Source organism: Scyliorhinus canicula, chromosome 22 (genome assembly GCF_902713615.1).
Source record: "Scyliorhinus canicula chromosome 22, sScyCan1.1, whole genome shotgun sequence".
NCBI lineage: Eukaryota > Metazoa > Chordata > Chondrichthyes > Carcharhiniformes > Scyliorhinidae > Scyliorhinus > Scyliorhinus canicula.
The window spans coordinates 7,083,735-7,155,823 of record NC_052167.1 but is presented as its reverse complement, the minus strand read 5'-3'; positions in this window follow the sequence as shown (position 1 = coordinate 7,155,823).

Genomic DNA, 72,089 nt, shown 5'->3' with positions numbered 1-72,089 from the left:
CGAATTACGTACCTGTACGGTCTACTGGGAAGCTGGCTGTCTCCTCGGCTCGTAAGCTAATAGCTGGCTGGCCTTCTCCCCGCAATCATAAAACATCCCCCCGAGCGTCGCTGCTGGCTCACCGCTCTGTCCAGTGACAATCACTCTAATTGTGTCTGCAGCTGTTTCCTACATGCCAACAACTCCGGGGTAGGGGATGTGAGTCCACCTGAAGAATGGAGCCCACCAGCCTCTGCTGCTCCGCCCTGGCTGTCTTCACCATGTGCACTTTGTAGGAGATAATCTCCCCCGTGAGGATCACCTTAAGGGCTTCCCACAATGTAGAATGTCAGATTGACTATTACATTTTATATATTATCCAGTGGCAGTAGACATGTGTTCATTTTTCTTGTCCACTAATAATGTTGTGTCCAACCTCCATGTTGGATGCTGGGAGGGACCTGACTCTGGAGCCAAATCAACAAAGTGCGGAGCATAGTCCGAAATCACACTCGCTGAGTAACCAGCCACCGCCACGGAAGAGAGGACAGATCTATCCACCACAAAAACACCGATCCACGAGTATACCTGAAGCATATGTGAAAAAAATGAAAAACCTTTAACACCTGGGTGCAAAATGTGCCACGGATCCCCCCAATCTGTTAATATTGCCACATCCCTGATCCATCGAAGCCCAAATGAAAGACTTGCCCCACCCACCCCTTCCACAGCTTTGACAAAGAATCATCTGCACTCGAAACGTTGGCTCTTTTCCCTCCCTACAGATGCTGCCAGACCTGTTGCGATTTTCCAGCATTTTCTCTTTTGTTTCAACCTCCTGACTATCCAGGTGACCAAACAAATTGAAGGGGGTCTCTCACCCTGGACCAGCCATTTCCACCAAGAGAGTTCACCCAACAGATACATAAAAGGTTCAGCAAAGAGACCCACCCAAGGTGGCCACCAATCCAAAACATAAAACTAAAAAAAAAATCTGTAGGCACCTTAAACAAACTACCCCCTCTCTTTATCGTTGCCCTTGCATACCTCCACACCCAAATACACATATAAATAGAAACAAGGCGATCGCAAACATCTAGAATCTACTTCTAATAAACATAAACAACACGAAAACTCTAAGCTGATGATCTAAAAAACTGCTATAATGAGCTGAGGTGAACCCTTCAACCCAGCTCCCATTGGCTAACTCTTAGGTCAGCAGGGAGACTCCCAACTAGAGTGAAGAAAATGGTTACAAACAACAAAATACTAAAACTCCATTATGCATTGCACTCCAATCAGAACAGAACCCCAGATAAATTTAAACCCCCAAGCCTAAAACCCAAACTGTCAAGATTCAATCCCAGCAAGAACAGGAAAATGCAAAAATAAACATGCAACCCCAACATCACGGAGCCACTCTTAACGTCATTGGGTACACCACCACCGAATCGCACTCCACTTTTGTACAGGGCGGTCTTGGCTTTGTTGATCGCCGCCCTCTTCACCAGCTCTGCTCCCACGTCTTGGTAAAACCTGATGGCGTGACCTTCCATTTTGAAGTCACCCTTCTCAGCTCTTCCTCTTTGAAGCTATTACCACACGCGGCGGATCCTCAGGATGAGGCCTCTGCCGGAGTGTACGGTGGGCTCGGTCCAACTCGGGAGGGGACGTGAATCCACCTCCCCCCACCATCTTCCCAAATGTCTCTGTAAAGTTCACCACGGGCGTTGGGCCTTTCATCCTCTCTGGCCCCACAATTCAAATACTTTGCTGCCTGCTGGACCAATTCTCGAAATCATTCACCTTGGCCTTCAGCGATTTATTTGTTTTGGCCAGCAGAGACATCCCCGCTAGCGATCTGATCACTGTGTCTCGAATGGGCCACTTCCTTGTCTTTTATCCAGGCTCCATGGACTTTCACAGTTTCATTGATCTTCTCCAGAGCCACTCGATGGGGGCCAAGACCACCTCCATCAATTTCTGGAGGTCCTCTGACATAACCCGCCAGTGTTTATCAAATAATTTTGCCCAGTTACTTCAAAGCACCTTGGCTGTTAGTGGAGTGGCTGGAGCCCCACAGGCTGATTTTCCTGCTCAATGGCCTCCATCTGCACTGTAGAGATTCTATGACCACCACCTCAAATACACAACCCGGACATGTGCTGGTGTCCCACCTACAACCACATATTGAGTTGAAATAATGTGAGGCTTTAATCCACTGACTTGTCTCTTGAAAAGGTTGCTGCAGCCCTTTAAAATCAGCAGCAATATTTTAAATGCCTTTTAAAAAAATATTATTCCTTTCTCAGTTATAAAGCCAATATGCAGAGTGGACATGGATAGGCCCTAATCCATCTCCTTGCCTGTTGCAAAAACCAATTCAAATTCACATTGAACCCAATGCATGGTCCCCCAAAAAAGATAAACTAGATCCAAGGTGACAAGAACAGGTATTGCAACTGATCTCACGCTTGAGCCAACACTTGATCTTAACCAAAAGGCCAAGCTGTTTTTTTTTACAAAAATATACCTTATTCGGAAAATATCTGAGCGGACTTTACAAACATTTCAAAATGTGCACCACACAAAGTTTAGGTTGATTGACCATAATACAATTATTCAGGTTCTCTACATACATCATGTTGCACTTTGAGGTGCTTCAAAACAGTGAAAAAAACATTACAGACATTTCAAAATGGGCATCACGAAGGGTGTAAAGGGATTTAAGTTTTCTACATAAATCAAGTTTCAAACTTAGGTGCTTCAATACAATTGTGCTCCCTGTAACACTCACTGTTTACATTCACTGTGAGTAATACAGCGCTAAGCGTTCTATACAATTCCCCTCCCGTCGGTGCACTGTGGCCGATAGGTCTTAGACAGCGACCCCCTCCCATTCTGCCTCTGTGGCGGTTGCCCCAAGAGTTAGTGCGTCTCTCAGCATGTGGTCCTGGACTTTGTAATGTGACAGTCTGCAACATTTGATCAGGGACAACTCTTTGCGCTCGAAGACCAACAAAGTCCAGGCAGACCAAAGAGCATCTTCACTGAATTGATGATCCTCAGGCAACAATGTTGGTCTTGGTGTGCGTCCTCGGGAACAGCCCGTAGAGCGCAGAGTCCTGCGTCATGGAGCTGCTCAGGATGAACCTTGACAAAAACCACCTCATCTCTCTCCAGACCTTCTTTGCAAAGGCACATTCCACTAGGAGGCGAGCGGCCATCTCATCTCCCCAACACAGTCACCTCGAGGCAACGTGCAGATTGTGCGAGACTCCAGGCGTGCAGGAAGGATCTGACAGGGGACGGCCTTTCTCACCACCAGCCAAGCTAGGTTTTGGTGCTTCATTGAATGGCTGAGATGCCCTATCTCGAGAACCTATCATTAACACGTAAAGTAATTTCAAGTCCCCAAAACAAGGAGGTGCTATAATATTTCATTGAGATGAAAGCAGCAGTGAAAGCATTAGTGGAGTTAAAATGGTGAACTATATTGAAAAGATTGGTGTTCTGTGTAAATCGTCTGCTGGATAAACACAACAGTTCCCAGCTGAATAAGTGTCTCAGTGATCAATATTTAAATTAAGAAATGAAATGAAATGAAAATCGCTTATTGTCACGAGTAGGCTTCAATGAAGTTACTGTGAAAAGCCCCTCGTCGCCACATTCTGTGCGCCTGTCCGGGGAAGCAGTAATACAACTGAACTCAATGGGGATTAGGGAAGGAAGGGATAATCTCCACGCTTGGAGTGATACTTTGCACAAAGGAAGATGATTGTGGTTTCTGGAGGCCAATCATTGCTGTAGGAATTGCTTAGGGCAGTGTTCCTTAACATCTTCAACTGCTTCATCAATCACTTTCTCTTCATCAAGTGATCAGAAGTGGGGATTTTTGCTGATGATCCCACAGGATGGCATAGATGGTCTAGTCAGATAGAATTTAACCCTGAAAAGTGTGGGGTGATGCATACTGGGAAGACTAGGAAAAAAAAGGAATATACAGTGAATGGTGGGACGCTAAGTACAGAGGACCAGAGGAATCTTGGTGAGCATGTCCACAGATCCCTAAAGGCAGCAGGACAGGTAGATAAGGTGGTTAAGAAGGCCTATGGGAAACTTGCCTTTATTATTTATTTATTTTTTATTTGTCCAATTAAGGGTCAATGTAGCGTGGCCAATCCACCTACCCTGCACCTCTTTGGGTTGTCGGGGTGAGACCCACACAGACACGGGGAGAATGTGCAAACTCCACATGGACAGTAACCCGGGGCTGGGATCGAACCTGGGACCTCGGCGCCCTGAGCCAGCACTGTGCCTTCATGCCACCCACCTTTATTAGCAGAGGCATAGAATATAAAAGCAGGGAGGTGTAATAATAAAAATAATAATCTTTACTAGTGTCAAAAGTAGGCTTACATTAACACTGCAATGAAGTTACTGTGAAAAGCCCCTAGTCGCCACACTCCGGCACCTCTTCGGGTATACAGAGGGAGAATTCAGAATGCCCAATTCACCTAACAGCACGTCTTTCAGGACTTGTGGGAGGAAACGTTGGTGAGGCCACAGCTGGAGTACTGGGTGCAATTCCGGTCGCCACACTATAGGAAGGATGTGATTACAGTGGAGAGGGTGCAGAGGAGATTCACCAGGATGTTGCCTGGGCTGGAACACTTTAGCTAATAGCTTTCCAACTCTCAAGTTAACTATTTTCGGTCAGAAGAATAAAGGTCACTGGCGGGATTCTCTGTTGACGCCGGGACAGGATTCGTGGATTTCCACGACAGCAAAACTGGCGTCGCACCTGAACCGATTCAGCTACTGTTAAGGGGCTGGCATCGGTGCCACGCAGAAGACAATTGATTCCAATGAGAATTGGTGCGGGATTCGCTGGGTCCGTGATTGACACTGGGGAGGCTGACAAGCTGCAGCCGCATATACACATTACACTCCCCACACACACTCATCCCAGCCAACAAGGTGACACTGGTTGTGCTGGAGTGCGCCCATACAGCTGACGAGTCAGCTAGGACCAATGGGCACCGAGGCGGGTGCCCCGGGGGAACACCCATCCGACCCATGGCCCTCAGTTCACAGTGGGCAGTCGGTGACGTGCGCATGGCTGACGTGCAGGCTGTGGCAAAGGTGTTCTGTGCCTGTCCACTCTGACCCCACAGCCCACCTCCTGGCCACCCCTCGCTACTCCCCCGACCCTGGCAGAAGCCCCCCAGCCAGCGGCACAACTGTCAGCAAACTATGGCGATGTTGGACACTTTCCGAACGCCCTCCCTCAGCAGCCAACATGCCGAATTTCACGATTTTTAAAAGCACAAGTGAAACTCGCCATCGGGAACTCGGCCCATCGGAGCCGGAGAATCGCAGAGGATCCGGAGAATACCGGGTCGGCCCACTAACGATACGCCAGCTGTTTTGTACGTGCGTTCCAGAACACATTGACGCTGCTGTAGAGGCGATGGAGAAAAGCAATTTGGCGTCAAGTCGGCACTTGCCACGTTCAGCGTCAGAACCATTTCTCCGCCCAATCGCATTTCCCGATTCTGGCATTGGCCGACGGAGAATCCCACCCCACATGTCCCATGTAAAGTAATGGGACATAATGCAGAAATTATGTAGTCATGTGGAGGTAATGAGCCGGTAAGGAAAACACTTGGATTTATTTTGAGAGGAATAAAATTGAAAAGCAAGAAAAAAAACCTGATCCTGGTCTGTGGTGGGACCACATTTGGGAGAATCGAAACACTGCAAGTCTCCCGGTGACAAAAGGCCAAGATGATATGGAAACACAAGTCAGAGCTGAGACCTGTCAGGAAAGATTGAAAAGTCTGGTGCTCTTCTCTCTGGGTAGAGGGCTGGTTGATTATGGAGCGATGTGATAGGTCAGGTCAGAGAGAGATTCCCACTTGCGGGCAAGAACCAAAATAGAGAAAAACAGGAGGTGGTAATAAATCCAACTGGGATTCTGGAGAAGTGTCTCTATCCAAAGAGTGGCGAGGACTTGTACTCGCCAACACATAGAGGGGTGGGGGCAAATATCCCAGTGAAGCGGAGAAAGGGGTAGGAGAAAATGTTGATGGGCAAGGTGAGGAAAAGTGGGAGGAGGAACAGCACAGGCCTGTGCGGCCGAATGGCCAGTTTCTGTACTGTAAAATTCTGTGTTGTCGACAACGTGTTGCAGTTTGTCATTTTCTCCCCAGCAGAGTGTGTGGCAGTGAGCGTACATTAGACAGGCTCTCTTCAAGCTGTAACTCTTGTGTTGTCCCATCAGAAGATGTGTGGGATGCTGAACAGCAATGGGATTTATGAAAAAAAAAATGAAAATCGCTTATTGTCACGAGTAGGCTTCAATGAAGTTACTGTGAAAAGCCCCTAGTTGCCACATTACGGCGCCTGTTCGGGGAGGCTGTTACGGATTTATGACACTGTGTGTACACTTCCTGCTGCAGGTAGTCTTCAATGTGAGGAAGTTTATTGTACACCTGTCCAGCAGTAACTAGGGTCCCCCCAACTGACCCACCAGCTGTAACACAGCCCAACGGAAACACTCTGCAAATAGGATACCAGCTTGGAGAAAACTCCGAGATTAATCATTTATGACCCATTTGGCTCCTTCAATCGCAGAACTCTACAGCACAAAAGGGACCGTTTGGCCGGTCATAATAATGCTGGCCCTTTGCGAGAGTGATCCAATCAGGTTCACCCCCCGCCCTCAAGTTCACGTCAAATTACCTTTTAAACATTTCAATGAGATCTAACTGCCCCGCCCTTTCAAATAGAATGTCCCAGAACTTTAACAACTCACTTGTGTGCAGAATTGTCTCATTTTTTTTTAGTTTGGCAATTATTTTAAACCTCTTCCATTTACCCACAGCAAAAAAATCATCTCCGTCAGAGTAGTGAGGATCCCATGTTGCAAAACATTCCAGAATCTGGGATCTTTGGGAACTATAACTTGTTCCCAGCAGATGGAGTGACAGTTTAATGGCTGGAAATCACTTTGCAACATTTGAAGGTACAGAGAGAGATTTCACCAATCACTCAGCTGTAAAAGCACCCACACACCGCTGTGTGAGAACGTCGCCTCAGAATTAGAATTTCAAACCTTAACCTGACAATCAGTTACTGCCGGGAAAAGGAGATCCATGAATCCGGGCATAATCACATCATTAGGACATCAGTAGCTGAATATTCCTTCTGATGGGTTCATGCAAACTAGAGGATGATTAAAAGTTCTGGGATTGCCCTGAATGTGGGGCATTTACCCAACAGTGTGCAATCTGAATCTCAATGGACAGTAGTTGCCAATTTATTGTAGTCTCAGTCCAGGGGGTATTTGCTCTCTCCCCCGGACAGTGTGGGTCTGCAGGGTGGCCAGAGAGGTGCACCCACAGGGAGCAGAACATAGAACATAGAACATACAGTGCAGAAGGAGGCCATTCAGTCCATCGAGTCTGCACTGCCCCACTTAAGCCCATAACCTAATAACCCTTCCTAACCTTTTTGGACAGTAAGAAGTCTTACAACTCCAGGTTAAAGTCCAACAGATTTGTTTCAAACACGAGCTTTCGGAACTTTCAGGTGAACCGGAGGAAGGAGCAGTGCTCCGAAAACTAGTTATTTGAAACAAACCTGTTGGACTTTAACCTGGTGTTGTAAGACTTCTTACTGTGCTCACCCCAGTCCAACGCTGGCATCTCCACATCATGGCTTTTTTGGACACTAAGGGCAATTTAGCATGGCCAATCCACCTAACCGGCACGTCTTTGGACTGTGGGAGGAAACCGGAGCTCCCGGAGGAAACCCACGCAGACACGGGGAGAACGTGCAGACTCCGCACAGACAGTGACCCAGCGGGGAATCGAACCTGGGACCCTGGAGCTGTGAAGCCACAGTGCTATCCACGTGTGCTACCGTGCTGCCCAAATGGAAGCTTTTTGAAGGAAGTGTTTTCCGCATTGAGAACAGAAAGGGATCTGAATCCATTGAGCAATTCCAGGTTTGGGGAATGAGTTTGTGGGTCTTTGCACTTCCTGCACCTAAGCGGGATTCCCATTCCCGGTTACTGGGAAAGAAGTTCACATCCCGGCCAGGCGCTTATAACTACAGAATTCGTGTTTGAAGAGAGAAGGACAGAGAGACTTTCCCGTCTGGTGCAGTCCAGCGTCCAGTTAAAACACAGAGAGTGCTTTTAAACATGTTGCTGCCTGTGAGCACCAGGTTCTGCACCCCCACCCCCACCCACCCCGCCACACACACACACACACACACACACACAGCTGACCCGCCCAAGCCCCCTTTCCAAAACACTGGGTGAATTTTGAAGATACCATCCAAAGCACAGGACACATTCCCCAGTGTCTTGTCACGTTTCACTCCTGTGGGAGCCGGGAGATTTCTGCCCATTTGCCCACAACACTCACTGGGCTTAAACCCCCCTTCAAAGTTGCATTTCCAATAGCAAACCGGCGCAATGAACACGGCGCGTAAAGCTTCCCAAAATAAGGAAGATTCTGAAAAGCAATTCCACCAATTGTCGATTTCCTTTTGGACAGTAAGTTTAAAAGAGTTATTGACAAACCCATTGACCCGCAGGATGAGAATACATGTGGGTTTGGGGGGGGGGGGGGGTCAGTTTACATATTAAAACTATTCCAATATATTGTTAACGTTGGTTAATACTCGGGATGGGGAAATTCACTTCCCAGGGACAGAGGGGGAGAGATTCTTCCTGAACATAGAGAAAGTTCAGCTGAATCGGCTCCTGACTGTGGAGACCAACAAATGCAACACGACAATCTGGGGAAGATATATCGACGGAACATTGTCCCAATTGCCCAATTCACACGTTTCATTCAGAAATGTTTGTTTGCTTTGGCTGCCAGTCTCCCGTTGCTTCTGTTTCGGAGACAAAAACCCCAGAGAAAGGCGCATATGCGGATCTTGTGCCGGCATATGGGGCCCATTTGTACCTGAAGAGTAATATTTCTGTGTAATTGTGTGTGTGTGTTTTGCAACGATCTGCATCTGCTTTAAGGCGACAATAAACGCATGAAATACAGCCGTGCCTGTGGATAATGGCGAGCCGGCAAGGTCTATAGGCGAGATTCCACACTCAGGTATTATATTGTCAGGAAGTAAGAGAGGACAGCTGCTCCATCTGAAGAGTATTCACATATTCGCGAAACATATGTCGCTACAAATAACTGCATCTTCCTGAAAGTGTCCACATTTTCTGGGAGCGAGCAGCGCGCCGGAGACTGGAACGCGTAATCTGCCCTGTTTCCATCATTCAGCCTCCTCAAACCTGCGCATTTCCTTACAAAGAGAGGATGGGATGGGGGGGGGGGGGGGGGGGGGTTGGTTGAAGAGGTGGCAAGTGACCTCTTTCCCACGTTGAACAAAAACATGTCTTTTAGTTTCCCGTTCTCTTCTCCAACATAGGGGGGGGGGGGGGGGGGAACAGCTGTCAATCGCTCATCCTAGCCCAAAGTCTAGAATAACGCGCCCAATATTCACCCTCCCCCCCCCACACATTGACACACCACACTTAGCTGTTTCATTGGCAAATGGAGATTGTTAGCGAAGGGGTGGGGGGTTAGTGTTATCTAAAATTATCCGAACTGCACACACTACAAGATCCTTTGTGCCTTTTTCACCTGGTTTTATTGCAAAATGCTTTCCATTGCAAAGTGGCCGAGGCAGCAAACGATTATCTGCAGGCCATATGTTTTCAATTAGGAAGACAAATAGGGCCAGGGAGATAGGAATTGGAGTTTACCTGTTATAAAAAACATTTGAATAATCCAATGTAAACTAAATATTGCAGGCTTTGAAAGGCTATTAAATATCGAATCTCTCTCTATATGAGCTCTCCAAGCAGGTGTAAGTCTAAACCCATTCCTTTCCCCTTGTTTTTATCAGGTTTGTGTGCAATATTGTACTTGTTCTGCTAAGTGAGAGTAAACAGAAGGGAGCAGTTGCTGATGGTATGGTGGAGTTATCAGAAAGTATTAGTCTGAAGGTGATTTAACAATAAAGCGGCCTGTGGCACAGCAGGTGATACCTGCTCTCGGCTATGTGATTAATGCCTCCCCAAAGCCTCACTTTACAAGGTCTTGTAATTATTTATTAAAGGAAATCTATTTATTATTATTTTAGCAAACAGTGGTACCAGGTGGGGCTTTATTTTCGTCTTTAGCTTTTGTTTGAAGGGCGATTGAAGAGGCCAATCTCAGCTGTGGAAAACTCGCTTACCAGATTTTCCTTCGGCAGTGCATCCGCCCAGTTAAATGGTGCCAGACACCGCTTCAGTAAATAATGTAGGAGTGGGGGATTCACATTTAGGTGAACAATTAAAAAAAAACCTTAGCTTGAGAAAAATGGCGAGGGATTGGCTAATAATTGTTAACCCAGAAGAAAGCTTCAGGTTCCTTTCTTCAAGTCCATGTTGCACATTTGAATCATGCGCCTTTGGTGACGCATTGCGCTCCTGGCCTGTCCAGAGTGAGTGGGGATAGATCCAGGTCCAGTCTTACCTCCTGCCAATTCTTCATTGGGGGCTTTTTAAAGACAGCTCCCGCACTATGTGTTTCTGGTCACCCCGGGAGACCCAGGTTTGAAATGCTTTTTCACGATTCGCACACTCTCCAGTTCAACCTATGCAAACATAATCACTGGGACCACGCTTTCCTTCTTTGGGGCGTTGCGCACCTGATTCTCCCCCCTATCCCGCACCCGCACCCCCTCCACCCCGCTGTTCAGCCCTTGCCAAAGAATCAAGGAGTATTTAAAATCCCGGATTCCTCACTTTTAAAAAGAAAAATCCCTTGTGTCAAGAGCAACATTCCCGGTTGGGAAGATCTCGGTTGGACGCGGAGGCAGCCCCGCGCCCCGGGGACCCTGCAGACCCACAATCTAATTCTCTGCATTCTGTGCCAAACAAAGCCAGAGAGAAAAACCCCAACATCATTTCCATTTCAATCGGATTCAGGAAACCAAATTTGCCTCCAGCAGGGAACTATTCTGCAGTTTGATGAAACCATTGTTGAAATCTTGGCACTGGGCTTACTGCTGGAATTCACAATTTAAAGAGGATTTGGAAACAAGTTCACTTGTTGTATTTTACTGACATCAGTTAAAGAAAGATATAGAATGGTGGGGGTGTCGAGGTTTAAAAGCTGCAGTGTAACCCCTGCCTGTGTGTGTGTTTGTGTGTCTGTGTTTGTGTGTGTCTGTCTCTGTGTGTGGGTGCCCGTATCTGTGTCTCTGTGTGTTTGTGTGTGTGTGTCGGTGTATGTCTGTGTGTGTCTGTGTGTGTGTCCTTCTCTGTGTGTGTGTCTTTCTCTGTGTGTGTGTGTCTGTGTGTGTATGTCTGTGTCTGTGTGTCTCTCTGTGTCTGTGTGTATGTCTGTGTGTGTCTCTGTGTCTGTGTGTATGTCTGTGTGTGTGTCTCTGTGTCTGTGTGTGTCTTTCTCTCTGTCTGTGTCTGTGTGTGTCTGTGTGTATGTGTGTGTGTGTTTCTCTGTGTCTGTGTGTGTATGTCTGTGTGTGTCTGTGTGTGTGTTTCTCTGTGTCCGTGTGTGTGTCTGTGTGTGTGAATGCTGTGCAGATTGATTCCAGTCTGTGATGGATACCCAGTCCAGCACAGTGCTGTCTCTCTCTCACACACACACACACACTCTGCTTTTGTGTGCAGCCCCAGGGAGTGATCATGCTGAAAGGGGAGGGGGTGCGGGGGCTCGCGTGCTCTCCCCCCACCCCCAGCCTCATTAATTCGGGACACGTTTTCGGCGCACGCTGCCCGCCCCTCCCCCGGGGAGCCCGCGAGTCCAACACACGCTCAACCCATTGATAAGGAGAAGGTGGCCCCTCCAAATGCCCCCCTCCCCCTTCTCCTCCCCTCCCCCTGCTCACATTCCACCTTCACCCCTCCGGGGGGGGGGGGGGGGGGGGAGGGAGGAGGGGAGGGGGGGCTGCATTGTGCCGCCTGTGATATAAATCCACCCACCTTGCAGTCGTGTGCCGGACACGCAGCGTCAGGAGAGGCAGCAGCAACAGGGCCAGGAAACCAGTGGCGAGGACAGGTACGTTCCCGTGCCAACCCCAGCACCTAGCCCGCACCCACCCAGCACCCACCCAGCACCCAGACAGCACCCTGCCCGCACCCAGCCTGCACCCAGACAGCACCTAGCCCGCACCCACCCAGCACCTAGCCCGCACCCAGACAGCACCTAGCCCGCACCCAGCCTGCACCCACCCAGCACCCAGACAGCACCCTGCCCGCACCCACCCAGCACCCAGACAGCACCCTGCCCGCACCCACCCAGCACCCACCCAGCACCCAGACAGCACCCTGCCCGCACCCAGCCTGCACCCAGACAGCACCTAGCCCGCACCCACCCAGCACCTAGCCCGCACCCAGACAGCACCTAGCCCGCACCCACCCAGCACCCAGACAGCACCCTGCCCGCACCCAGCCTGCACCCAGACAGCACCTAGACAGCACCCTGCCTGCACCCAGACAGCACCCAGACAGCACCTAGACAGCACCCTGCCTGCACCCAGACAGCACCCAGACAGCACCTATCCCGCACCCACCCAGCACCCACCCAGCACCCAGACAGCACCCTGCCTGCACCCAGCCTGCACCCAGACAGCACCTAGACAGCACCCTGCCTGCACCCAGACAGCACCCAGACAGCACCCTGCCTGCACCCAGACAGCACCCAGACAGCACCTAGCCCAAACCCACCCAGCACCCAGACAGCACCCTGCCCGCACCCAGCCTGCACCCAGACAGCACCCAGACAGCACCCAGACAGCACCATGCCTGCACACAGACAGCACCCAGACAGCACCTAGCCCAAACCCACCCAGCACCCAGACAGCACCTAGCCCAAACCCACCCAGCACCCAGACAGCGCCTAGCCCAAACCCACCCAGCACCCAGACAGCACCTAGCCCAAACCCACCCAGCACCCAGACAGCGCCCAGACAGCACCCTGCCTGCACCCAGACAGCACCCAGACAGCACCCAGACAGCACCCTGCCCGCACCCAGCCCGCACCCACCCAGCACCCAGACAGCACCTAGACAGCACCCATCCCGCACCCAGACAGCACCCAGACAGCACCTAGACAGCACCCAGCCTGCACCCAGACAGCATCCAGACAGCACCTAGCCCAAACCCACCCAGCACCCAGACAGCACCCTGCCTGCACCCAGACTGCACCCAGCCCGCACCCACCCAGCACATAGACAGCACCTAGCCCGCACCCAGCCCGCACCCAGACAGCACCTAGCCTGCACTCATCCAGCACTCAGACAGCACCCAGACAGCACCCACCCAGCACCCAGCCCGCACTCAGACAGCACCATGCCCGCACCCAGACAGCACCTAGCCCGCACCCAGACAGCACCCACCCAGTACCCAGACAACTCCCACCCAGCACCCAGACAGCACCCAGACAGCACCCACCCAGCACCCAGACAGCACCTAGCCCGCACCCAGACAGCACCCACCCAGTACCCAGACATTTCCCACCCAGCACCCACCCAGCACCCAAACAGCACTCACCCAGCACCCAGACAGCACCCAGACAGCACCCACCCAGCACCCAGCCAGCACCCACCCAGCACCCAGCCCGCACCCACCCAGCACCCAGACAGCACCCAGACAGCCCCCACCCAGACCCACCCAGCACCCAGACATCACCTAGACAACACCCAACCAGCACCCAGTCAGCACCCAGACAGCACCCACCCAGCACCCAGGCCGCACCCAGACAGCACCCACCCGGCACCCAGACCGCAACCAGGCAGCACTCAGACCGCACCCACCCAGCCAGCACCCAGAGAGCACCCAGACAGCACCCAGCCAGCACCCAGACAGCACCCAGTCAGCACCCAGACAGCACCCAGTCAGCACCCAGACAGCACCCAGGCAGCACCCAGGCAGTACCCAGACCGCACCTACCCAGCACCCACCCGGAGAGCACCAGACAGCACCCATCCTCCACCCACCCTGCACCCAGGCAGCACCCAGACAGCACCCAGTCAGCACCCAGACAGCACCCGGAGAGCACCCAGACAGCACCCAGACAGCACCCGGAGAGCACCCAGACAGCACTCATCCTCCACCCACCCTGCACCCACCCTGCTCCCAACCAGCACCCACCAAACATCCACCAAGCACCCATGCAGCACCCACCTAGCACCCACTCTGCACCCACCCTGCACCCAGCCAGCACCCACCAAGCACCCAACCAGTACCCACCCCACACCCACTCAGCCAGTAACAAATGCCAGAGCGCTGCCTCTCCCGAACATCACTCAGCTCCATGTAAAACCCTCAATTTGCATTGGGGAATTTATTCCCGTTTTGGAACTGATTCTAACTTTTTATGAATAATGCCTTTAGTTTTCTTGCTGCATTTCACTGTGTTACACTTAAACTTGCTGGTGAGTGTGAGGAGTGAGTGTGAGACGAGTGTGAGGTGAGTGTGAGGTGAGTGTGAGGAGGTGAGTGTGAGATGAGTGAGGTGAATGTGAGGTGAGTATGAGGTGAGTGTGAGGAGCTGAGTGTGAAGTGAGTGTGAGGTGAACGTGAGGTGAGTGTGAGGAGCTGAGTGTGAGGTGAGTGTGAGGAGCTGAGTGTGAAGTGAGTGTAAGATGAGCGTGAGGTGAGTGTAAGCTGAGTGTGAGGTGAGTGTGAGGTGAGTATGAGGTGAGTGTGAGGAGCTGAGTGTGAAGTGAGTGTGAGGTGAACGTGAGGTGAGTGTGAGGAGCTGAGTGAGGGATTGAGTGTGAGCTGAGTATGAGATGCGTGTAAACTGAGTGTGAGGTGTGGGCTGAGTGTGAGGTAAGTGTGAGGTGTGTGTGAGCAGCTGAGTGAGGTGAGCTGTGTGAGGTGAGCTGTGTGAGCTGAGTGTGAGGAGTTGTGTGAGCTGAGTGTGAGGAGCTGAGTGTGAGGAGCTGAGTGTGAGGTGAGTGTGAGGAGCTATGTGAGGTGAATGTGAGATGATGTGAATGTGGGCTGAGTGTGAGGAGGTGAATGTGAGATGAGTGAGGTGAGTGTGTGCTGAGTGTGCACTGAGTGTGAGCTCAGTGTGAGAGTGAGCTGAGTGTGACATGGGTGTGAGGTGCGTGTGAGGAGCTGTGAGGAGAGTGTGAGTAGAGTGTGAACTGAGTGTGAGATGAGTGAGTTGAGTGTGAGCTGAGTGTGAGGTGAGTGTAAGCTGAGTGAGGTGAGTGTGTAGTGAGTATGAGGTGAGTGTGGGCTGAGTATGAGATGCGTGTAAGCTGAGTGTGAGGTGTGGGCTGAGTGTGAGGTGAGTATGAGGATCTGTGAGCTGAGTGTGCACTGAGTGTGAGGTGAGTGTGAGTGTGAGGAGCTGTGAGGTGAGTATGAGCTGAGTGTGAGGTGAGTATGAGGAGCTGTGAGGTGAATGTGAGCTGAGTGTGAGGAGCTGAGCGTGAGGAGAGTGTGAGGAGCGGAGTGTGAGGAGCTGAGTGTGAGGAGAGTGTAAGCTGAATGTGAACTGAGTATGAGCTGAGTGTGAGGAGCTGTGAGCTGAGTGTGAGCTGAGTGTGAGGTGAGTGTGAGGTGAGTGTGCACTGAGTATGAGCTGAGTGTGAGGTGAGTATGAGGAGCTGTGAGGTGAGTATGAGCTGAGTGTGAGGTGAGTGTGAGGAGCGGAGTGTGAGGAGCTGAGTGTGAGGAGAGTGTAAGCTGAATGTGAACTGAGTATGAGCTGAGTTTGAGGAGCTGTGAGCTGAGTGTGAGCTGAGTGTGAGGAGCTGTGAGCTGAGTGTGAGCTGAGTGTGAGGAGCTGTGAGCTGAGTATGAGCTGAGTTTGAGGAGCTGTGAGCTGAGTGTGAGCTGAGTGTGAGGAGCTGTGAGCTGAGTGTGAGCTGAGTGTGAGGACTGTGAGCTGAGTGTGAGCACTGACTTTGCTGACTGTGTCTCTGTCTCTCTCAGGATGTCTCCCAAGACAGACGGGTCCCCGGGACCGTTCGGCCGGGAGGCGGTGGAGGGTTTCCCGCTGTCGGAGGGGGAGAGCAGCTCCCCGGGGAGGGGCGGCCCGGAGCCGGCGGGCCCCCGGAGGAAGAAGCCCCGGAGCCGGGCTACGGGCAGTAGGCAGCGGAGGAGCCGGCGGGTGAAAGCCAATGACCGGGAGAGGAAGCGAATGCACAATCTGAACCATGCGCTGGATGCGCTGCGGGGGGTTCTGCCCAGCTTCCCGGACGATGCCAAGTTAACCAAGATCGAGACGCTGCGCTTCGCCCACAACTACATCTGGGCGCTGGCAGAAACCCTGCGGATGGCGGAGTCCCGGGGGGGCAGGGGGGTGGCCGTGCAGCTGGGCAGCCCCCACAGTGTCTGCACCCCCTCCTCTCCGGACTGGGACTCTTCCCAATCCCCCCCCACCCCCAGCTCCGCCCGGGACAGCCCAGCCTGCAGGGGCTTCTCCCAATCCCCCCCCAGCTCCGCCCGGGACAGCCCAGCCTGCAGGGGCTTCTCCCAATCCCCCCCCAGCTCCGCCCGGGACAGCCCAGCCTGCAGGGGCTTCTCCCAATCCTCCTCCAGCTCCGCCCGGGACACTCCCTACCTCCCCGGGGACAGTCTGCACAGCCCAGCCTGCAGGGGCTTCCTCTGAACCGGGGGGCACTGTACCTGGGGGGGGGGGGGGGGCTGGGGGGGGGGCACTGTGCGCTGGGGGGCACTGTACCCTGGGGGGGGGGGGGGGCTGGGGGGGGGCACTGTACGCTGGGGGGGGGGCACTGTACCCGGGGGGGGGGGCACTGTACCCGGGGGGGGGGCTGGGGGGGCACTGTACCCGGGGGGGCACTGTACCCAGGGGGGGGCACTGTACCCGGGGGGGCACTGTACCCTGGGGGGGGGGGGCTGGGGGCACTGTGCGCTGGGGGGCACTGTACCCTGGGGGGAGGGCTGGGGGGCACTGTGCGCTGGGGGGGGGGGGGGGGGATTGTGGAGCTCCTGTCCAGGCGGTTGCTGCCCCCTCCCAATTCTCGCTTTAATGGGGCACCGACAATATTGCACTTTCTCCATTGTGCACAGTGTTTTACATGTTGAGTTTTTTTACACGGGGTGTTTTTTACACGGTGTATTTTACACGGGGTGTTTTTTTTACACAGTGTGTTGCACGCAGTGTTTTTTACACGGTGATGTTTTACACGCTGTGCGTTTTACACGGGGTGTTTTACCCGGTGTTTTTAGTGTTTTTTACACGGTGTGTTTTACATGGTGTGTGTATTACACGGTGTGTTTTACACTTTTTTATACGGGGTGTTTTTTTACACGGCGGTTTACACGATGTGTGTGTTACCCGATGTGTTTTACACTTTGTTACTCGGGGTGTGTTTCACATGGTTTGTTTTACACGGTGTTTTTTACACGGGGTGTGTTTTACACGGTGTGTTTTACACTTTTTTATACGGGGTGTTTTTTTACACGGCGGTTTACACGATGTGTGTGTTACCCGATGTGTTTTACACTTTGTTACTCGGGGTGTGTTTCACATGGTTTGTTTTACACGGTGTTTTTTACACGGTGAGTGTGTTACACTGTTTTTTTTTACACGGGGTGTGTTACACGGGGTATTTTTTACCCGGTGTTTTTTTAGACGGGGTGTTTTTTACACGGTGAGTGTGTTACACTGTGTTTTACACAGGGTGTATTTTACACGGTGTGTTTTTTACATGGGGTGTGTTAGTGTTTTTACACGGGGTGTGTGTTACACGGGGTGTTTTTTACACGGTGTGTGTATTACACAGGGTGTTTTTTTACACGTGGTGTGTATTTTACACGGGGTGTGTGTTACACGGGGTGTTTTTTACACGGTGTGTGTATTACACAGGGTGTTTTTTTACACTTGGTGTGTTGTGGCTTTAGCGGATTAACAAAAACTAGCTGAGAAAATGGATTGAAACGTGGTTCCCATTCACACAGAATATTTTTCCACTTTCCAGATTCTAACAAATTGCGGCTCACTCTGATTTTTTAACCATTTGAAATGACGAATTTATCAATCGCGCCCGCGTTTTAAAATATTTATTGATACATTCCTATGATATATATATATTGTACATAAGAGATTATTGCTTCGCGAGTTCAATGACTTTAAAGATGGGCTGTTCTTGGCGATATTTTTTTAACATTTTAATAAAAATACTGACTTTATTCAACAGTCTTTGTTCCTTCCACCAACCCCCCCCCCCCCTTCCCGAATCTGCTCCCTGGACAGATAGACCATCACAAACTCCAGTTTACACTGACATTCAGCACAATGTTTGCCAACTGTTTGATCTGTGACCTTATTGACATATTTCCAGGATTCATTCTTCAATCTCGTCACCCGGATTATTCTGTGGTGTCCCCGGTAAATTCGGCAAATCACAGCGACACATTTAACCCGAGCACTGGACAGGACAGAGGGGGTCCCACTACCCGGAGTGAAGGGGTCTGGGGGGTCTCACTACCCGGAGTGAGGGGGTCTCGGGGGTCTAACTACCCGGAGTGAGGTCTCACTACCCGGAGTGAGGGGGTCTCACTACCCGGAGTGAGGGGGTCTCGGGGGTCTAACTACCCGGAGTGAGGGGTCTCGGGGGTCTAACTACCTGGAGTGAGGGGGTCTCACTACCCGGAGTGAGGGGGTTTCGCGGGTCTCACTACCTGGAGTGAGGGGGATCGCACTACCCGGAGTGAGGGGGTCTCACTACCCGGAGTGAGGGGATCTCGGGGATCTCACTACCTGGAGTGAGGGGGATCTCACTACCCGGAGTGAGGGGGTCTCGGGGGTATCACTACCCAGAGTGAGGGGGTCACGGTGGTCTCACTACCCGGAGTGAGGGGGTCTCGGGGGGTCTCACTACCTGGAGTGAGGGGGATCTCACTACCCGGAGTGAGGGGCTCTCGGGGGTCTCACTACCCGGAGTGAGGGAGTCTCGGGGGTCTCACTACCCAGAGTGAGGGGGTCTCGGGGGTCTCACTACTCGGAGTGAGGGGGTCTCACTACCCGGAGTGAGGGGGATCTCACTACCTGGAGTGAGGGGGATCTCACTACCCAGAGTGAGGGGGTCTCGGGGGTCTCTACCTGGAGTGAGGGGATCTCACTACCCGGAGTGAAGGGGTCTCGGGGTCTCACTACCCGGAGTGAGGGGGTCTCACTACCCGGAGTGAGGGGGTCTCGGGGGTCTCACTACCCGGAGTGAGGGGGTCTCGGGGGTCTCACTACCCGGAGTGAAGGGGACTCGGGGGTCTCACTACCCGGAGTGAAGGGGACTCGGGGGTCTCACTACCTGGAGTGAGGGGGTCACGGGGGTCTCACTACCCGGAGTGAGGGGGTCTCATTACCCGGAGTGAGGGGGTCTCGGGGGTCTCACTACCTGGAGTGAGGGGGATCTCACTACCCAGAGTGAGGGGGTCTCACTACCCGGAGTGAGGGGGTCTCGGGGGTCTCACTACCTGGAGTGAGGGGGATCTCACTACCCGGAGTGAGGGGATCTCACTACCCGGAGTGAGGGGGTCTCGGGGGTCTCACTACCTGGAGTGAGGGGGATCTCACTACCCGCAGTGAGGGGGTCTCACTACCCGGAGTGAGAGGGATCTCACTACCTGGAGTGAGGGGGTCTCGGGGGTCTCACTAACTGGAGTGAGGGGGATCTCACTACCCGGAGTGAGGGGGATCTCACTACCCGGAGTGAGGGGGATCTCACTACCCGGAGTGAGGGGGATCTCAGTACGCGGAGTGAGGGGGTCTCGGGGGTCTCACTGCCTGGAGTGAGGGGATCTCACTACCCGGAGTGAGGAGGATCTCACTACCCGGAGTGAGGGGTTCTCGGGGGTCTCACTACCTGGAGTGAGGGCATCTCACTACCCGGAGTGAAAGGGTCTCGGGGGTCTCACTACCCGGAGTGAGGGGGTCTCGGGGGTCTCACTACCCGGAGTGAGGGGGTCTCAGGGGTCTCACTACCCGGAGTGAGGGGGTCTCGGGTGTCTCACTACCCGGAGTGAGGGGGTCTTGGGGGTCTCACTACCCGGTGAGGGGGTCTCACTACACGGAGTGAGGGGGATCTCACTACCTGGACTGAGGGGGTTTCGGGGGTCTCACTACCTGGAGTGAGGGGGTCTCACTACCTGGAGTGAGGGGGTCTCGGGGATCTCACTGCCTGGAGTGAGGGGGATCTCACTACCTGGAGTGAGGGGGTCTCGGGGGTCTCACTACCCGGAGTGATGGGGTCTCGGGGGTCTCACTACCTGGAGTGAGGGGGATCTCACTACCCGGAGTGAGGGGGTCTCACTACCCGGAGTGAGGGGGGTCTCACTACCCGGAGTGAGGGGGTCTCGGGGGTCTCACTACCTGGAGTGAGGGGATCTCACTACCTGGAGTGAGGAGGGTCTCACTACCCGGAGTGAGGGTGTCTCGGGGGTCTCACTACCTGGAGTGAGGGTGTCTCGGGGGTCTCACTACCCGGAGTGAGGGGGTCTCACTACCCGGAGTGAGGGGGTCTCACTACCCGGAGTGAGGGGGTCTCACTACCCGGAGTGAGGGGGTCTCGGGGGTCTCACTACCTGGAATGAGGGGATCTCACTACCTGGAGTGAGGAGGATCTCACTACCCGGAGTGAGGGTGTCTCGGGGGTCTCACTACCTGGAGTGAGGGGATCTCACTACCTGGAGTGAAGGGGTATCGGGGGTCTCACTACCCGGAGTGAGGGGGTCTCACTACCCGGAGTAAGGGGGTCTCGGGGTCTCACTACCCGGAGTGAGGGGGTCTCACTACCCGGAGTGAGGGGGTCCCACTACCCAGAGTGAGGGGGTCTCACTACCCAGAGTGAGGGGGTCTCGGGGTCTCACCACCCGGAGTGAGGGGGTTGTCACTACCCGGAGTGAGGGGGTCGCACTACCCGGAGTGAAGGGGTCTCGGGGATCTCACTACCTGGAGTGAGGGGGGGTCCCACTACCCGCAGTGAGCGGGTCTCACTACCCTGAGTGAGGGTGTCTCGGGGGTCTCACCACCCGGAGTGAGGGGGTCGCGGGAGTCTCACTACCAGGAGTGAGGGGGGTCCCACTACCCGGAGTGAGGGGGTCTTGGGGGTCTCACTACCCGGAGTGAGGGGGTCGCGGGGGCCTTCCTACCCGCAGTGAGCGGGTCTCACTACCCTGAGTGAGGGTGTCTCGGGGGTCTCACTACCATGAGTGAGGGGGGCTCACTACCCGGAGTGAGGGGGTCTCGGGGGTCTCACTACCAGGAGTGAGGGGGTCTCACCACCCGATTGAGGGGGTCGCGGGAGTCTCACTACCAGGAGTGAGGGGGTCTCACTACCCGGAGTGAGGGGGTCTCGGGGGTCTCACTACCTGGAGTGAGGGGATCTCACTACCTGGAGTGAGGAGGGTCTCACTACCCAGAGTGAGGGTGTCTCGGGGGTCTCACTACCTGGAGTGAGGGTGTCTCGGGGGTCTCACTACCCGGAGTGAGGGGGTCTCACTACCCGGAGTGAGGGGGTCTCACTACCCGGAGTGAGGGGGTCTCACTACCCGGAGTGAGGGGGTCTCGGGGGTCTCACTACCTGGAATGAGGGGATCTCACTACCTGGAGTGAGGAGGATCTCACTACCCGGAGTGAGGGTGTCTCGGGGGTCTCACTACCTGGAGTGAGGGGATCTCACTACCTGGAGTGAAGGGGTATCGGGGGTCTCACTACCCGGAGTGAGGGGGTCTCACTACCCGGAGTAAGGGGGTCTCGGGGGTCTCACTACCCGGAGTGAGGGGGTCTCACTACCCGGAGTGAGGGGGTCTCACTACCCGGAGTGAGGGGGTCTCGGGGGTCTCACTACCTGGAATGAGGGGATCTCACTACCTGGAGTGAGGAGGATCTCACTACCCGGAGTGAGGGTGTCTCGGGGGTCTCACTACCTGGAGTGAGGGGATCTCACTACCTGGAGTGAAGGGGTATCGGGGGTCTCACTACCCGGAGTGAGGGGGTCTCACTACCCGGAGTAAGGGGGTCTCGGGGGTCTCACTACCCGGAGTGAGGGGGTCTCACTACCCGGAGTGAGGGGGTCCCACTACCCAGAGTGAGGGGGTCTCACTACCCAGAGTGAGGGGGTCTCGGGGTCTCACCACCCGGAGTGAGGGGGTTGTCACTACCCGGAGTGAGGGGGTCGCACTACCCGGAGTGAAGGGGTCTCGGGGATCTCACTACCTGGAGTGAGGGGGGGTCCCACTACCCGCAGTGAGCGGGTCTCACTACCCTGAGTGAGGGTGTCTCGGGGGTCTCACCACCCGGAGTGAGGGGGTCGCGGGAGTCTCACTACCAGGAGTGAGGGGGGTCCCACTACCCGGAGTGAGGGGGTCTTGGGGGTCTCACTACCCGGAGTGAGGGGGTCGCGGGGGCCTTCCTACCCGCAGTGAGCGGGTCTCACTACCCTGAGTGAGGGTGTCTCGGGGGTCTCACTACCATGAGTGAGGGGGGCTCACTACCCGGAGTGAGGGGGTCTCGGGGGTCTCACTACCAGGAGTGAGGGGGTCTCACCACCCGGAGTGAGGGGGTCGCGGGAGTCTCACTACCAGGAGTGAGGGGGTCTCACTACCCGGAGTGAGGGGGTCTCGGGGGTCTCACTACCTGGAGTGAGGGGATCTCACTACCTGGAGTGAGGAGGGTCTCACTACCCAGAGTGAGGGTGTCTCGGGGGTCTCACTACCTGGAGTGAGGGTGTCTCGGGGGTCTCACTACCCGGAGTGAGGGGGTCTCACTACCCGGAGTGAGGGGGTCTCACTACCCGGAGTGAGGGGGTCTCACTACCCGGAGTGAGGGGGTCTCGGGGGTCTCACTACCTGGAATGAGGGGATCTCACTACCTGGAGTGAGGAGGATCTCACTACCCGGAGTGAGGGTGTCTCGGGGGTCTCACTACCTGGAGTGAGGGGATCTCACTACCTGGAGTGAAGGGGTATCGGGGGTCTCACTACCCGGAGTGAGGGGGTCTCACTACCCGGAGTAAGGGGGTCTCGGGGGTCTCACTACCCGGAGTGAGGGGGTCTCACTACCCGGAGTGAGGGGGTCCCACTACCCAGAGTGAGGGGGTCTCACTACCCAGAGTGAGGGGGTCTCGGGGGTCTCACCACCCGGAGTGAGGGGGATGTCACTACCCGGAGTGAGGGGGTCGCACTACCCGGAGTGAAGGGGTCTCGGGGATCTCACTACCTGGAGTGAGGGGGGGTCCCACTACCCGCAGTGAGCGGGTCTCACTACCCTGAGTGAGGGTGTCTCGGGGGTCTCACCACCTGGAGTGAGAGGGTCGCGGGAGTCTCACTACCAGGAGTGAGGGGGGTCCCACTACCCGGAGTGAGGGGGTCTTGGGGGTCTCACTACCCGGAGTGAGGGGGTCGCGGGGGCCTTCCTACCCGCAGTGAGCGGGTCTCACTACCCTGAGTGAGGGTGTCTCGGGGGTCTCACTACCATGAGTGAGGGGGGCTCACTACCCGGAGTGAGGGGGTCTCGGGGGTCTCACTACCAGGAGTGAGGGGGTCTCACCACCCGGAGTGAGGGGGTCGCGGGAGTCTCACTACCAGGAGTGAGGGGGTCTCACTACCCGGAGTGAGGGGGTCTCGGGGGTCTCACTACCTGGAGTGAGGGGATCTCACTACCTGGAGTGAGGAGGGTCTCACTACCCGGAGTGAGGGTGTCTCGGGGGTCTCACTACCTGGAGTGAGGGTGTCTCGGGGGTCTCACTACCCGGAGTGAGGGGGTCTCACTACCCGGAGTGAGGGGGTCTCACTACCCGGAGTGAGGGGGTCTCACTACCCGGAGTGAGGGGGTCTCGGGGGTCTCACTACCTGGAATGAGGGGATCTCACTACCTGGAGTGAGGAGGATCTCACTACCCGGAGTGAGGGTGTCTCGGGGGTCTCACTACCTGGAGTGAGGGGATCTCACTACCTGGAGTGAAGGGGTATCGGGGGTCTCACTACCCGGAGTGAGGGGGTCTCACTACCCGGAGTAAGGGGGTCTCGGGGGTCTCACTACCCGGAGTGAGGGGGTCTCACTACCCGGAGTGAGGGGGTCCCACTACCCAGAGTGAGGGGGTCTCACTACCCAGAGTGAGGGGGTCTCGGGGGTCTCACCACCCGGAGTGAGGGGGATGTCACTACCCGGAGTGAGGGGGTCGCACTACCCGGAGTGAAGGGGTCTCGGGGATCTCACTACCTGGAGTGAGGGGGGGTCCCACTACCCGCAGTGAGCGGGTCTCACTACCCTGAGTGAGGGTGTCTCGGGGGTCTCACCACCTGGAGTGAGGGGGTCGCGGGAGTCTCACTACCAGGAGTGAGGGGGGTCCCACTACCCGGAGTGAGGGGGTCTTGGGGGTCTCACTACCCGGAGTGAGGGGGTCGCGGGGGCCTTCCTACCCGCAGTGAGCGGGTCTCACTACCCTGAGTGAGGGTGTCTCGGGGGTCTCACTACCATGAGTGAGGGGGGCTCACTACCCGGAGTGAGGGGGTCTCGGGGGTCTCACTACCAGGAGTGAGGGGGTCTCACCACCCGGAGTGAGGGGGTCGCGGGAGTCTCACTACCAGGAGTGAGGGGGGCTCACCACCCGGAGTGAGGGGGTCTCGGGGGTCTCACTACCCGGAGTGAGGGGGGTCTCAGTATCTGGAGTGAGGGGGTCTCTCAACCCGGATTGAGGGGGTCTCGGGGGTCTCACCACCCGGAGTGGGGGGTCTCATTACTCGAAGTGAGGGGGTCTCACTATCTGGAGTGAGGGGGCCTCAGGAGTCACACTAACCGGAGTGAGGGGGTCTCACTACCCGGAGTGAGGGGGTCTCGGGGGTCTCACTACTCGGAGTGAGGGGGTCTCAGTACCCGGAGTGAGGGGGTCTCACCAGCCGGAGTGAGGGGGTCTCTCTACCCGGAGTGAGGGGTCTCGGTTCTCACTACCCGGAGTGAGGGGGTCTTGGGGGTCTCAGTACCCGGAGTGAGGGGGTCTCACTACCCAGAATGAGGGGGTCTCGGGGGTCTCCCTACCCGTAGTGAGGGGGACCCACTACCCGGAGTGAGGGGGTCTCGGGGGTCTCACTACCCGGAGTGAGGGGGTCTCACTACCCGGAGTGAGGGGGTCTCACTACCCGGAGTGAGGGGGTCTCGGGGGTCTCACTACCCGGAGTGAGTTGGTCTCACCACCCGGAGTGAGGGGGTCTCACCACCCGCAGTGAGGGGGTCTCAGTACCCGGAATGAGGGGGTCCTACTACCCAGAATGAGAGGGTCGCAGGGGGTCTTCCTACCCGCAGTGAGGGGGTCTCACTACCCGGAGTGAGGCGGTCTTGGGGGTCTCACTAACCGGAGTTAGAGGGTCTCACTACCCGGAGTGAGGAGGTCTCACTATCCGGAGTGAGGGGGCCTCAGGAGTCACACAACCCGGAGTGAGGGGGTCTCGGGGGTCTCACTACTCGGAGTGAGGGGATCCTACTACCCGGAGTGAGGGGGTCTCATTACCTGGAGTGAGGGGCTCTCGGGGGTCTCACTACTCGGAGTGAGGGGGGTCTCACCACCTGGAGTGAGGGGGTCTCTCTACCCAGAGTGAGGTGTCTCGGTTCTCACTACCCGGAGTGAGGGGGTCTCGGGGGTCTCACTACCCCAAGTGAGGGGGTCTCAGGGGTCTCACTACCCCGTGAGGGGGTCTCATTACCCGGAGTGAGGGTGTCTCGGGGGTCTCACTACTCGGAGTGAGGGGGTCTCACCACCTGGAGTGAGGGGGTCTCTCTACCCGGAGTGAGGGGTCTCGGTTCTCACTACCCGGAGTGAGGGGGTCTCGGGTGTCTCACTACCCCGAGTGAGGGGGTCTCAGGGGTCTCACTACCCCTAGTGAGGGGGTCTCACTACCCGGAGTGAGGGGGTCTCACTACCCATAGTGAGGGGGACCCACTACCTGGAGTGATGGGGTCTCGTGGGTCTCACTACCCGGAGTGAGGAGGGTCTCACTATCCGGAGTGAGGGGGTCTCTCTACCCAGCGTGAGGGGTCTCGGGTCTCACTATCTGGAGTGAGGGGGTCTCGGGGGTCTCACTACTCGGAGTGAGGGGGTCTCACTATCCGGAGTGAAGGGGTCTCTCTACCCGGAGTGAGGGGTCTCGGGTCTTACTATCTGGAGTGAGGGGGTCTCGGGTCTCACTACCCGGAGTGAGGGGGTTCTCACTACCCGGAGTGAGGCAGTCTCAGGGGTCTCACTACCCCGAGTGAGGGGGTCTCACTACCTGTAGTGAGGGGGACCCACGGGGTGCCACTACCCGGAGTGAGGAGGTCTCACTATCCGGAGTGAAGGGATCTTGTGGGTGCCACTACCCGGAGTGAGGCAGTCTCAGGGGTCTCACTACCCCGAGTGAGGGGGTCTTGGGGGTCTCACTACCCCGAGTGAGGGGGTCTCACTTCCCCGAGTGAGGGCATCTCACTACCCGGAGTGAGTGTGCACACACACACAGGGACACACACGGGGACACACAGTAACACAAATACACAGGGACACATACACACACACACAGACACACACACACAGACACACACACGGGGACACACAGTAACACAAATACACAGGGACACATACACACACACACAGACACACACACACACACACACAGGGACACACACGGGGACACACAGTAACACAAATACACAGGGACACATACACACACACACAGACACACACACACACACAGGGACACACACGGGAACACACAGTAACACAAATACACAGGGACACATACACACACACAGGGACACACACACAGGGACACACACACAGGGACACACAGTAACACACATACACAGGGACACATACGCAGACACTCACAGAGACACACACACACAGGGACACACACACAGAGACACACACACAGGGGCACACACATAGGGACACACACACACAGGGGCACAGATACAGTGCTATCCAGTTAACACACAGGAACACATACACAGGGACACAGCACTGACACACACAGGGTCACACAGTTAACTCACAGGAACACACATACACACACACAGATACACACAGGGACACACAGTTTTTAAAAATAAATTTAGATTACCCAATTATTTTTTCCAATTAAGGGGCAATTTAGCGTGGCCAATCCACCTACCCTGCACATCTTTGGGTTGTGGGAGTGAAACCCATGCAGACACGGGGAGAATGTGCAAACTCCACACGGACAGTGACTCGGGGCCGGGATCGAACCCGGATCCTCGGCGGCGTGAGGCAGCTGTGCTAACCACTAGGCCACCGTGCTGCCCTTCAGGGACACACAGTTAACACACAGACACACACACACAGGGTCACACACACAAATTAATACACAGAGACATACACACACACACGGGGACACACATACACAGATAGCACACAGACACACACACACAGGTAACACACAGGGACACCCCCCACAACCCCAAAGATGGCAGGTTAGGTGGATTGCCCACACTAAATTGTCCCTTAGTTGGATTAATTAGAAATAGTAATATGACAAATAAAATATCTTCAAGAGAAATTGATCTAAGGGAGATGGGGATCTTAGGAATTACGCCAGTGCCTGACCAATCCCAGGCTGTTCCTCAGAGGTTTAAACTCTGTCAGGAGGATATATAAAATCACTCTTCAAAAATTTGTGTGACAGAAACAGTGTTACAATCCCAAATGATGTTATAACTGGAAGGGAAGATGCAGAATTAACCCTGTCTCAAATGACCATAACATTTAACGAAAATAAAACAGCTAGGAACCACTAATTAGATTTAACAAAAAGAAGTTCATTAACCGTGAAGAAACTGGAGTACAATACACTATGTCTTTATTCCCCCTCAGCAAAACAATTAGACACAGCTTTTAGGATTAACATGGATTGCAAAATACTAACCTAAAATGCTCTCATTAACACAAAGTCCCTTGTAAGCACACAAGATGACTGTGGGCAAATACACTCTCCACTCTGAACCCTAAATGAATGTTCGTGGATTTCTCCTCAGAAGTCCATCCAGATGATTGTCATGTGAGAGTTTTCAAATTCCACTCCCAAAAACAAGCTTTAAAATCCTCTCTCATAAGTATGCTCTCCGTTGGTGCATTCTGAAATCCAGACCCAGTTTTCTAAACAACATTTTTAAACAAAGCTTCCACTCCACTTTTAACAGAAAATCCAGTCCAGGATTTTACACCAACCCCCTTTACGATTTCCTTTCTCGTAACTGCTTTTACACAAATGTTGAGCCAGCCATCAATTTCCATACTTATTACAACTTACATCCCACAGGCTGCAGTAAAATCTCACCTGAAAACTATTTCAGATATCTTTCTGGTGTCTCAACCTTCTTCAAATCTTGATCTGTCTTTTCTGAACAGTTCTCCGTTCTAGTGCCTTTACCTTCAGACTTCTTGGAAACTTCTCTTCATTTCTCTGGTTTCATTAACTAGCTGCTCTTCAGATCTCTGCCCTTGTTTTCTTCAGCATTACTCCATGGTATGGCTTTTCTTTTAGCAATGTTGAGAAAGATGTTCCCTCTGTAGCCTTCTAAACCAGTTGTTCCTAGCAGAGCTGTGAGAGCTGCCTTCTTTTTCACTACTTACCTTCAACGGCAATCAAACTGGCTAACCAAAACTTAAAGTGTATAGGGGGCAGCACGGTGGCACAGTGGCTAAATTGTCCCTTAATTGGAAGAAAAGAATCTAAATTTATTTTTAAAAACTTAAAGGTGTATTGACCTTACAAGGCCCCAGTTGCTAAGTAACATCCACATACTTACGTATTTTATTGATTCATGATGCTGTAGTCCTCTCTAAGCACAAGAGAAACACAGTTGCAACTTAACCAACCCCAACACACACAAAAACCTTTTTCCAGCATGAATCCAAACATACTTAAAATTATACTTTAATTCTACTGTTTAGCAACTTCTGGTGGTGGCATTTGAGGAGAGGCTACTCCCCAGGCAGGCAGGATTCTTAATTTAAAGTCCTTTCTGCCCGGATTTTCTGAGAAACTCTGGCAGAAGAATATTTTTGATTAAGTATACAGGATACCTGTGCTGTTCCAATGCCGCTAAAAGGCAGCAAACAACCCAGAAAAGGTAACTGTACATTCTGTTAGCGTACCTAATTATTTACTGTACCTACAAACTAGCCTTTTGTGATTCATGCACGAGGACACCCAGATCCCTCTGTATTGGAGTTCTGCAATCTCTCACCATTTAGATAATGTGATTATTTTTTATTCTTCCTTACAAAATGGACAATTTCACATTTTCTCGCAATATAGCCTATTTGCCAGATCTTTGCCAACTCACTTAACCTTTTTATGTCCCTTTGTAGCATCTCTAAGTTCTCACAACTTACTTTCCTACCTCTCTTTCTGTTGCCATCAAATTTAGCGATCGTTCCTTCAGTCCCTTCATCCAACTTATTCATATAAATTGTAAAAAGTTGAGGCTCCAGCACTGATCCCTGTGGCACACCACTTGTCACATCCTGCAAACTAGAGTTATGCATCCTCTCCATTTCCTGTTAACTAACCAATCCTCTATCCATGCCATTACCCCCACACCATGAACTTTTATGTTCTGCAATAACTTTTGATGCAACACCTTATTAAATGTCTTCTGGAAATCTATGTACATCCACCTCCACAGCATATATAACTCCTCGAAAGAACTCCAATAAATTGATTATAATTTTCCTTTCACAAAATCATGTTGACCCTACCTCATTACCTTTAATGTTCCTGAATATCCTGCTATAATGTCTTTAATAATATCTTTGAACATTTTCCCTATGGCAGACATTAAGCTGACTCACTTGTATTTTTCTACTTTCTATCTCCCTCCCTTTCTAAATAAAGGTGTTACATTCACTATTCTCCAATCTAATGGAGCCTTGCAATAATGTAGAGAATTTTGGAAAATTAAAACCGATGCATCAACGATCTCACGAGCCACTTCTTGTAAGAGCCAAGGATGAAGCCCATCCGGACCGTGGGACTTGTCAACTCGCAGTTCGGACAATTTGCTCAATACCACATTTCTTTTTCCTTTTAAAAAATAAATTTAGGGTATCCATTTCTTTTATTCCAATTAAGGGACAATTTAGCTCGGCCAATCCACCTACCCTGCACATCATTTTGGGGCTGTGGAGGTGAAACCCACGCAGACACGGCGGGGAATGTGCAAACTCCACAAGGACAGTGACAAGGAGCTGGGATTGAACCTGGGTCCTCGGTGCCATGAGGCAGCAGTGCTACCCACTGTGCCACCATGTCATCCTCCACTTTTCAGATGATAGTAATTTTCCTTTTCATTTCCTGATATACGGCTATTTCTGGGATGTTCTCTGCATCCTCTACAGTGAAGACTGATGCAAAATAACTGTTTAATGAATCGGCCATAGCCAATACTTTCAATTTCCAATTCCCCAGATGCACTTTCTAAAGAACAGGATAGAACCATAGAATCCTTACAGGGCAGAAGGGGGTCATTTGGCCCATCGAGTCTGCACCAACTCTCTGAAAGAGCACCCCACCTAGGCCCACTTCCCCTCCCTAACTGCATAACCCTGCCTAGCCAGCACACATTTGGACACTAAGGGGCAATTTAGCATGGCCAATTCACCAAACCTGTACATCTTTGGGCTGTGGGAGGAAACCCATGCAGACAGGGGGAGAATGTGCAAACTCCGCACAGACAGTCACCCAAGGCCAGAATTGAACCAGGGTCCCTGGAGCTGTGAGGCACCAGTGCTAACCACTGTGCCACTGTGCTGCCCCAATGCTCTTTTCGTTAAAGCCCTACTGTTTTAAATATCTTTAGAAACCCTTAATATCTGTTTTTATAATTCTAGCTATCTTTCTCTCATACTCTAATTTTCCCTCCTTATTAATCTTTTAGCCATTCTTTATCGTTTTTTATATTCGGTCCAATCTTCTGACCTGCTGCCTACCTTGCTCAAAAAGATGCTGAGTTTCCTGTGTTGAAGGTTGTTCAGTGAGAAGATGGTTGTGGTGATTGGAGGTCAATCATCTCAGTTCCAGGACATCACTGCAGAGGTGCTCAGGGTAGTGCCCTAGGCACAACCATCTTCAGCTGCTTCATCAATGACCTACCTCCCTTCCAACATAAGTTCAGAAGTGGGAATGCTCACAGATGACTGCACAATGTTCAGCACCATTCATGACTCCTCAGACGTTGAAACAGTCCCTGTCCAGTTGCAACAAGACCTAGACAATATCCAGGCTTGGAATGACAAGTGGAAAATAACATTCTCCCACGCAAGTGTCAGGCAGTGACCCTCTTCAACATCACCATCCAACATCACCTCCAACCATCACCCCTTACAGCCGTGTGTATCATCTACAGAATGCACTGCAGGAACTCGCCAAGGTTCCTTAGACAGGACGTTCCAAACCAACAACCACTACCATCTGGAAGAACAAGAGCAGCAGATTCCTGGGAACCCCGCCACCTGGAAGTTCTTCTCCAAGTCACTCACCACCCTGACTTGGAAATATATCGCTGTTTCTTCAATATTGCTGGGTCAAAATCCTGGAACTCCCTCTCGGACAGCACAGTGGGTGTACCTACACCTCAGGGACTGCAGCGGCTCAACAAAGGCAGCTCTGAAGGGCAACTAGGGATGGGCAATAAATATTAGCCTAACCTGCGATGCCCACATCCTGTAAATGAATAAAGAAAAAAGTTGAATATCTGAGGGTGCCTTGCAGCAGTAAATGAGATAACATTTAATATCAAACTACTTGAGAAACTTTGAGGACAGGATCCAAACGTTTGGTCAAGGAGGCAGTTTTCAGAGCATCTTAAAGGAGGAGGGAGAGGGAGAGCAGTTGAGGGACCAAAGTCCAGAGTCGAGGGCCCACAGGCAGCGGAACATTCGGCTGCCATTGGTGGAGCGATGGCAACCAGGGATGCACAAGATGCTGGCATTAGAGGAGTGGAGAGATCTCACAGGAAAGTCATTGCATTCGACTTATCTTAATGTTTACAGTATTTGTTTCACGTTAAATACTTATTCATTTTCTTCTCAAACACTTTTGCAGTCTGATAAACTTTTTGTCATGGTAATATATGTATGAATGCGTGGTCGCATTATGGGCTGCATAAGTATTAAACGTTGAAGGTTGAAAGGTTGCCATGGTTATCTTTATTATGTGGCCATTGGATAATTGGGTCCTTAATGCCTCCGTTTCATTCTACTTTGACCCATTAATGCTGTGCTTCTCTTGATAGCCTTGTGGTAAAAGCTGACAACTGCTTTTTTTTTGCAGGCAAAGGCTCCATCCAGTTCATCGAAAGCATAGATTATGGATCTGAGTTCATTGAAAGATCCACATTACATACCATGCGCACAAGCACTTACAATCTGATAACCCAAACACCACCGTGTACTTCCAGCCAATGTCACTATCCTATTTCAGAACAAATATTCTGATTTATTGACGCTGGAAGTGGGTTAGATGCCAGAGGAGCATAATCGCAATGGCCTTGGGAAAATAAAGAATCTTCCTCGCATGGGTGAGATTGAAAAGTGCTTTTGGTAGTTGCAGAAAATGCAAAGAGTTCCTGATAGGCTTTTAAAGATGCAGCAATGATTCAGTTCCCTCCAAGCATAAAGATCACTTCCTTTCATCTTGTACTTTCCATGCAATCAACCCCAGTATTGTAACAGTGCATCAGCCAGGACACTCCCAGTCTCACCTCCCACTGCTGCGCACACAGAATCACTGCCGCAACAATGGGATGGTGCAGATTCCACCTTCTGCTGATGTCTGATCAGTGAAACTTCATATTTCCTCCATGATATATAGAAGCAAAGAAACATTACGGTGCTGAAAGAGGCCATTCGGTCCATCGTGTCTGCACAGGCCAAGAAAGAGAAAATAAACCAGTTGCTCATTTTAACTCCACTTTCCAGGCCTTGTTCTGTAGCTTTGCAAGTTCCAGCACCTCAGATGCAGATCCGGGGACCTTTTAAATGAGTTGAGCATTTTGGCCTCAACCAGCAACTTAGGCCGTGAATTCCAGACACCCATCACCCTCCAGGTGAAAAGGTTTTTCCCTAATTTCCCCTCTACTTCTACCAATCACATTAAATCTATGCCTGGTAATATTGTGTGTATATCGGTATATTAGAATGACCAGCCCCAGGTGAGGTTCCACAAAAGTTGTTGATCCAGATGAAACCCATTGATTTGTCACCAAAAAGACAGCTACAGGTGTACAACAGGTACAGCCCAGAACAACAGTCATACCAGAGGTTAGGAACAACAGGACGTGATTATTCAGGGACAAAACCCCCAACTGGTTCCCCCACCCTCACCAGGGATAAATGACCCATCTGCACCCAAACAGGATGCAGGCAACAATTTAAACCCACATCACACCCGTAGCGTCAAAATAAAATAACAGAAGAAAATGCCACCCGAGAACTCCAGTGCTGAGGGGAATCGACTAACTAACAGCATAATCTGAACTTTTCTCCAGATCTAAACAGGAACAGGCAGCTACCCTCACATTCAAAATGGCAAAGGACAAAGACAAGGAGGGGGCCAGGCATAACCAGACACATGTTACCAACCGAGAGTCTCCCATAGCAAAAGTAAAAAGAGAACAAGAGCTAAGAGCGAAGAATCGAGCCCCCACAACCCCATTTCCCAGCCCCAGGTCCAAGCACAAAACAGATCATTGAACCACGAACACTGCCCCAAAAGGGCAAAAGGCCACCTTGGGGTCAAAACCCAAGACACATGTGGAAAAAATGCGGGTCGAGAAACATCAGGGAAACCCACATCAGGACTGGGTGGCTCTGGGAGGAAGGGAGAGATATCTGCCCTCGGTGCCACCAAGGCCCACCTTCTAACACTAACACCACTGGCCCGCCAGGCCATCAAAACTAAGGTAACGCTTTTACCACCTCGCCAAGTCTGAAGAAAAATGAGGAAGAAGAAGAGCGAGAACTGTCAGAATTACCCCCTCAGATCCGCCATATTACAAGAAAATAAAGACTGGCCAATCAACCGCAATGTGATCCTATCTAGATCTCAGGAGGAACTGACCAAGGATAAAGATTGGGCCCTACCTTCAGATCTAGCCCACTTTAACATTCCTCCGAATACAGATTGTCTACTGCAGGGACCCCCCCCCCCCCCCCCCCCCCATGGCACTCCCCTAGGGAGGTGCCACCATCTGAGAAGCAACAGGATAATGACCATGCCACTGGGCCTGGCCTAGCCCAGCCCAGCCACAAGAATAAAAACAGGGGCAAAAACTAGCCTCTAGGACGACCATGACCCCTGCCCCCCAACCCCCCCCCCCCCTCCCAATCCAACTCCCCCACAAGGCGAGACCCGTCTGGTCCCATGTGAAACCACTCCTAAAGAAACCTTCCTGAGAACGACCATCTGCCAGGCACACTACCTACCATTGAAGAAAAGAGGATATTGAGGTCGACTTCACCACAAAGCTTCCGACAGCAGAGAAATGGTTGAAGAGAGACACTCCATTCTGGAAAAGTGACTGATTACCCCCAGAAGGGGAGCTCGGAATGCCCCAGCATCAACAGGATAAAACACAGCTCCCTGGGCCCGAAGAAGAATAAGCGCAGCCAAAAGAAAAATATAACTTTTTATTTTTATTTCCTTACTGCAGGAATCAATTCTTGCTTCTAATCTGTATGAATGTGTATGCATCCGTTTTATCATTTCTCCGTACCTTTTTAGAAAAAGTTAGATTTGACTCCGGGGTACATTCCTCACGCATAACGAGGACAGAACTAACCTCACCACCCACAACCTCCACCCCTCACACAACCTCCACCCCTCACCCTCCACCCCTCACCCACACCCTCCACTCCTCCTCGGTTTGTTCTCACTGGAATGACGGAGGTTGAGGGGCGACCTGATAGAGGTCGACAAAATTATGAGGGGCATAGACAGAGTGGATAGTCAGAGGCTTTTCCCCAGGGTAGAGGGGTCAATTACTAGGGGGCATAGGTTTAAGTTGCGAGGGGCAAGGTTTAGAGGAGATGTACGAGGTAAGTTTTTTACACAGAGGGTAGTGGGTGCCTGGAACTCGCTGCCGGAGGAGGTGGTGGAAGCAGGGACGATAGTGACATTTAAGGGGCACTTTGATAAATACATGAATAGGATGGGAATAGAGGGATACAGATCCCGGAAGTGTAGAAGGTTTTAGGTTAGATGGGCAGCATGGTCGGCGCAGGTTTGGAGGGCCGAAGGGCCTGTTCCTGTGCTGTACTTTTCTTTGTTCTTTGTTCACCCCACTCTGAGTCTGCTCATCCTCCCTCCCCAAGGATACGAAAGACCACCCCAACCCCAGGCTTTGAAGATAGGATTAAATGTGGCATATCGAATCTGAGCTTCCAGATCGAGACTTCTGAAACATGGTAGCTAATTCTCAAACTCGACCGGGAGCCTCTCCATCACCTCACTGGAGACACCAGGCTCAACAGGGCATCTCACTGCTTCCCCACCCCTCCCCTCAGGATGAAACATGGGACAGGACCTCATCTGTGTGGAGGTAATAATAATCTTTATTGTCACAAGTAGGCTCACATTAACGCTGCAATGAAGTTACTGTGAATAGCCCCTAGTTGCCACATTCCGGCGACTGTTCGGGTACACAGAGGGAGAATTCAGAATGCCCAAAATTACCTAACCGGCAAGTCTTTTGGGGCTTGTGGGAAGAAAATGGAGCCCCTGGAGGAAACCCACGCAGACAAGGGGAGAACGTCCAGACTCCGCACAGACAGTGACTCAAGCCGGGGATCGAACCTGGGTCCCTGCCATTGTGAAGCAACAGTGCTAACCAATGTGCTGTCGTGGTGGGCTCACACCAAGGACAGTGCTATCTCTGTCGCAGGAACCTCCTTGTGCACTGCCATTGCCTTCATAAAGACACCTCGCAACTCCTGAAAATGGCATTGCAGAGCCAAGCCATTCAGATAGACTAATGCTTGCAGCCACCACCCCGCCAGTGAACACCATACCGGCAGGCAGGAATCCTTCCAAAAGCAACGACGTCACCAAAGACAGGGCCCCACCCCCATCTCCCTCCAGCTTCCACAAATCAACGAGGATTAAACTCAAACACTGACCACAGATTCTTGGTACATTGCACCAACCTTGCAGACCAAGAAAGGACAAAATAAAGGTGTGCAGAAGGATAAAAAAAGATTTAAAGATGAGCAGAGCCAGAGTTTGTGAAAACACAGCTGCTACCTTGCTCACATCACAGGATCTTCCTAGAGTCAGACATTTTAACTCCTCAAACATAACACTCTCTGCTTCTTATAGTAAAGTGCTGGCATCAAATGCAAATATTGTAAGTTTAACGGTGCAGGCTCTGGAAAAGCATTTTGCAGTTTCTTGAACTTGGGTCTCAAGGACCAATTTACTTTCCTCACTCCCGTTCCTTTCACCTGTCAGAATAAATTCTAGTCCACGAGTCCCCAGTTTGTGAATCCTCTGTGGGGACATTATCGACACAATGAGCCGCTAACTTGGTTCCAATTTCCTAGACGTGCCCCCAATTTGTTACGACCTGCCGCAGGTGAGGTTCCCCAAAATTTATTGATTCGAGCAATTATTACAAACCCAGGTGAGGAGAGATAGCCCAGTTACCTTCACAGGCCCAATAGTTATGTTTAAAAAGGAGCCAATTTAACTCGGCTAGCTTGAGTTAAGACAGAGTAAGTTTATTAACTACTAAAAGGGTACAGAGAAATGGTAAAATGCATGCATATATATTCAAACAGATTAGAAGTAAGAATTGAGTCCAATAGTAAGGAAATAAAGTTATATGGAACGGTCCTTGATTTGTGAGGAGTGGATGATGATGCAGTGTGACCAATGCAGGTTGATTCCAGTAGTTGATTCATCAGTTCAGTTCTGTAATTTGGTAGAGATATTTGGGTTCTTTTTTTTCTAGCTACATCCTTCTGCGGCTGATCGGATTTCACAGTCAGAGAGAGAGTTTTAAAAATGATTAAATGGCCTCCTTCTGTGCTGTGTGATTCTGCCTCCCTAAGTTGATATATAGATGGCAAATTCCATATTTAAAACCAAGACATTTCAACTTGTCGTGGCATCCCATTTTGTGGTGTTTCATATAATACATGATGCAGGTTCATAGGCCAGAATGTTACTGAAGGCACTTACAAAAAAATGTTTCATTATTGAACCTGTTTGGAAAAGCTGCAGAGTTAAAGTGTGTCTCGCTTGTTTTCAAATGGACCGACTAAATAAGGCAACATTTCAGTTGCCTGCATTGTTGCTACTGTTCAAAATGCTTAATCGGCAGTGGAGTTATTAGGGACATCCTGCCGTGATAGAAATGCAAGCCCTGTCTTAGATTTCAACAGGAAACTTGTAGACTATTCCTCTGCATTCAATTGCCGCTTGTGTTTTCTGACTCTCTCTCTAGGACTCTCACCTCGCTTCCCATTTTCCTCCAATTGTTCTTCCAAACACCAAGCCTTCCTGTATTTGTTCCATTGCTCTGTCAGAGTTTGTACTCTCTCCGTAAGCTGATATTTGAACCTGCACCCAATTTTCCTCTTTAACTAAATGTTAAAATCCCACGGCTTTAGGGACAGATGCACAGGACCTTGTCCCAGCAATCTGCCCAATAATGGGAATGTATCAACACCACTGAAAATAGAACAACCGCAGATTCATCTCATTGCTGTTTGTGGGATCTTTCTATGTTGAGTTGGATGATCAGCCATGGCCATATTGAATGGCAGAGCAGACTCAAAGGGCTGAATGGCCTCCTCCTTCTCCTATGTTTCTATGAACATTATAAACAAGTTATATTCAAAATAATTATTCCAACAAATCTATAAAATAAGAAAATGATGGTATTGAGTGGTTAAATGCATTAAAATATCAACACTTTGTATTTATCAAGCACCTTTAACATAGTAAACAGACCCAAAGTGGTTCACAAGTGCCAGCGAATAAAATTCAACACCGAGCCAAATAAGATGTTGTTAGGATAGGTGACTAAAAGCTCGGTTGGTAAGTTTAAAGAGCATTTTAAAGGAGAGAGAATGGTCACGAGGAGCTGAGATTTAGGGAGGGAATTTCAGAACTTTAATGACACAATCACCAATCAGTGGGAAAAATGGATGAATTTCAGAGTGAGAAGCTCAGAAAAATTGGAACAGATTCTACAATCCTTGTAATATAAAGGGGATTTGACCTGTTCAGTCATTATAAACCGCTGACCCTCCGAATCGAAGAAAAAGACTTCACTGCCAACTGCTCCCAGCGTTTAGTCTCTATTGTGATTGCAATCACATTCTGATGAGGGTTCTTGATCCCAGCACAGAACTGGTGTTTAACATTCAATTAATAAGTGTGTTCAGAGCCTTGGTACCAGTCTTGGGAGAAACTGAACAAAACAAAATCGAGACGTTTTATTTTGGGGTCAGAGCATTCCCTTGTTTTTACATCATGTTTAGATCTACAAGAGCACTTTCCCTCTCTCTGCAATCTGCTCTGTGATTCCAAGCAGATTATCGGGAGACAGAGCGCAGGGTAGGCATTCGCTATCACCAGGGACAGAGGAGGGGGATTTGATCACACACTCGGCTGCTCTGATCTGGAAGGAGCTGCCTGAAAGGGGAGTGGAAGCTGATCCAATAATAAATTTCAAAAGCAAGTTGGATAAATCCTTGAAAAAGGAGAAACCGGACGGCCGCATGGAAAGAGCAACGGAGTGGGATTAATTGGATAGGTCTGAAGAGTCAGCACAGACTGAATGGCTGCCTTCTGTAAGATTCGATGATTCAAATAGGTTATCAATTAATCTGCAGGACACTGTCACGTGTTCAATTGCAGGAGGTCCCAGGACTTACATCTTTCCCAGCACATGTTCAGTCTGTAAGGAAAATGTTTTTTAAAAAGAGTACAACACAAAATTGTAGCTATGCTGGGAAATGTATCACCCTTTGTAGCTTGAACTCTCATAACCCAGGCCAGCACTGAGAGCAATGGATATCTTGTTTTACAATTTTAATTTGCAAAGCCATTATTACGTTTCCATGTGCCTGACAGGGTTCATTTGTTTTAATTTTATTTGTGACGGTTATGTGGTTCCTCATTTTGAGTTTGTCTTATATCCTCGATACTCATTGTTATGCTAATTCAATTCATTTGCTTGGCTGAAGTGGGTTAGTTTTTGCCATGATCTGCTCCCAATTATCTTTTACTTTGTTCCTTTAATGTTGTCTCTGTTCAGGAGATCAACTACCATCTTTAAAAGTAATTTTTCTTTGACATCGATCGTATCAAAATGACAGGATTAGAGTTGACTGTGGCAGCGACCATTCCTCATTTCCCCTCAATGTGACTCTGTCATTCCCACAAACTCTTTGAAGTAAAGCCTTGATTTAGAAAGTTTAATCAAGGGGATTTCCCACATTGTCAAATCTCTCCATCCATCGTGAAAATTGGTAGCTTAAAACATTGTAATTTGCCGTAACATTTGTACAATGCTGCATAGTGACACAAATTAAAACAAGCATTCACTTGGCAATCTGCTGATAGATAGAAATTACTGCGGAGGGTTTGAAACTGGGCAGACCCTTTACCCTCCAGATGAATGGAGTTTACTCCCTACACAGGTGTCTCGGTTGACATTTTTATTGTCATTTTAAAAAAATTCTTTCACAGAATGTGGGATTTGCTGCCCTTCCACAAGTGTCCTTGAACTGAGTGATTTTCTTGGCCAGTTCAGAGGACAGTTAAGAATCAATCTCATTGCTGCAACTGATTGTTTAGAATTGGTCTTATTATTCAGTTGATTACACTTCCTATACAGTCACCATGACATAATGACAAGGGCTCATACAGCACATTCAACAGCAAAGAACAGTCCAAAGGGCTCCACAGGAGGTTACCAAAAACTACTCAGCCAAACATAGAACATACAGTACAAAAGGAGGCCATTCGGCCCATCGAGTCTGCACCGACCCACTTAAGTCCTCACTTCCACCCTATCCCCATAACCCAATAACCCCATCCTAACCTTTTTTTTTGGATACTAAGGGCAATTTAGCATGGCCAATCCATCTAACCTGCACATCTTTAGACTGTGGGAGGAAACCGGAGCACCCGGAGGAAACCCACGCAGACACGGGGAGAAAGTGCAGACTCCATACAGACAGTGACCCAGCGGGGAATCGAACCTGGGACCTTGGAGGAGGATTTGATCCCTGGCGCTGTGAAGCCACAGTGCTATCCACTTGTGCTACCGTGCTGCCCATAAGGAGCCACGTAAGGAGATAATAGTGCAAAAGCTTGGACAAAGAGGGAGATTTTAAGAACGGTCTTAAATGAAGGGAGTAGATAGAGAGAGAGAGATAGCAAGGTTGAGGGCGATTCTTCCAGAGTTTAGGGCCCTTAGGCCAATGAAGAACACTAACTGATTCTACAGAGACCAGGATTGGAAGAGATCGGAGATCTTGGAGAGCTGGAGTAGGTGACAGATTTAGGGAGGGGGCAAAGCATGGAGGGATTAGTACAGGAGGGTGAGAATTTTTAAATACAAGGCAATATGAAACTAAGAATGGGAGATGGTGGCATTGTGGTAATATCACTGGATTAATTATCTAGTTGCCCAGATTCATGCTCTGGGAATATGTGTTCAAATCCAACCCAAAAGGGGGACAATTTGTACAAACTGTATAGTTGTGAGTTGGGAAGTTTGTTTCCCAAATTGTTTATGTGTTGTAACTTTTTATATACGCTTGGAATAAAATCATTAATAAAAATCAAATCCTACCAAGGCAGATGGTGAATTTGAATGGGTGCCCCAGTGGTTAGCTCTGCTGCCTCACATCTCCAGGGATGTGGGTTCAATTCCAACATTGGGTGACTGTGCACCTTCTCCCCGTGTCTGTGTGGGTTTCCTCCGGGTGCTCCGGTTTCCTCCTACAGTGCAAATATTTGCAGGTTAGGTCGATTGGCCATGCAAAAATTGCCTCATAATTGTCCAAAAGGCAAGGTGGGGTTACTGGGTTACGCAGATAGGGTGGAGGCGTAGGCTTAAGTAGGGTGCTCTTTCCAAGGGCCAGTGCAGACTCGATGGGCGGAATGGTCTCCTTCTGCACTGTAGGGGCTCTAAAAGAAGCCATGCAAGGGGCAGAGAGGCTGACGGGCACGTCAGAAATAGGACAGCTCTTTCCCAGCAGTGTAACCCCATCACTCTGGTTATGCTGAGCTTTGTTCCTGCAAATGGAAATATTTGAAGTTTGAGAACAATTTGAAGCAGATATTAAGTAAACAGTCAGTGTGGTCTCTTTACATAGTTTACATCACAAACCTATTCAAAAACACAGCCTTGAGATTGTGCTACTGAACATCAATGTTTGAAATTTAATACAGCCAACTGAAATTCCTCTTTTCACTATATTAACAAGGAATTTAAACAGGTTAGGTGACAGTCTAGTCACTAAACTAGCATTTACTGTTCTGGTTCTGCATTCCTATGCATGGTTGCTATATGGTATATATTTCTTGTGGACATTAAGGTTGCAATTCATTTAACTATCACCGTTAGGGGCCGAATGGTGTTTCAAATTCTGCGGAAACACTTTAATTTTTATTGAGGTTTGTGTTTATGTCATTAAAAAGACATTGGGTGGGATTCTCCGACCCCGCGCCGGATCGGATCGGCAACTATGCTGCCAGCGTAGTTGGCGCAGCGTCGGTCGTGGGCTGCTCTACGCGGCTGGCCCGCCGATTCAGCAGCCCGGATGGCCATAGGAAAAGAGCCAGGTCTCGCCGGCGCTGTTCTGGCCTGGTCTGGGACGGTGAGACCTTGCCGTGTGAGGGTCAGGTGGCGGCCTTTGTTGGGGGGGCCCTCCGATGTGGCCTGGCCCGCGATCGGGGCCCACTGATCGGCGGGCTGGCCTCTTGTGGCTGGGGGCCTCCTTTCCTATGCGCAGCCCCAGGGTAGTATTGCACCACATTGTGTCGGGGCGGCGCGTTGATAAAGACCACTGCGCATGCGCGCATTGGCGCCAGTGCCACTGCGCATGTCCTCGCTGGTGCCGGTGCAACTGCGCATGCGCGGATCCGTGGCACACAGTTCACGCTGGGATCTGCAGCTGGAGCGATGCAAACCGCTCCAGCACCGTGCAGGCCCCCTGTAGGGGGGAGAGGGAGGGGGAGGGGTTGCAGTGTTAATGAGGTCAGTCCATAAGAGGGTCATTTAGGAGTCTGGTGACAGTGGGGAAGAAGCTGTTTTTGAGTCTGTTCGTGCGTGTTCTCAGACTTCTGTATCTCCTGCCTGATGGAAGAAGTTAGAAGAGTGAGTAAGCCGGGTGGGAGGGATCCTTGATTATGCTGCCCGCTTTCCCCAGGCAGCAGGAGGTGTAGATGGAGTCAATGGATGGGAGGCAGGTTTGTGTGATGGACTGGCAGTGTTCACGACTCTCTGAAGTTCCTTGCGGTCCTGGGTCGAGCAGTTGCCATACCAGGCTGTGAGGCAGCCCAATAGGATGCTTTCTATTGTGCATCTGTAAAAGTTGGTAAGGATTAATGTGGACATGCCGAATTTCCTTAGTTTCCTGAGGAACTATAGGCGCTGTTGTGCTTTCTTGGTGGTAGCGTGGACGTGGGTGGACCAGGACAGATTTTTGGAGATGTGCACCCCTAGGAATTTGAAACTGCTAACCATCTCCACCTCGGCCCCATTGATGCTGACAGGGGTGTGTACAGTACTTTGCTTCCTGAAGTCAATGCCAGCTCTTTAGTTTTGCTAGCATTGAGAGAGAGATTGTTGTCACTGCACCACTCCACTAGGTTCTCTATCTCCCTCTTGTATTCGGACTCGTCGTTATTCAAGATCCGGCCCACTATGGTCATACCGTCAGCAAACTTGTGGATGGAGTTGAAACCAAATTTTGCCACGCAGTCGTGTGTGTACAGGGAGTAGAGTAGGGGGCTAAGTACGCAGCCTTGCGGGGCCCCGGTATTGAGTACTGTTGTGGAGGAGGTGTTGTTGTTCATTCTTACTGATTGTGGTCTGTTGGTCAGAAAATCGAGGATCCAGTTGCAGAGTGGAGAGCCAAGTCCTAGGTTTTGGAGCTTTGATATGAGCTTGGCTGGGATTATGGTGTTGAAGGCGGAGCTGTAGTCAATAAATAGGAGTCTGATGTAGGAGTTCTTGTTGTCGAGATGCTCCAGGGATGAGTGTAGAGCCAGGGAAATGGCGTCTGCTGTTGCAACGGTATGCGAATTGCAGTGGATCAAGGAGTTCTGGGAGTATGGAGATGATGCGCTTCATGACCAACCTCTCGAAGCACTTCATTACAACTGAAGTCAGGGCCACCAGACGGTAGTCATTGAGGCACGTTGCCTGGTTCTTCTTTGGCACCGGTACGATGGTGGTCGTCTTGAAGCAGATGGGGACCTCGGAGTGGAGTAGGGACAGGTTAAAGATGTCTGTGAATACCTCTGCCAGCTGGTCCACGCAGGCTCTAAGTGCACGACCAGGGATCCCGTCCAGGCCCGTCGCCTTCCGAGCGTTCATTTTCAGTCAGGTAGATCTGACTTCGGACGCTGTGATGGTGGGTATGGGTGAGTTATGGGCTGCTGGAGCACTCGACAGCGGATTGTTGGTTACCTGCTCGAACTGAACACAGAATGCATTGAGTTCATCGGGGAGGGGTGCGCTGCTGCCAGAGATACTGCTCAGCTTCGCTTTGTAGCCCGTTATGTTGTTTAGTCCTTGCCACAATTGGCGAGAGTCTGTCTGTGACTCTAGCTTTGTTTGATATTCTCTCTTGGCATCTTGGATGGCTTTGCGGAGGTCGTACCTGGATTTCTTGTATAGGTCAGGGTCGTCTGACTTGAACGCCTCAGATCTGTCCTTCAGTCGGGAGTCAATCTCGCGATTGAGCCATGGTTGCCAGTTGGGGAATGTTAGTACTGCTTTCTTTGACACACAGTCATCCACACATTTGCTGATGAAGCCTGTGACGGTGGTGGCATACTCATTTAAGCTGGTCGCTGAGTTCTTAAATATGGACCAGAGGGAATATGGGAGAGGGAAAGGGAGGGAGGGAGAGGGAAAGGGAGTGAGGGAGAGAGGGAGGGAGGGAGAGAGGGAGAGAGGGAGGGAGGGAGAGAGGGAGAGAGGGAGAGAGGGAGGGAGAGAGGGCGAAAGGGAGAAAGGGAGGGGGAGAGGGAAAGGGAGGGAGAGGGAGAGGGAAAGGGAGGGAGGGAGAGGGAAAGGGAGTGAGGGAGAGAGGGAGGGAGGGAGAGAGGGAGGGCGAAAGGGAGAAAGGGAGGGGGAGAGGGAAAGGGAGGGAGGGAGAGGGAGAGGGAAAGGGAGGGAGCGAGTGGGAAAGGGAGGGAGGGAGAGGGAAAGGGAGGGAGGGAGAGGGAAAGGGAGGGAGGGAGAGGGAAAGGGAGGGAGGGAGAGGGAAAGGGAGGGAGGGAAAGGGAGGGAGGGCGAGAGGGAGAAAGGGAGGGGGAGAGGGAAAGGGAGGGAGAGATGGAGAGATGGAGAGGGAGAGAGGGAGGGGGAGAGGGAACGGGAGGGAGAGATGGAGAGGGAGAGAGGGACATGGGTTCGGTTGAACGTGCCTGCGCCGCCTTGTTTTAAATACAGCTGGGCTGGGGGCGGCGGGGATTTAGCGGTTCCATTCTTGTTAAGACAGAAACGGCAGCCTCATTAATGCAAACAAATCCCAGGCTCTATCCCGGCTTCTTTAATATCTATTTGAGATTTAATTACTCCCCTGTCCTGCAATAAGCAGAGCTGAATCACACACAGAGGCACGGTGCGATGGGATTGAACCCCCCCTCTCCAAACCCCCCTCCCCTTCCCCTCCCCTCCCCTCCCTTCCTTCCCAGAGGGTCAAGTGACCCAGCAGGTGCGACTTGTGTTCAGCCCCGTGAGTCAGGACTTGCCCCTCACTGCTATTGGTGCCTTTGTAGAGCAAGAATAAGAATTACGGAGCAGTAATCCCAGTAATCAAATCAAAATCACTAATTCTCGCAATAATATCAATAGTGCCTTTATTCCAGCCAAATCCATATGCAAGAACCACGCAGCACAGACTCAAATCCACTCCTATTCTTCCTCAAAGCAGAAATAATTGACCCCATTTCTTTGACAGCTGCTGATGTTGGGACTTATTAGATCGGTTGCCTAGGGGGCGTGTAAGGAATAGCATACATAATGTTAAAGTTAAATAAACAGCACAGGGAGATTTCACTCTGTCCCTCCCAGGAAACTGGAGGGCTGTCACGTGGAGTTGAGTGTAAATGCACATTCCCAGTTTGCAGTTAAAGTGTCCCATTGTCCCGGGGCCCTGTTCCCGTCTCCAAAATCCTTCAGAAAATGAACATTCAATTGGCGCTGTTCAAAGCTGCTTTCCAACAATGTACTTAACCACTTCCTCACTGGCCAGTTTCCAGCCTTGCTGATTTCACTGAAGGGCAGTGGCTGCAGGGAATTCCCAATGGAAAAGGTGGCAGTGACACAGCAGCCAGAGCCCCCCCACCCCCATCTCTCCCGGGAATTCTAGCTCCCAATTTCCTGTTGCTGCTCCTGGATGCGCCTGGGCTCGAGGCAATATTATTTTTGAGAGTCTTGGATCAGGTGAAAGAAGACATTTTGAAGAATAAACTTGTGTAAATTCATTAATCTGATAGAATAGAGAAAAATAAACAGACCCTTAACACAGGAATCTTACAATATCAAAACTGTAAGTGTGGATTCTAATGGACACAGCGCTGATCCCACAGTCACAGAGTGTAATGCAGTACAAGCTCTCAAAGACAAATTTACATTGGTACAGGTTCCTTTCACAACTCCAGCATGTCCCCAGTTCAATTCACAGCGAATTAAACACTTTGGGGATGTCATGTCGCAAATGCAGCAGCCAATCCGCACGCAGTTAAACAGTACTGGGCAGTTAACCCTGTGTAAAGTTTGACAAGGACTCTGTTTCCCATCACCTGGGAGGAGGTGTGGGTCATGTCATGTGTCCGCTGCAATGTGGTGCAGTGCTCTCCCAGAACTGCACTGCACTGACTCAGAAGCCAGAGTGGGCAGAACGCTGCTGACACCTGAATTGTATAGGGTGAGGTTTATATCGGCCTTTCAGCCTGTAGTTCTGCTGAGGGGGTGCTGGGCACACTGGAGGGCGGCATTTTCATAAATCTGCTGCTTGGGAGGGAGATTTCCTTTAGGACATTGAATGGCTACCTGGCCGTCACCAGCAGTGTGGACACTCCAGCCCAGCAGCTACTGGAGGCATCCAGCAAAGAGTTAATGTTCCCTCCCCCAATTGTAAATGGTGTTTGAACACATCCCCTGGGGCGGGCTCCAGCCGTGGCTATCGCTTGTGTATATTCAGAATTGGTATAAAGAAACTAGCATTAAAACGGATTAGAGAGCCTTGAAGTGAAGGGGCGGAGAGTGTGAGAATCAGGGTTGAAATGTACACATAGATTTCGAATCTATTTGAGTCATACATATATTCATTATTGGATTATGTCAGCATTTGAAAATTATTAATAATAATAATCGCTTATTGTCACAAGTAGGCTTCAATGAAGTTACTGTGAAAAACCCCTAGTCGCCACATTCTGGCGCCTGTTCTGGGGAGGCCGATACGGGAATTGAACCTGCGCTGCTGGTCTTGTTCTGCATTACAAGCCAACTGTTTAGCCCACTGTGCTAATGTTTTTTAAATGTTTAATTTTGTAATGTAGGAAACAGAGCAGTCTGTGTGCAGGAAGATCCCACACAGCAATCTCATCACAACGAGATGATTTGTATTAGTGACATTGATTGGGAGAAAAATATCGGTCAGGGAACCAGGCAGATCTTCAAACGTTGCTATTGTGATCGTGCCAAGGTATCTGCCACCCAGGACGGCAGTGTGGCACTCCCTCAGTACTGCACCAAAGTGTCCGACTGGATGTTGTGCTCAGGTCCTTGGAGTGGGAAGGTGAGAATACTACCCACAGGCTCACAGCTGATGCCAATCCAATAGCAAAACTGTCAACAATCAGATATCCATCGACTGTAAGGGATGAAACTTGCTCATTACTGCTACAGTTTGATATGTAATTACACATTGCAGTGCCCAGCTGGTTTCTTGCATTTGGTCACATTTTGAAATATTATCCAGATAAATCTAATCATGGAACTGACATTTTATTTCAGTCTTATTAACATGCTGCAAATGTTCCACCTTGTCAAAAATTCCTCTGTGAATTTCATGTTTCATTTTGCATCAGATGCCTTTTTATTTAGAAAAGATTGGAAGTGCTAACATAACAATGCTACATAAATAGCGTAACACGATTTAATCAGATGGGAGTTTAATGAAAAGTGTGACTAATTGTCTCATAAACCATGCGTCTAATCCTTCTGGTCACTTAATGTAAACCTTCTCTTTGAGATAAGATGTCTTTAGCCCCGGGGCTTTTACTGAATCACCTGCTGATGCACTGGGACCTATGGCTCTTCACAACTGGAACTATCATCAGGCACCACAGGATTTCATATAATGGCACAGCAGAGAAGGAAGCCATTCAGCCCATAATGCCTCTGCTAACTCTGTTACCAGAGCTGTCTAATTAATCCCACTCCCCTGCTCGTGTCCCCACATTCTTACAAATGTTTCCTTTTTAAATTATTATACAATTCCCCTTCGAAGGTTACCATTGAAACTGGCAGCAGTGCATTTCTGACCAGAACCACTCACAGTGTAAAATAACTTCTCAGACCTTCTGGTCCAACAGTTCTAAAATATTTTTAATTCGTTCATGGGGATGCGGGCATTGCTGACTAATTGCTAACCAATTGTGGAGCAGATCAGATCGAAGCTCTGCAGTCCTGCCACATCCAGCCGTGAATGGTGTTGGACAATTAATCAACTCACTGGAGGAGGAGGCTCCACAAATATCCCCGCAAATATGCAAAAGATAAGGCTGAAGCATTTGTAACAATCTACAGCCAGAAGTGCCGAGTGGATGATCCATCTCGGTCTCCTCCAGAGGGCCCCAGCATCACAGATGTCAGTCTACAGTCAATCCCTTTCGCTCCACATGATATCAAAAAATGGCTGAAGGCACTGGATACTGAAAAGACTATGGGCCCTGACAATATCCCAGCAATGGTACTGAAGACTTGTGCTGGCCAGTGCAGCTGGCATCTATCTGGCAATGTGGAAAATTGCCCAGGGATGTCCTGTACACAAGCAACAGGACAAATCCAACCAAGCCAATTATTTCCCCATCAGGCTACTCTCAATTGTCAGCAAAGTGATGGAAATGGTCATCAATGGTGTTATCAAGTGACACTTACTCAGCAATAACCTGCTCACGGACGCTCAGTTTGGGTTCTACCAGGGTCACTCAGCTCCTGACATAATTACAGCCTTGGTTCAAACATGGACAAAATAACTGAATGCCAGAGGTGATGTGAGAGTGGCTGCCCCTGACATCAAGGCAGCAGTTGACTGAGTATGGAATCAAGGAGCCCAGCTAAACTGGAGTCAATGGGAATCAGAGGAAATCTCTCCGCTGGTTGGAGCCATACCTGGCACAAAGGAAGATGATTGTGGTGGTTGGAGGTCAATTATCTCAGTTCCAGGACATCACTGCAGGAGTTCCTCAGGGTAGATAGGTTTTTGGTCAATAAGGGGATCAGGAGAGGGGCGGCACAGTGGTGCAGTGGTTAGCACTGCCACCTACGATGCTGAGGACCCATTCGATCTGGGCCCTGGGCCGGGTCCCTGTCCGTGCACATTCTCCCCACATCTGCATGGGTTTCACCCACACAATCCAAAAGATGTGTAGGATAGGTAGATTGGCCACGCTAAATTGCCCCTTAATTGGAAAAAATAATTGGGTACTCTAAATTTATAAAAACAATTAAAAAAAATAAGGGGATCAGGGATTATGGGGAAAAGGCAGGAGAATGGGGATGAGAAAAATATCAGCCATGATTGAATGGCGGAGCAGACTCGATGGGCCGAGTAGCCTAATTCTGCTCCTGTGTCTTATGGGTAGTATCCTAGACCCAAACATCTTCAGCTGCTTCATTAATGACCTTTCTTCCATCATAAGGTCAGAAGTGGGGATATTCGCTGATGACTGCACAATGTTCAGAACTATTCGCAACTCTTCACACACTGAAGCAGCCCATGTCCAAATGCAACAAGACCTGTACAATATCCAGGTGTGGGCTGACAAGTGACAAGTTACATTTGCACCACATAAGTGCCAGTCAATGACCATCTTCAACCAAAGAAAATATAACCATTGCTCCTTGACATTCACTGGCATTATAATTTCTGAATCACCCCCACTACCAATATACAGGGGATTACCATTGACCAGAAATGCAACTGGACTAGCCATATAAATACTGTGGCTACAAGAGTAGGTCAGAGGCTAGGAATCCTGAAGTGAGTAAGTCACCCCCTGACCTCCCAAAGCCTGTCCACAAGGCACAAATCAGGAGTGCGGTGGAATACACTCCACTTAGCTGAGTGAGTGCAGCTCCAACAACACTCAAGACACACTGCACCATCCATGTCAAGCAGCCCATTTGATTGGCATCCCTTCCACAAACATTCATTCTCTCCACCACCAACGCACAGCAGCATCAGTGTGCACCATCTGCAAAATCAGCCCACGCCTGGAACTCACCAAGGCTCTTTAAGCAGCACCTTCCAAACCTACAACCTTTACCACCTAGAAGGACAAGGTCAGCAGATACCTGGGAACCCCAGATTTCCCACCAAGCCACCCACCATTCCGACTGGAAAATATATCACTGTTCCTTCACTGTCACTGGGTCAAAATCCAGGAACTTTCTCCCCAACAGCACTATGGGTGGACCTAGACCACATGGACTTTGATGGTTCAAGAAGGCAGTTCACCACCACCTCCTCAAGGGCAATTAGGGATGGCAATAAATGCTGGCCTCACCACCGATACCCACATACCTTGGAATGAATTTAAATGAAATCACTTTTCGTCTTCTCTGGCAAAATCTAATTGAACCTTTTCATGTTTTGTTCAACTGCAAGATGTTGGAAAGGTTGCCATTCAGTTTGTATTGCAGTGTGGCAGGACGGAGGCTGATTTCAGAACACGCCAGTGGTTAATAAGGATTTGTCCAACTATCACACAGTGAGGTTATTATCTCCACTGAAACTGTAATCTTAATTACATGTTCCCCCCAACATTGAGAATCAATTGATAAATGGTTCAGCATTTTGATTTGAACAGATTTTTCTCAGTACCGTTTGGTTGGTGCACTTTCACTTAAGCGTGAAATCGTGATTAATGTTCCCATTAAAATGTTGCTGTTGTCTACGACCAATCTTTTAATTGTGCGGTACATTCAAATGGATTTGGTACAGGCTTTGTATTTAACAGGGAATATGTTCTGTACACCATTTTCAGGCTGCTGTACAGCATTACAGTGTGTCGTTTACACCCTCCTGCCCACCCCAACATGACCCTGGTCTCAGCTGTGTCTCAGTGGGGAACACTCAGAAAGTCAGGGGCTCAAGTTCTACACCAGAAATAATCTAGCCTGATATTCCGAAGCTGCACTGAAGGAGAGATGCTGCCTGTTGAATTCAATGTTAAACTATGGCACCATCTACCTCAGGTGGATGTAAGGAATTCCATGACACAATTTTTTATAAAAGACCAGTGAGTTAGAATCGTAGATTGATTACAGGACAGAAAGCAGCCATTCAGCCTATCAAGTATCTGCTAGCTCTCTGCAGGAACAATTCACCGACTGACATAATGTAAGCCTTCTCCCCATAACCCTGCACATTCTTCCTTTTCACATAACATTCTAATTCCCCTTTGAAAGCTTCGATTGAACCAGCCTCCACCACACTCTTAGGCACCGCATTCCAGATCTCAACGCATCGCTCATTAAAAATGTTCCTCCTCGTGTCGCCATTGCTTCCTTTGTCAATCATCTTAAATCTGTGCCCTTGTGGTGAATGAGATTCACATGGTATTATAAGTTACCAATGTCCCTCTGTTCCCAGTATATATATGTATCAATATTGTAAGTGCAGTTGCACTACCTGACCACCAGGGGAGTAGCTCTGGGAGTACTCGAGAGTTTGTACTGGGCTCCCCCCTTGGCTCCGCCCAGAACTCCTCCCCCTGGAGCTGCTGTATAAAGGTCCGTGCCACAGAGTCAGCCAGCCAGTTCACCGAAAGTTCAACGGCTAACAGGCTGGCTCTGTTGTAAGTATATTAAAACCGCTATTCTAATCCTACAAGCACGTGTCCGTAGAATTGATGGTTCCATCAGCCCTCTCATTCTCGATCTCCCCACCAATGGGAACATCCCTCTCTACTCTGTCATGATTTTGAATGCCTCGATTAAATCCCCCCTCAACCTTCTCGTCACTGAGGAAAACTGTCCCAACTTCTCTAACTTAACCGAAGTTGCTTATCTCTGGAACCATTCTGGTGAATGTTTTCTATGCTCTCTATGCCTTCACATCCTCCCTGTGTGGTGCCCAGAACTAAATGCAATACTGCCATTGAGGCTGATCCAGTGTTTTATAAAGCTTAAACAAATGTTCTGTACTTCTGTACTCTATGCTCCTGTTAATAAAGTTCAGGATACTGTATGCTTTATCAATTGCTCTCTCAACCTGCCCTGCCATCTCCAATGGTTTGTGCATATGCACCCCTCAGGGGCTTTCCGTGACCGGTGGGCGTCACCCCCTGAGGTGCATCATCAACCCTGGTAATGACATTTTAGGTTAATTAATTAAGTTTCTTTTGACATGTTGTTTTAGTTACGGTTACAAAGGGCTGCCACCCCTGTCATTTTTATTTAATTTATTGATCATTTATTTAACTTAAAAAGTACCCCCGCCCCCCGGTTCTCTGCTCCTGCATCCCCTTTAGATATATCCCCTGACCCGCATTTCTGCCTCTCCCTTAAACACATTATCTAACCATTTCCCCATTGTTCACGGGATCCTGGTGTGCACAAGTTGGCTGCCACATTTTGTACAATACAATGGTGACGACACTTCAAACCATACCTCACTGACTGTAAATCACTGTCAGATATCCTGAGGTGTTGAAAGGCAATCTATAAAGTTCTTCCTTTATAAATTAATGACTTTCTTCTGAGTATTTTCAGGCAGGAGGGACGGTGTAAAAATGGCATCTGAAAAACTCAACATAACTTTTCAATTGAAATGACAATGAGTGTGTATCTCCGGAAATTGTCGACAGATATTGACGTGGTTTATTTTCACACAATGGATCTTGAGTCTTATTGCTTTCCCAGTACAGATTGCAAACCAAACATTAGATTTTAAGGAACGATTATACATCATTATTCACCTCTTTCAAATATTTTGTATATTTTACAGAAACATTCTTGGAGCTGACTGCCAGCGGTGACATTGGTCCAATAAAAGCTAATCTGAGCACTCAGTTTGTTTCTGGGGATTCGATACGAATACATTAATTAAGTTAGGGAACATCTGAGGGACACTTAATTCTTTTGTGTCCCAACAGGACTACGCCGAATGCAGATCTTTCATCTCGAACAGAATCATTTGGACACGGGTAACCCCAGAACAGGGAATTAAAGAGATTTCTGTCCATGTGGCTGTGGAATACTTAACCAGCACTAAGGGAACATTTGGAACATTCCCATAGGGAGATGGAGGGATTTGCATTTCCTATTCGTCAGTCTCCCCCAGACGGAAAAGGTGGCTGAAAAGGACTTGTGGCTTGTCAGGGGGTTGGTGATAGACATTCACAGGCAGCAGGAAGCTCTGACTGACTTATTGGACGCAACCATCATTGTTACAATTCTGCCAAGTACCTTATTACCTGACCCCGGAATCCTCCAGGGCACAAGGGAAGGTGCAAGTGCCTGAACTTATAAAGCTAACAAGGAGAGCGAGATCAATAGAGAAAATGATATAGTTTAAAATATCATCTCACAAAGCAAAATTAAGATCTCTTGAAATAAATTAACTGAACATGGTTAGCAATACATTCGGCGACCCGCATTTAATATCCCTCAATAGGAAAACACTGCAAATTACTGTGGGCTGTTAACTCGACCAACGGGGATAGTGTCGGCAGGAGAGTAGATATTCATATTAACTAGTAATCCCTAACCCAGTGTCACTGCAAACGCTCCATAAATTTATCTTTTGGTGCTGGTAAAAGCCCCAAAATGTACACTTTCCCTCCAGGTCTAAGACATTTAGAACAACTTGCACACGAGTTGTGCTTTAGGACTTTGGATAGTATTTCATTGCACATAGAGAGAAGGAATTTGTGTTTAAAGTTTGTGCGTTGAACTGGCGCAAGTTTAAAGGTTGCAGCACAGGAGAGAGATGGGAGGTGTGATTGAGCTGGAGACTCAGGGTGTTGAGCAATTTGCCCTCACCTCTGCGATGCTCAACTTGCAACCAACAGGAGATTGGCCATATTTACAGAGTACATTTATACAGCAATTGAATACACCGTGAATGGATTTGTGATTGATTCTGTATATTTTATTCAGAGAAATATTGAAATAAGCTAAGTAAATATTCTGGACTGGTAGATTGTGGGTCTATCTGGTGTCTTTCATATCTGCTTGCACACCTGTTTTATCCCGTTCTACCTGGATTTCTATTTCATTATTTTAATTGTTTTAAAAGTATCTGCTCATCAGAGTTCCCCAAGATTGCAGATCATTCCTACCTGGGTGCAGAGGGCTGAAACTCTCCCACACCTTTATCAATGCTATTCTATACCAGGCCACGGAGAGGCGCACATGAGCAACATCAAAGCTCTCTCCATTCTGTGAAAACCCCGATTTCCTTAGAAATCCCCCTGGACCCTCTGGGCAAATTTAGCAATTTCGCCCACGCCTCAATTTGGAAGTTTTAGCGGAGGAAATTCACTCAATGCAACAAAAAAAAATACAGGACATGGTCCCCAACCTAACAGCTCCGAAATGTTGAAAACACATCTCAATGTGGACAGACTTTTACCACGAATTTGACGATATATATAAAGATTCAAATCCTGTGCTGCCAAGCAGCTATATGTACAGCCGGGGGGGATGCGAAAGACCAAAGTCAGGATGTCAGCTACACAGTTGAACTGACAGGTGAGTTAAGAACAGGTGACTAATTGACCATTCTCAATAAATTGTTCCTTTGAAATGTGGTATTCTTGTATTTGTCCTGGTAGGTACCAGATGGAAAGTTTGGCCGGCACGTCTCTCACTAGAATTCAGAATCCTTAAGATGTTTAGACACGTGAGAAGTATTTCCATGTGAGTGGGTGGGGGTGTTCCAGAACTGGAGACTAACTTGGCTGCAAATAAATCCGCAGAGAATTCAGGAGAAACGTTTATTCACACAGGGACGATAATATGGAACTTGCTAACACAGAGGTATCTTTGAGGCAAATATCCACAGGTACATTGAAGGGAAAGCTGGATAAGTAGACGAGGGAGAAAGGATGAGAAGGATATTTGGCCGGGATAAGGTGAACAGGAATGGAACTAGCATCGACCAGTTGGGTGGAATGGGATCTTGCCCTGCCATCCAATCCTATGGTTCTACCATTCCAATCTGGTACTCTGCCAAACTTGTTAACCTGATCAGCACAACATTCACGGTCGAATCTATTTTAACTCTCAATCCTGTAATATTTTCCGCTTGATGGACAGTGTAACGTTGTCACTCCGGGCTGCCAGAGCTGTGGTGCAGAATCAGAACAGGTCTGAATGACAACACAATACCTTACAACAAACTGCAAAGTCGATGATTTGAATGATCTCTTTTGCCGTTTACATCACCAAACTTGTTCTAACCCAACCGTTGCTCTGATTATTTAAGTATTGAAATGGCCAAGATATAAATATTTTAACCATTTGGCAGCGCCGTCTGGTTACTAAATGCTCTAATAAGTGCAGACAAGAACATGAAAAAAGGACTTTATTGACATGGTTTTAATGAATGGTGACTGAGGAATGTGGTACCATATATTTATGGAAACTGGGAGAGTAATAATAGTAATTATGCAACATGTTTGTAAGTTACCAATTCGCTATCAATGTAAACAACTGTCTTCAGTCTGCCCATGTTCTCAAACCTCTACCTGGGATCAATGCAATAAATATTCATTAAAAAGCGATCATCTAGTTTTTCATGACACAAATTAAAGGATGTAAACGATAATTTGCTGCATTCCCCTTGCACCTGCCATCAATCGACGTGGAGTCCAGCTTATTGTTTACGAATTGTATTGGGTCACAAAAACCTTAGACCTTTTGTTTGTCAGGCGGTTTTAATTAGGAATTATTAATCAGTGCAGGTACCTGAACTTTGGTTAGAAACCCCGGCAGCAACCATTCTCATCCTTAGTACAAACTTGGGGGCTGACCTTGGAGATTGTTAATGATTTAACCAGCCAACATGTAGGTTTGTAAATATGTCAGTGGCTTAGCAGCAGATGGCACTCCACCGACGCTAATGACTGTGTGTTAAAATTTCCTTAAACCAAATACTGTCCTGAACACAGCCTCCACCTGGCCGCTATCCAACCATCTGTTGCTGAACAAGCCTATTGATCAAACGTCATTCAATATTCCATCTCTTGTGAGTTCGGCCTGGCCGAGGCTGTGACCTCTCTAATAATATTCTCAATGGGTCATTATAATTGCATGAATTAAAACTTTTCAATTTATTAGGTACGCTAAATAAATCGTTTCTCATTAAAAGTGTGTTCTCTTTAAAAGTGTGTTCTCTTTAAAAGTGTGTTCTCTTTAAAAGTGTGTTCTCTTTAAAAGTGTGTTCTCTTTAAAAGTGTGTTCTCTTTAAAAGTGTGTTCTCTTTAAAAGTGTGTTCTCTTTAAAAATGTGTTCTCTATCATTTAAAAGATGAAGAAGAAAATCAGGAATCCAACAAAACGAGTTCAGCAGCTACTGTTAATTCCCTCTCGGGGGTGTCTTTATTTCTGGTAGTTCCTCATTGTGCACCTTTTTAAAGTCAATTTACATCAAATTACTGTCATTATTTTTCTTGGCTCCTAGACAGGTTTGATGCCATTAAGTCTGGTACAGATTCCTGTCGATTATAGTGCTGGTAACTAATTTGAATGGAGACACAGACAATTCCGTTTCCAATAATTTGATCATCGAGGTGTTTTCGATTAATAAATCTGAATCCAAGAGTAAAACTCCACTTCTAATTTTTACCCAACAGATCCATTCTGTCCCTCGCGGTCTCGCACTGTTTGGAGGTGGAGGTTTTTTGATGACACATTAAACGGAGGTCCTGTCAGGTAGACACAGAATGGTTCTATTTCAAAGAAGGTGGGAACTGTCCTAAGCAATATTTATCCCCCAATAGACATCATCAACACTCATTATCTGATTATGAGCCTAATGATGTGTGTGGGAACTTGCTGCACCCACGTTAATCGTTGTATTGCCGATATTAGCACAGTAACTAGTCAGAACTCAAACAGCAAATTGGAAGGGAACTCAGGCATTGGAGTCAAAGCTGGAATCTGGATATTGTCTATTTGCCCAGTGTATCCCCACAACAAGAATCTCACTTCCGTAGTTGTTTTGGTGGTTGAAATATTTTTGTTGTGAATTTAGGCTTGTCAAGTCCGTTTGGACATATTCCTGGAGGCTTCATCACAATTGCCCTTTCACCTCCAACAGTCTGTCTCCCCGTCGCAAACATTACAACTAAGAAACAGAAAAGAAGAGTATAATTATTTTAAACACGCCTCTGATTTTCCTCCTGGTTTATTGCAGTGTCCTGGAGATTAGTGTTAAATTGCTGGAGATTGTGGGTCAATCCTGCAGCTTTGGCCACCCTCACTGTAGTCATGTCTTGTGGGCTCTGGCGATCTGGTATTCGGATCGTCACCTCATCACAACGTCCACCTTTCCCAGAGCTCGGTGTATTCAGCAGATCCATCGAGCCCACACAAACAGCTTTGGCGAGGTGCAGGATCTCGGAGTTACACTGCAGAGGAATTGTTTCAACTCCACCCAGGAAACAGTAGGAGCTGCACATTTTCTGGGGAACCCACAAAAGGCCAAGTAGATTTGAAAGGGGTCAACTTGATTTGTGGTAACACCCTTCCATAAGGGAGAGAAGAAAGGGAAAATGTGGGAAGGTAGGCAAAGAAGGAAACTTAACATCAGAAATAGTGGAGGACAGGACCATTTGCCTCATGTTGCCTGATGTACCGTTCAATCTTCTGCTTCAAGTCCACTTTGCCTCCCACTCCCCATATCCTCCCATTCCATGACAAACAGATTCCCTAAGCAATCTGGATATCTCAGCCTTAAATATATTCAACAATGGAACATCAGAGCCTCTGGGCAGGGCATGTTTTTGAGTGAAGACATTTCCCCTCATCTGAATACTAAATGATTGGCCCCTTACCCTGAGACGGTGTCCCCGCCTGTCCTAGACACTCCAGCCAGTGGTAATAGCCTCTGTGCCTGCCCTGTCGAATCCTATCAGAATCATGCATATTTCAATGAGATTCGCCTCTCGTTCTCCAATGTTCCACAGACCCAAATTTACCCAGCACCTCCTCATAGGCTAACCCGCTCTTCTTTTTTTTAGAACAGTACAGCACAGAACAGGCCCTTCGGCCCTCGATGTTGTGCCGAGCAATGATCACCCTACTCAAACCCACGTATCCACCCTATACCCCCAACAACCCCCCCCCCCCCCTTAACCTTACTTTTAAGGACACTACGGGCAATTTAGCATGGCCAATCCACCTAACCCGCACATCTTTGGACTGTGGGAGGAAACCGGAGCGCCCGGAGGAAACCCACGCACACACGGGGAGGACGTGCAGACTCCGCACAGACAGTGACCCAGCCGGGAACCGAACCTGGGACCCTGGAGCTGTGAAGCATTTATGCTTGCTACCGTGCTGCCCCTTCCTAGGGACCAATTTCATGAACCTTCCAATGTAACCGCCTCCAGTGTAGCCTCTGTCAAATATGAACACAGAATTCCAGATGTGGCCTCAACAAAACCCTGCACAACTGTGGAGAGTAGAGGAGAGGATGGAACGGAGGGGACGAGAGGGAGAGGAGAGAGAGGAAAGGACAGGATTCGAGAGGGGAGAGGGGAGGGGGGGGGGGGGGGCTGCTGATGGCCCAAAAAGGGGTCTATTACTCCACAAGTTTTAACATGCACCTTGGATCAACACACATCGAAATCTGTACCACAAACACCACTTCTCATTTCAATGTATTTACTCTGGCAACTTTTAACACCGGATTGAATCTTTTTTCAATCTCCAGCCACCGAGGGTTGTGAATCTGATCCCAAAATCCTTTCAGCCCAGAAACAACACTAGCCAGGATGAAATCTTTCCCGTCTGCTGTTCTTAACCTATCAGTGAGAAGAATTTGGAGATTCCTGTATCTGGAGCCAATAAAGGGGCGCCAGTATAACGCCAGGAAAGCCACGCCAGCAGAATCGCAATTCAAAGGTGCTTTGCAATATTTCACACTTCTGTCTGAACTTTCCACATAACCTCTGTCTGCCGTCAACATAGCCTTTAACATCCGCGCAGAACAGCCCACGGAATCAATCCTCTGGCTAAAGCTCTTCAGCAAACGTGTGAGCTGCGCGGATTTTAATATCTCTCCTCTCCCTCTGCCAAACAAGTCTGTCAGATTTATCGGAGCGATGTGGTGAATTTCAAAGCGATCTATTCAATTCCAGCTGCTGGATATTCGCTGTTTTTGGACTTGACCCAATTACTCGCGCGAGTGAAGTGTGAGGGGATTAAGAAATTAGATGTTCAACGCAACAAGATCTGTTTCCAGAGACCCCCTCAAGGTGCAATTAAACCGCATGTTGAAAAACATGTACTTAATAAGCAATGGTCCTATTTGTTATTCTGGAGCCCCTCCAGGCATTGGGTACAATACACAGTCTTTAAGTAGATAATAGACTTGACATTTGCTTTGAGAGGAATGCCAGGGACTGGCACAGACAGTGCCAGAGAGAGCACAGACTCAGTGTCAGAGTTTGGGAGAGCACAGACACAGTGTCATAGTCTGAGAGAGCACAGACACAGTGTCAGAGTCTGAGAGAGCACAGACTCAGTGTCAGAGTCTGAGAGAGCACAGACTCAGTGTCAGAGTCTGAGAGAGCACAGACACAGTGTCAGAGTCTGAGAGAGCACAGACACAGTGTCAGAGTCTGAGGGAGCACAGACACAGTGTCAGAGTCTGAGGGAGCACAGACACAGTGTCAGAGTCTGAGGGAGCACAGACACAGTGTCAGAGTCTGAGAGAGCACAGACACAGCGTCAGAGTCTGAGGGAGCACAGACTCAGTGTCAGAGTCTGAGGGAGCACAGACACAGTGTCAGAGTCTGAGGGAGCACAGACACAGTGTCACAGTCTGAGAGAGCACAGACACAGTGTCAGAGTCTGAGCGAGCACAGACACAGTGTCAGAGTCTGAGAGAGCACAGACACAGTGTCAGTGTCTGAGAGAGCACAGACACAGTGTCAGAGTCTGAGAGAGCACAGACACAGTGTCAGAGTCTGAGGGAGCACAGACTCAGTGCCAGAGTCTGAGGGAGCACAGACTCAGTGCCAGAGTCTGAGGGAGCACAGACACAGTGCCAGAGTCTGAGGGAGCACAGACACAGTGTCAGAGTCTGAGAGAGCACAGACACAGTGTCAGAGTCTGAGGGAGCACAGACACAGTGTCAGAGGCTGAGAGAGCACAGACACAGTGTCAGTCTGAGAGAGCACAGCCTCAGTGTCAGAGTCTGAGGGAGCACAGACACAGTGTCAGTCTGAGAGAGCACAGACACAGTGTCAGAGTCTGAGAGAGCACAGACACAGTGTCAGAGTCTGAGAGAGCACAGACACAGTGTCAGTCTGAGAGAGCACAGACACAGTGTCAGAGTCTGAGGGAGCACAGTCACAGTGTCAGAGTCTGAGAGAGCACAGACACAGTGTCAGAGTCTGAGAGAGCACAGACACAGTGTCAGAGTCTGAGGGAGCACAGACACAGTGTCAGAGTCTGAGAGAGCACAGACCCAGTGTCAGAGTCTGAGGGAGCACAGACACAGTGACAGTCTGAGGGAGCACAGACACAGTGTCAGAGTCTGAGGGAGCACAGACACAGTGCCAGAGTCTGAGAGAGCACAGACTCAGTGTCAGATTCTGAGAGAGCAGACACAGGCCAGACTTTCCTAACGTGCACAAAGTCAGATCCTGAGCTTTGAATGGGGACATGCGTGGATGCCCGATGAACATTGAGCATCACATATTGCGGCATATAAATCATGCACAGGAATCAAAAACATTATACTGCATTCCCCGCTCTCATTGGGTGAGAATGTAGAACTAAGTGGATCACAGACAGAGATCGCATTCTGAAGCTGATTGGTCTGAGGGAGTGCCACACTGTCAGAGGGTCAGTACTGAGGGAGCGCCGCACTGTCAGAGGGTCAGTACTGAGGGAGTGCCGCACTGTCAGAGGGTCAGTACTGAGGGAATGCTGCATTGTCAGAGGGTCAGTACTGAGGGAGTGCTGCGCTATCAGAAGGTCAGTACTGAGGGAGTGCTGCGCTATCAGAGGGTCAGTACTGAGGGAGTGCTGCACTGTCAGAGGGTCAGTACTGAGGGAGTGCCGCACTGTCAGAGGGTCAGTACTGAGGGAGTGCCGCACTGTCAGAGGGTCAGTACTGAGGGAGTGCTGCGCTATCAGAGGGTCAGTACTGAGGGAGTGCTGCACTGTCAGAGGGTCAGTACTGAGGGAGTGCCGCACTGTCAGAGGGTCAGTACTGAGGGAGTGCCGCACTGTCAGAGGGTCAGTACTGAGGGAGTGCCGCACTGTCAGTGAGTCAGTACAGAGGGAGTGCCGCACTGTCAGAGGGTCAGTACAGAGGGAGTGCCGCACTGTCAGAGGGTCAGTACTGAGGGAGTGCCGCACTGTCAGAGGGTCAGTACAGAGGGAGTGCCGCACTGTCAGAGGGTCAGTACTGAGGGAGTGCCGCACTGTCAGAGGGTCAGTACTGAGGGAGTGCTGCACTGTCAGAGGGTCAGTACTGAGGGAGTGCTGCACTGTCAGACGGTCTGTACTGAGGGAGTGCTGCACTGTCAGAGGGTCGGTACTGAGGGAGTGCTGCACTGTCAGAGGGTCAGTACTGAGGGAGTGCCGCACTGTAAGAGGGTCAGTACTGAGGGAGTGCTGCACTGTCAGAGGGTCAGTGCTGAGGGAGTGCTGCACTGTCAGAGGGTCAGTACTGAGGGAGTGCTGCACTGTCAGAGGGTCAGTACTGAGGGAGTGCTGCACTGTCAGAGGGTCAGTACGGAGGGAGTGCTGCACTGTCAGAGGGTCAGTACTGAGGGAGTGCCGCACTGTCAGAGAGTCAGTACTGAGGGAGTGCCGCACTGTCAGAGGGTCAGTACTGAGGGAGTGCTGCACTGTCAGAGGGTCAATACTGAGGGAATGCTGCACTGTCAGAGGGTGAGTACTGAGGGAGCCGCACTGTCAGAGGGTCAGTACTGAGGGAGTGCCGCACTGTCAGAGGGTCAGTACTGAGGGAGCCGCACTGTCAGAGGGTCAGTACTGAGGGAGTGCCGCACTGTCACAGGGTCAGTATAAAGGCATCCCATTGCTTCCTCACTGAAACGCAGTCTCCTGGCACACACCTCCTCTGACATCATTTCATACTATGTTGTTTACCTGCACACTCTTTGGGTGGGCTATTGATTCATTTCCTCCCCATGCCGACATGTAGCCTGGATCCAGGTTTTGAATCTGCGCTGGACTCTGCAATACCTGACTGAGAGCTAGTTCACATTAGCTTTCCGGGAGCTTGCATACGTGAATGAAGGCATTAAATTTGTGCCAAAGCATTTGAAGTAATGACTAAGGCTTGTAAGGATCAACATTACATCAGAGAGAACACAGATTAAAATACATTGCAGCATCCAAATGTACTTTAGCTCCGCATCAACTGGGAGGACAGGCATACTGACAACAGCATCCTTGAAGGAGCCAAGAGCACCAGCATTGAGGCCATGATCATCCAAAGCCATCTCGGCTGGGCCGGCCATGTGCTGAGGATGTCAGAGTCCCGACTGCCAAAGCAAATCTTGTTTGTCCAGCTCAAGGAAGGCTTCAGAACAAGAGGAAGACAAAGGAAGGACTTCAAAGACATCCTGAAGGCTTACCTCAAGAAATGCAATATGGATGTCAATTCCTGGGCACCCTTGCTCAGAAGAGACCTACTTGGAGGAACTTCCTGCTTGAAGGAGCACAATTCTTTGAGGATAACCAATGGCAAGAGGAGGCCCAGAAAAGGAGGCTGAGAAAGGAATACCAGTGAACCAGAGTCCAAGGATCGATCCCATGTTCCGGAGATCCCTGCCAAGTGTGCGGTCGAAGATGGGGTTCAAAATCGGGGTCATTAGCGACGCAAGGACTCTTCCGAGCCTTTGTATCCTGTCTGCCAATCAGTTTTATATCCATCTCAATACACTACCTACGCACTTTCATTTTACACGAGAATCTCTTATCTGGGACTTTGCCCAAAGCCTTCTGAAAGTCCAAATGAACCACACCCACTGGCTCACCTGCATCAACTCCATTTGTTACATCCTTGAACAATTGCAGTACATTTGTGAAGCATGATTTTCCTTTCATAAATCCATGCTGACTCTGTCGAATTCTACCACTGTTTCCCAAGCGCTCCAGTTTCCCTTGGTCCTCCTTTGCTGAATTTTAGATTGCTCCCAATGCTCAGGTCTGCTGTTTTGCTTCCTGACCAATTTGTATGCCTCTTCCTTGCATCTAATACGATCTCTAATTTTCCTTGCAAGCCATGGTTTGGCCAACTTACTTGTTTACTTCTGCACCAGATAGGAATGAACAATTGTTGCAGTTCACCCAGGTGCTCCTTGAATGTTTGCCATTGCCTATCCACTGTTATCCCTTAAAGTAGCATTCACCAATCCATCATAGCCAACTCGCACCTCACACCATCATAGTTTCCTTTATTATGTTTCAGGACCCTAGTCTTAGAATCAACTACATCACTCTTCATCTTGATGAAAAATTCTAACATATTATGGTCGCTCATCCCAAAGGGGCCATGCACAATTGGATTTCCAATTATTCCTTGCTCAATACACAGTACCCAGTCTAGGATGGCCTGCTGTCTAGTTGGTCTCTCAACGTATTGGTCCAGAAAACAATTCTGTATACACTCCAGGAATTCCTCCTCTACGGTTTTCTGACTAATTTGATTTGCCCAATCTTTTTGCAGATTAAAGCCGCCCATAATTACAGATGTTCCTTCATCACATGCGCCTCTAATTTCCTGTTTATTGCCAATCCAAACATCATAGAATCATAGAATTTACAGTGCAGAAGGAGGCCATTCGGCCCATCGAGTCTGCACGGAACTGGGAAAGAGCACCCTTCTTAAGCCCACACCTCTACCCTATCCTAATAACCCCATCTAACATTTTGAACACTTAAGGGGCAATTTATCATGGCCAATCTCCACATCACATCTTTGGACTGTGGGAGGAAACCAGAGCACCCGGCGGAAATGCACGCAGACACCGGGAGAACGTGCAAACTCCACACAGAAAGTCACCTGAGGCCAGAATCGAACTGGAACCCTGGAGCTGTGAGGCAGCAGTGCTAACCACTGTGTCACCGTGCTGCCCAACAGTACAGTTTGGTGGTCTATATACAACCCTCGCTAATGTACAACCCTCACAAATGTTTTTGATTCTGTCCTGCCCAGGTGTAACACCTTCAGCTTGTACTGATCCCACCACCCCGAGATCTGGTCTCAATGTCCCAGGAATCTGAATCCCTGCCCCTCACACCATCTCTTCAGCTGCATATTCATCCGATATATCCTGCTATTTCTACTCGTGGCACTGGTAGTAATCCTGGGATCACTGCCTTTGAGGTCCTACTTTTCAATTTACTTCCTAACTCCCTATAATCTGCTTTTAGGATCTTTTCCTTTTTATTAACCTATGTCGTTTGTCCCAATATATACCATGACCACTGGCTGTTCACACAACTCCCTTGCTATGATTGACAGCTCCTCACCACATCAAAAGCAGCTAAGTACTTTGACTGCCTCTTTTTCACAGCAGAAAGCACTTTTGCTCCTTATTGTTTCTCAGTTCAACCCATACAGATTCCACATCGTCGGAACAAATATTCCTCAATATTGGATTAATTTCCTCTGTAACCCGCAATGCAAATCCACCACCTTTTCCTTTTTTGTCTGTCCTTCCAAAATACTGAGTACAATTGATGTTCAATTCCCATCCTTGGTCACCCTGCAGCCATGTCTCTGTAATCATACTCGTTTACACCTATTTGCACCATCCCCTTCATTACAAATGCTCCGTGCGTTAAGGCACAAAGCCATAAGGCTTGTCTTTTTAACATTCATTGTCCCGCTCCCATTATTTTTCACTGTGGCCCTGTTTGATTCTGACCCTTGATTTTCCTGCCTATCACCTTTCTTTAAAAAAAAATATTTTTCTCCTTTTTCACATTTTCTCCCAAATTTACACCCACCAACAAGAAACAATAATCAGTAACGAATGCAATGTCAATCCCCATATCAATAACAACACCATCTTCCCACCAAATCCCCAATCATTGGCCCGCATGTTAACATAAACAAATGACAATATGGAATCAGGAATCACCCATAGTCACCATTAACACATACAGTCCCCCCCCCCCAACCCTCCCAGAACCCCCCCCCCCCCCCCCCCCCCAATGGTCAAGGTAATTCATTCTCGAATGCATAATGAATAACGCCCATGAATTGTAGAACCCCTCCATCCTTCCCCTCAGTTTAAATTTGACCTTCTGAAGAGTCAAGAATTCCAGCAGGTCCCCCCGCCCCACGCCAGGGCACAGGGTGGAGAGGTTAATCTCCACCCAAACAGGATCCACCTTCAGGCGATCAACGAGGTGAAGCCTACAACATCTGCCTCCGCACCCGTTTCCAACCCGGCTGGTCCGACACCCCGAATATGGCCTCCCGAGGGCCCGGGTCCAGTTTCACATGCACCACTTTAGAGATTACCCTAAAAACCTACTTCCAATAATCCTCCAATTTTGGACAGGGTAAAAACATATGAACTTGGTTTGCGGGGCCCCCGCAACGTTCACACACATCTTCCACCCCCTCAAGGAGCTGGATCAACCTCGCCCTTGTGACGTGTGCTCTGTGTAGCACCTTTAGCTGTATCAGTCCCAACCTCGCGCACGTACCTATCACTTTTCTTAATTCCCTTTCTGTTTTTGGTTTTTGTCCTCAATTCCCGCTCCTCTGATTCCTTGCATAGGTTCTCAGCCCCCTGCCATTTTAGTCAAACCCCATTCCAATCACTCTTGCAAATACTCCCTCCAGGACATCAGTCCCGGTCCTGCCCAGGTGTAATACCTTTAGTTTGTACTGATCCCACCACCCTGAGATCTGGCTCCAATGTCCCAGGAATCTGAATCCCTGCCCCTCACACCATCTCTTCAGCTGCATATTCATCCGATATATCCTGCTATTTCTACTCGTGGCACTGGTAGTAATCCTGGGATCACTGCCTTTGAGGTCCTACTTTTCAATTTACTTCCTAACTCCCTATAATCTGCTTTTAGGATCTTTTCCCTTTTATTAACCTATGTCATTTGTACCAATGTATACCATGACCACTGGCTGTTCACACAACACTCTTGCTATGATTGACAGCTCCTCACCACATCAAAAGCAGCTAAGTGCTTTGACTTCCTCTTCATAGCAGAAAGCACTTTTCTTGGAGGCCAATTTCCAGGAAGTTTCTTTTCAAGTGAACTCAAAGGTGGAACATGTTGGGGAGAGTCCTTCTCCGACTTTCAAGCTATTACTGTTTATTACCGTGACTGTTTGGATGGCTCACAGGTGGGTCAATGACTTTTGGTTGAGTTCTCGCTCTGCAAGCAACTTTGCTGAATTTAAAGCAGACAATCACACTGGCTTCCTCAAGCTGTGACTTCTACAAGTTCAAAGTCATTTTCCAAACAAAGGGTAGTCTATTGTTTGCAGATCTTGTTTCACATCTCGAGGGTTGGAGACAGTTAGTGTCTTTGTTTTTAATAACCCATTCAATTGAATTAGATTCAGGCAAAAGTTTTGATTCAGCATCGATCTCAGGTTCCCAGTTTAATCCACCAAAACGTTCGGTGGTCCTCGGACAACCACCTTTGGCAGCCTTTTGTGCTCAGTTTTTAAAATATGAAAAATTGTTTGAAGTTCAGAATATACTGGAATATGACCAGGAGAACCGTGGGGTGAAGGAGAGCAAAGGACATGGGGGAAGTGGGGGGGGGGGGGTGCGATCAGGCTATTGAGTAGGATGATCAGCCGGGATCATAATGGCCTCCTCCTGCTCCTATTTTCTATGTTTTTGTTACTGGAGTGTTTGTTACCACAACTGCCTTGCTATTACCCCCACTGATTGGTCAGGAACAGGAGAGTTCTCCGAGCAATGTGATTGCAGCTATCTCTATCTTCAAATCTTTCATTGACCTTCAACAATATTTATTAACTTTTTGCACATTCTCCCCATGCTTGCATGGGCCTCACCCCCAAAACCCAAAGATGTGCAGGGTAGGTGGATTGGCCACAATACATTGCCCCTTAATTGAAAAAAAATAATTGGATACTCTAAAAACATTTTTTAAAGCAATCATTATCAATTTAAAACAATTTACATAGATTGTACAGCAATGAAACAGGCCATTCGGCCCAATGGGCCTGTGTTAGTGTTTATGCTACAAAGGTCATCTCTGAGCCTCTCTAGCTTCTCCTGAAATGTATCTACGCTATTCTCCATAGCACCGAGTTCCATATCCTTACTACTTCCTGAACAAAGCAGTTTCTCCTGAATTCCTTATTCGGCTTATTCCTAATTGTTTTATATTGATGACCCTTAGCGTTGATCCTCCGCACAATTGAAAATATTTTCTTTAGGTTTATCCTTTCAAACTCTTCCCGAATTTGAAAGACATCTAGAACATAGAACAGTACAGCACAGAACAGGCCCTTCAGCCCTCGATGTTGTGCCGAGCAATGATCACCCTACTCAAACCCATGTATCCACCCTATACCCGTAACCCAACAACCCCCCCTTAACCTTACTTTTAGGACACTACGGGCAATTTAGCATGGCCAATCCACCTAACCCGCACATCTTTGGACTGTGGGAGGAAACCGGAGCACCCGGAGGAAACCCACGCACACACGGGGAGGACGTGCAGACTCCGCACAGACAGTGACCCAGCCGGGAACCGAACCTGGGACCCTGGAGCTGTGAAGTATTTATGCTAACCACCATGCTACCGTGCAGCCCACTATCTGTCAGGTCACCCCTCAGATTCCAGAATCGTGATACCAGAATAAACAATGTATTCACATCTGGAAGGCTCCCAGAGATTATGGAGTACTTTTGAATAACCTCCGTCTCTTAGGTCAAGCCCAAAGATTTTTGTATGCTGATCAATAGTTTCATTGATCTGAAACCAATGATTGTGCTTCTGTTTTTAATGTTTTTCTATTAGTTACAAGTACAGTGCAGACAATTTCCACCTCCCACGGCTTTATGTTTGTTGCAGATCCTTAAACAATGCAACTACAACCCAGTATTGGTGCAGTTATCCAATTAAAGCTGCATTAACCCTAACCCTAACCCTAACCCTACAACTGGCTCTTTCAACCCAGTGTTGGTGCAGTTATCCAATTAAAGCTGCATTAACCCTAACCCTAACCCCAATGCATTGACTATGGGTAAACATATAAGCCCAAAATGTTCCAACTTATTCTACCATTTGTAGAATTCTCCCTCAGCGAGGTGACGCCTGTCAGAAAGGGAACATGCACCCTGGACTATTATCTACCAAGACATTCACATCAACATCTTACTGGGTCTCATGAGTGGTGCATTATAGAGAAATTTATTGAGGCACATAGAGGCACCTAGTGAACGTGTTGTTATTAATTGATAATTTTAGAATCTCAATGGTGGAACATTAGATTTTATTTTCAAATTCAACCTGTTACGAGGAAGCAGTCAAAACAAAAGTTGGATTGAAGTACAGCACCCTCAATCTAATTTTTTTTAAAGGGGTAATTTCTTATGATCAATCCACCTACGCTGCACATCTTTGGGTTGTGGGGGCAAAACCCACACAAACACTGGGAGAATGTGCAAACTCCACATGGACAGTGACACAGAGCCGGGATTGAACCTAGGACATTGGCATCAGTGCTATCCACTGTGCCACCATGCTGCCCGTAACACATTAAACTTAAGTATAAACCCTAACCCCAATACCAACCCCAAACTCTAATACCTAAACTTTAACCCTAACCCCAATACCAACCCCAAACTCTAATACCTAAACTTTAACCCTAATCCCAATACCAACCCCAAACTCTAATACCTAAACTTTAACCCTAACCCCAATACCAACCCCAAACTCTAATACCTAAACTTTAACCCTAACCCCAATACCCTAATCCTAATACCCTAACACCTACCCTAATAACCAACCCCTAACCCCAATACCCTAACCCTAATACCCTAACCCTAACACCTACCCTAATAACCAACCCCTAACCCAAACCCTAATACCCTAACCCCGACCCTAATAACCAATCCTTAAACTCAATACCCTAATATCCTAACCCTAATCTCTAATCCTACCCCAACCCTAATGCACTAAGCATAACCCCTCCTCCTAACCCTAACTGCTAAAACTAATACCCTAACTCTAACCCCTAACACCCTAATGATAATCGCAAACCCTAATCATAACCCCAACATCAAAACGATAACCCCTAACTGTAATACACTAGCCATTCCCCCAAACTATAACTTCTTACCTTAATACTCTAGGCATAGCCCTAACCATAATCTCTAAACCTAATACTCTTAACATCCCTATCATAATCCTAACCTATCTCCTCAAACCGTAACAACTAACCAAAACTACACACATCAGGTGCGTGGCAGGAGAGTGAGTGACTTGCCGTCTGGAATTGCACAGGATGGAGAACCCAGACGTCGAAATGGGCTTCGCAAAGGTATTGAATGAATTTTATTCAAGGTTCAAATTGCCTTGTGCTTATTGCAGGAGGGGCCTTGTCTCTTTTTGATGTCGAAAGTGTGGAGTTAGTCGAGAGAGTGTGTTGTTCTGCTCTGAAAGAGCAAAATACGGTGTCCATCATCATGCACTTCTCCTTCTCTGCCCAAGTGTGCGCACAAAAGCTTGAACAAGAGTCAGAGGCCGAGACAAAGCCAGGGAGTATGTTAAGAATAGCAAGCCACCCTGACGAGAAGGGGAGGAGTTGGAACTGAGACTTGCAGCTGAATCCATTCTCCTCTCTCACACTAATTAGGCGTTTTCCCCCCTCACTATTCAACTTGCTCACCGAGCCATCCAGGACCAAATCCAACCCCCGACACAAAATAACTTTTACAGGTAAATTTGCATTTGCCCTATGGCGAGAATATCAGCACTTCAAAGGAGTCAAGGACAGGGTGATCACAAGCATTATGAATTATCGCATTGTCTTTTCTGCTGATAGACGACTGAACTAATTGAGCTGCCCCTATTCTAAATGGATCGGCTTTGCTATGATGGATGATCCATGCTCCAGAGGGCAGTGAAGGGTCACTGAATATCAGTGATGTTCTGCCACTCAGCAGCAGAGACCCGGGCGCTGTTAAATGCGCATGTTGCCTGCACTATGGTGCCAAACACAAGGATGTTTTGTCTTTGGCCAGACCACTGACTGTTTATAAAAGAGTCAATCCTCACCCATCTGAATATGGTTCCTTTCATGAAACAACTGCATTTCCACAGTCCTAACAGAGCAAGAAATAAATTCTCCAACTCCATTCTCATTGGCCTCCCGCACTTGATGCAGCTCAAATAGAACGCGTCCTTGATTACCATCTTTATACCGAACTAATTGTTGACAAATTGTGGCCCAACAATAGGACGTTCCCCAGCTCAGATGGAAGAGAGTTTGTGTAGTGGAGTGTAAAACCTCTGCCATCGTGATTGGAATTCATAGGGTTAACGTTCAGGTGCAGGATAGGTTCCTTAGAACCTTAACACATTTTGATGCAATTCCTTTGTGTTGCTATCTGAGCAGGCCGTAACCCATTTAACCCTCTTTAAATGGGGGAAGCGGCACTATTTAAATAGCAGTCAAGGGGATTATTTATGAGGCATTATTAAGCATGGGCTAGCAATCAATTGATCCTGGTTTCAACACTGAAGTGTGCAACTGATGTTTTTGTTGTGGGAACTTTCCAGAATTTCAAATGAAAACAGTTTGGGGGGGGGGGGGATGCAGTGCCCAGTGGGGCTGGGGGCAGTGCCTGGTGGGGGTGGTGGCAGTGCCTGGTGGGGGTGGGGGCAGTGCCCAGTGGGGGTGGGGGCAGTGCCCAGTGGGGGTGGGGGCAGTGCCCAGTGGGGATGGGGGCAGTACCTGGTGGGGGTGGGGCAGTGCCTGATGGGGTTGGGGCAGTGCCCGGTGAGGGTGGGGAAGTGCCTGCTGGGGGTGGGGCAGTGCCTGGTGGGGGTGGGGCAGTGCCCGGTGAGGGTGGGGCAGTGCCTGATGGGGTTGGGGCAGTGCCTGGTGGGGGGGCAGTGCCCAGTGGGGGTGGGGGCAGTGCCTGGTGGGAGTGGGGCAGTGCCCAGTGGGGGTGGAGGCAGTGCCCAGTGGGGGTGGGGGCAGTACCTGGTGGGGGTGGGGCAGTGCCCAGTGGGGGTGGGGGCAGTACCTGGTGGGGGTGGGGCAGTGCCTGGTGGGGGTGGGGGCAGTACCTGGTGGGAGTGGGGCATTGCCTGATGGGGTTGGGGCAGTGCCCAGTGGGGGTGGGGGCAGTGCCCAGTGGGGGTGGGGGCAGTGCCCAGTGGGGTGGGGGCAGTGCCCAGTGGGGCTGGGGGCAGTGCCTGGTGGGGGTGGGGGCAGTGCCCAGTGGGGGTGGGGGCAGTGCCCAGTGGGGGTGGGGGCAGTACCTGGTGGGAGTGGGGCAGTGCCCGGTGGGGGTGGGGGCAGTGCCCAGTGGGGGTGGGGCAGTGCCTGATGGGGGTGGGGGCAGTGCCCAGTGGGGGTGGGGGCAGTGCCCAGTGGGGGTGGGGCAGTGCCCAGTGGGGGTGGGGCAGTGCCTGATGGGGTTGGGGCAGTGCCCGGTGAGGGTGGGGCAGTGCCTGCTGGGGGTGGGGCAGTGCCCGGTGGAGGTGGGGGCACGATATGGGGAGGATCCTGCGATCGGGGGAAGATTGATCAGATGGACACTATCAGCTCCAAATTGGTCCTCATTATGTCCATTGTCCAGTCACCTCCATTTAGTTCAGTAAGAAGTCCCACAACACCAGGTTAAAGCCCAACAGGTTTGTTTCAAATCACTAGCTCTCGGAGCACTGCTCCTTCGTCAGGTGAATGAAGAGATAGGTTCCAGTAACATTGATATAGTCAAAGTCAAAGATGGAAGACGATACTTTGAACCTTCAGGAAGCAAAGTACTGTACACACCCCTGTCAGCATCAACGGGGACGAGGTGGAGATGGTTAACAGTTTCAAATTCCTAGGGGTGCACATCACCAAAAATCTGTCCTGGTCCACCCACGTCGATGCTACCACCTTGAAAGCACAACAGCGCCTATACTTCCTCAGGAAATTAAGGAAATTTGGCATGTCCACACTAACTCTTACCAACTTTTACAGATGCACCATCAAAAGCATCCTATCTGGCTGCATCACAGTATGGCAACTGCTCGGCCCAGGACCGCAAGAAACTTCAGAGAGTCGTGAACACTGCCCAGTCCATCACACAAACCTGCCTCCCATCCATTGACTCCATCTACACCTCCCGCTGCCGGGGGAAA